This window comes from Saccopteryx bilineata, chromosome 6 (genome assembly GCF_036850765.1).
Source record: "Saccopteryx bilineata isolate mSacBil1 chromosome 6, mSacBil1_pri_phased_curated, whole genome shotgun sequence".
Lineage (NCBI taxonomy): Eukaryota > Metazoa > Chordata > Mammalia > Chiroptera > Emballonuridae > Saccopteryx > Saccopteryx bilineata.
The window spans coordinates 140,954,856-141,026,458 of record NC_089495.1 but is presented as its reverse complement, the minus strand read 5'-3'; the positions used below and the strand labels follow the sequence as shown (position 1 = coordinate 141,026,458).

Here is a 71,603-nt window from a genome sequence, read left to right as displayed (position 1 = left end):
TGTCTTCGAACCAATAAAATGTGGAAACAATCTCAACAGATTCCTTTGAAGATGAATTAAGATCTTGCATCTGAAAGTGTTTTTGAAAACCGTCAGGTACCGCAGATATGTGGTTATAGTTAACAGAGGCAGCAGGGGTCCGTGGGACAGGCCGGGCTGTGAGCCCAGCCCACCCTGGGTCACTGGCCGGCCACCCACCACCCCGCTGTGTGATCACAGACACTAGCCTCTACCCTCAGGGGACTCCGCTTCCCACTCTATACCTGGAGGAGCGACTCCTGCCCTGCTTTCCTTGCAAGTGTAATAGCACAAGCCTGTGCAGGACGTGGTGAGACTAAAATGTCTTATTTCACTGGAACTCCAACCTCCCTGGGCATTCGTATTTTTATTTGCTAAATCTGGCGACCCTCTGTAAACCACAGGGATGGACCAGTGTCAGCTGTCCAGCGTGCTGGGGCAGAGGACTGGGTCCTGGGGATCGCAGCAGGCAGGCTGGAAGGCGAAAGAAGGCGGATCTGAGGCTGGCGGGTCTCACGGCTTCCCGTGGGGGGTGAGATGGCCAGGCGGGGTGTCTGGAAGACAGCACAGGCCCTGATGCTGCTTCTGAGGCCCAGGGCTTGGGTGGCAGGCAGTGCTCAGATGCTGTGTTATGAAAATCCAGCGACAACAGACTCCAAAAAAAATGCCTTTAAAAAAACAATGAGGATGACTAAGAGTAATAGCTGCAGGAAGAGAACTCAAGAGTTACACTGAGAAAGAACATGTTCCAATGTTTTTCGGTAAATGAAAGGAAAGCTGTAACTTATTCATTTGTTAGTTTTGTAAGATTTTCAAATGTATGATTTTTTCCCCTATTTCATCTCCACTTTTTGCATCCACAAACATGTTTCTCCTACATCGTAAGTAACTTTTTTTTTTTGTTGCAAGTGGAGTCAAAAGCCACACTAAAATTGCAGATGTAAAGTTCATTCTTCTCCTCTCAGGACCCACTGGATCGAGTCCTAGGTCAGTGCTGAGTTTCGTACTTAATACAACCTTGTTCCGAGGAAGAGGCAGAGCTTGTGTGGCGCTCGGCTTGTTTGGGCTTTAGGAGTTGCTAAATTCAAGTCTTTGATATTTGACCATGTTTCTGAGCTATTGAAATAGACTTGGATTCTGGTGAGTAGAAAATGAATGGCATTTGTGTCCTCAGAAAGCACTCATTCCTGTGAATTAGGGAGACCAGGGTTATGGCTCCCGGTTGACCAGTGAGGAGACTGAGTCCCAGGGATGGAAAGTGCTATCCCAAGCTCCTGCAAGAGCTGGACTTTGGTCCTGGCTTCCTTCCATCCTTGAGAGCTGCCTTGGTACATCAGTTAAACCACCTGGGCCCCATGGCCTCCTCTAGGTAGCAGGAGGAGTGTTGCCAATGTGCAGGGCTATTTGTGAAGGTCGTGTGAAGTCATAGGTAGGAAGGGTACTGTAAACTGCCAAGGGGCACATCAGGATTAGCAATTCTTGTATACTGTATTTTCCCATGTATAAGACGCACCTGTTTTCAAAAAATCTGGGGCCTAAAAATGGGTGCGTCTTATATAGTGGTTGTAGATTATTTTTACACTTGCATTTCCCACTTTTTCAGGCTTGTTTTTGTGCTCATTGCTGTAGACAATTTGACACCAGCAGGAAGAGTGAAGAAACCAGCTATAGGAGAAGTTTGTACCTGGGCGAAAAGATCCTGGGATAATATCAAGATTGAGATCGTTGTCAAGTCATTTAAGAAGTGTATCATTTCAAATGGCATAGATGGAACTGAGGATGAGGCAATATATGAAGATAGTGATTCGTCATCAGACATAGATGAGGACAAGCAAATGGATGGGAGTTTTGACAGTGATGAGGAGTTGCATGAATTTTAAGATGAATAAAACTTTAGTTCAATAACTTTATGTAATACATTTTTCCCCCAAATTTCAGGCCCCAAAATTAAGGTGTGTCTTATACATGGGAGTATCTTATACATGGGGAAATATGGTAGTTAGTTAGTTTATTGGCAGAACTGGGAGAGGAATCTCAACCTTTTTAGATGAAGCCTTTCTTTTTCATTTTCAACACATGCACCTGGTGTAGGTAAGAGAGCCACTTTCCCAGGGTAAGTCTTGTTCTTCTGCTAGGGTCTCCAGCCCCTCTCGTCCATCAGGGAGAGTGAACCTGGACTTTGGGATGCCCTCTTCCAAGGCAGAGCAATGTGGAATGATTCTCTGGTGATGCACAGATCCAAACGCTTGTCTTAAGAAGACATTACAGTGGAAAAAAAAGATCTTTTAGAGAACTGAATCTTTCTTTTCCTTTCTTTTTTCTTGGCATCTTGAAGAAGAGGGCTGTTCATAAAGAGCAAACTATTAAGAGCGAGAAACATTCAAAATCTTTCTCAGCAAAATGTCAGTTTTGGTAAGAAAAACAGGAGTATTTTGGAAATGAGAGATCTACGCCAATTCACAAGGCCAATATCTAAAAGCTCCATGTGGAAAACAACATTGCCGCTAAACAATCAAATAGGTAGACATAGTTCTCTATTAACTGTATTATTAAAAAATATATAATTTAGACATTTAAAGCCAGAAGAAACCTTAGTAATCACATAAATCCAGGACTTGTAGTTTTCTGATTTTGAAAACAAAGTCCAAATAAGAAGGGCTTTTGACAGGGCCACATAGCCAATGAGGTCAGGGCCAGAACGGAACCCAGAATGCCTGGCTGTCGGCACTCTGACTTTCCAGGGGTGCCAGGCTCTGTCTGCCTTTCGTAGAATGCACATGCATTCTCCTTCCTACAGCATGAGCAGACTGCTTTTTTCTTGCCTTTCTGGTCCACAGAATGGTAAGACAGACACATGCATGCAGCATCACGAACGATAGCAGTGATTCCTATGCAGTAACATTCTCTGGGAAAACTGACCTTATTTACAATGAGTCTTTATGGTTTCTATATTCTTTATTGGAACATAAAACAGTTTCCTCTGAAGAGAAGATGGCTGAGGCCCTGACTGGTTGGTTCAGTGGTAGAACATCGACACGGCATGTGGAAGTCCCAGGTTGGATTCCCGGCCAGAGCACACAGGAGAAGCACCCATCTGCTTCTCCACCCCTCCCCTTTCCTTTCTGTCTCTCTCTTCCCCTCCTGCAGTCAAGGCTCCATTGGAGAAAAGTTGGCCCGGGTGCTGAGGATGGCTCCATGGCCTCCGCCTCAGGCGCTAGAATGGTTCCAGCTGCAACAGAGCAATGCCTCAGATGGGCAGAGCATCGCCCCCTGGTGGGCATGCCAGGTGGATCCCAATTGGGCTAATGCAGGAGTCGGTCTCTCTGCCTCCCGGTTTCTCACTTCAGAAAAAAAAAGAGAGAAGATGGCTGAGGCCAGCTCTTCTTGAGGCTCTGAAACACCTGCATTGATCACTTAATCCTCAGCATCGCCATCCTTCCTCAACAGTCTCCAACTCTCTTAGGAACACGGTGCAGTTTTTGAATGACATCAATTTCAAAGATGCTGGCTATATTTTTCACCAAAGACTTAGAAAAGAATCATGTGGGGTTGCAAAGATTGGGTAGAATTATCTGCTGGCTTAAAAAAAATAAAAAAAACAAAACACTGCACAAATACCTCACAGACAAAAGTTTTTGTGACAAATTAGATTCAGATCTGCGTTAGGAAAAAAGCTTGTTCCCCTTTGGCAACAACATCCTAATATTAGACAGTGAGAGTCATGCACCCACTCTTCCCTTTTTTGATTGAAGTGCTACAAACTCAAGGCTAAAATTTTGTCCTCAATGTACATGTCTTCTCCCAGCTTGTGCATCTAAGAATAATGTGATGATCATTCCATTTTGCCTTTTAACTTGAGATCAAGGGTTTGAATTTTATCTTTCCTATGTTTATTGGTTGTAATTAAAAATTATTGCAATTAGTCAATTTTAAAAAAAAAATAAGTAAAATAAGGTGCTAGGTTATCAAGGAATGTATTATATCAATGTAAAGAGAAAACAAGACTATAATAGACAGATACCATAGCTATGGTCTTCCCACCTGCACATTTTCATTTTTTATTTCAATAAAACTAGTCTGCCATTCTCTTTAATGTTGGTGGGACTGTTAATCATAGTGCCCAGTTCCCTCCAAGGGTTGGTACCTGATCATTGGTTGACCAGTGAAAGTACCACTACACCCCTGGCTCAGCTGATTTTTTCAGAGATAATTGAGAGGCTCAAGCAGGATCGATCATATTATTCCCTGGACGACTATATGCATATAGGGACAGGAAATGCTTCTCTCATCTGGAAGTTATAAACCTGGGGCTGCCAACAGCAATAGCCTTTCCATTTGGAGGTAGATTATGACTAATGAAGCCAAGCAGAGTAGGGAGAGAAAGAGAGACAAGGAGAGAGAAAATCCTGATGTTCTTACTTAAGTTCTTGGATCTAAACTTATTTGGGGCCAAACAGAGGGAGATAGTTCTGTCAATGCTTGAGTTTCCAGACTTGGCTGATCCTACAGCTTGATATATCCAAAGGTATTCAGTAAATTCTATTGTTTCTGTTGTCCAGATAATTTGAGTTGACTTTTTACACTTACAGATGAAGATTTTTTTTTTTTAATAAGAGAAGTAGGCAGCATGAATCAACTCAGTGGATTAATCAAAGGATTCTTGTCTTCACATGAAATCTTCTATGAAGTCCTAGTAGAGGAAGAGACAAAATGGCACCCCTACAGTTGATGTGGGGATGGGTGGGGAGAGAGGTGGAAACCAGCTTGATCTCCTTGAAGCTTCACAGTAGACTTTGAGGCATCTCTGTGGGACCCTGAGGCTTCAGGTAACCAGTTCTAGAACTCCTTGAGATGCTGGCTCCCTAGATGATGAACTCAGTGAGGGCAGGGACCCTATCTGTCTTGTTCTCTTTCGTATCCTAGTGCCCAGCAGAGTGGCTGGGGTGTAAGCGCACAATAATTTTTATGCAGGACGGACGATGGAGTTATTTTCTGTTTGTGTCTCATTAACTAAGTGTCATATTACCCTTGTTCAGTATAAATATCTTCCATAGCTGCTGAGAGGTTGAATTGGAATATGATGTGTATCCTTCCTAATGTGGTTTCCTTTCTATCTAGTTCCTTCAAAGCTTCGTAGATGTATGTTGCATTTACACAACTACATATAAGACATGTGATCAGGAGACCTATTTTCTTTTTAGGTCCATGCCCACTGTGGTGTGACTTTATGCAGGCCCTTCTCTTCTTTGGGCCCCTGTTTCCCTGCTGGTAAAATGAACAGGCTGAGCTGTAGGAGCCCTGAGAGCTGTCCAAGTCTACCATTCCATGGCTTAGTATAGAGCAGGATATTGATGACTCACTGAGCAGGATAAACAAGTTATCCCAATGTGCAGTCTGCTAAAGTAATGAGCAATGAGCGGAACTCTTTCTAAACAGAAAAAAATTTTCACACCAAGCAGAGTCCAAAACCTCTGAGGGTTAAGTGAGGAGAACCATAATACTAAGCAGATGAATCCTCTAAAATAATATTGCAACACCTCCTGGCGTCCTATCCTTGTTTCCATAGGATCTCTCCTGAGTGTTTTCATTGCTATGCGTGGGGACACCTGAGGTCACCTCCAGTCCTGGCCCTGGTCCCATCTAGGCCAGAACACCCTTTGCACAGTGCTGCAGGAAGGCCTGTTGGGTACATAGAACATACGGACATCCTTTCAAACACCTCCCAGGGAGACCATGGACTTATCTGCCGTCAGTTGGTAGATATGATTCCTTTCTTCTCTAAGCAGATGTTTGTTCCAAAGGTTCCTAGGATTCATAGGAAGGAAATGAATATAGAGGGACTGAAACTGGCCACCTAGGAAGACACTAATGCATCACTGAAATCTACTGTTCTGTCTAAATATCACTATAGGCATATTACCTCATACAGATGAAGAAACTGAATCACAGAAACGCTGGGTAACTTAGCGTTACCCATCTTATCATCCCACTTCAAAGAGGCAGACCCAGAAGTTAAACCGAGAGCATCATACTCTGTTCTTATGTTTTCAACCTCTATTATGTCTCTAGCATGAGAGGCTATGTTTTCCTTCAGTGAATATGAGAAAATAAGCTTTTTGTAATACAGGATGTAACTGATACAGTACTGGCAATGTAAAGTCTGTGCCTCGGAGAAAGCAGATCATTGTGTTAGATTAGGGATCCAGAAGGACAAACAGCCCAAGTGGACAAAGCTCTGCCTAGCTAACTGAGCTGATGGTGTGGGCTGGAATGTGCCCCAAACGTTCCTGTCCAGATTCAGCCCAAGCCAGGCTGCCCTGCCTCCGGCTGTCCCACAACACGAGCATCCCCACAACCAGAGCCGGAGGCCAGCTCTCAGCAGAACCAGTAACAAGAGTCATTCATTATCCTGTCGCCAGAAACTTGAGTCCTAGGAAATCAGTCAAGACTCAACTCTCAAGGCAACTTTTCCAGAGTCTTCCTGGCGGCCGCGGAGCCCGTGACCTACAGTGCCTCCCTTCATTAAGCTTTATGTTCTCTGGAAGGCTGTCCTACCCATTTCAATATCAAACGCATGCCTTTGGGGACATTAGAGGGACTGGACAGTGTACTCAGAAACAGTTTGTATTTATATCTGTGAAAAAACTTGATCTTGAAAACATGGCTTGTCATTTCTCTGTATGCAAGTTCCAATAACAGAGGAAAAAAATATGTTCAGAGTTTGATGACAACAGAGGTGTGTTTTTGCTGATGAGTTAATACATTTTATTTAGTCAGATGCATTGCCCTTCATAACTAGTTGTGTTTGACTTTAGGCACTGGCGGCTGGGACACACCATCCACTCAGACTGGTGCCCTGCTGATGACTCCACCTGAGAATATGCAGCCGCCACCTCGCCCCACAAATTCTCGCTCCCTGTTCAGGACTCAACGCGGCTGTCCTGGTTTTCAATGAGCCCTTCTTGAGTGCCTCCAAGACTGGCTTGAGCAGCCCCCGAACTCCTGAGGCTTTCATACATCCCAGAAATCCTCACAGAACATGGTGGCGGTCTAGTTTCTGGTCAGTTTGCCCCAGTGTATCCTGAATTCCTGATGGGCAGGAAACAAATGTGTCCTTTCTGTTTGTACTTCCGAGCAGTGTGTGATGCAGAAGATGTTACCAGGAATATTTTCTGACTTAACATCTGTTGAGTAAATTCCTGAAGGAAAGAAGGAAGGAGAAAGGGAAAGAGGGATGGAGGAAATAAAGATGGAGGGAGGTCGAAACTGAATTTATGTTCAGTCCTAAAGATCATTGCCCAAGATTTTTAAGCTGTTTACCTTTTTCCTCCATTACCTTTTTGGTCTTTTGATTTCTATCCCTAAAGTTCTGATTATTTTTAGCAAGAAAGAACTAAAGTGGCCTACAACAGCTTATAAATATATAAAAAATCTCTGTGGGATGACTTGGCCTTAATAATACTGATATGAGTGACAGTGGTGCTGACCCAGGTCTCCCAACAGCATCAGGAGCACATGGAAGAGAGTTGTTGTCACATCTGTAACATGGAAAGTAAATAGGTCACAGAGAAACTGAGTCCATAGGCTTTACCAGTTAGAACTGCAAACTGTTATCTTACATCAAAGATGCAACGCCCTGCCTGACCAGGCGGTGGCGCAGTGGATAGAGCATAGGACTGAGATGTGGAGGACCCCGGTTCGAGACCCCGAGATCACCAGCTTGAATGCGAGCTCATCTGGTTTGAGCAAGGCTCAACAGCTTGAGCCCAAGGTCTCTGGCTTGAGCCAAGGGGTCAGTTGGACTGCTGTAGCTCCCCGGTCAAGGCACATATGAGAAATCAATCAATGAACAACTAAGGAACCGCAGTGAAGAATTGATGTTTCTCATCTCCCTCCCTTCCTGTCTGTCTCCCTATCAGTCCCTCTCTCTGACCCTCTCTGTCTCTCTTACAATAAAAAAAAAAGAATTGATGCTTCTCATCTCTCTTCCTTCCTGTCTGTCCCTATCTGTCTTTCTCTCTGACTCTCTCTCTCTGTCTCTGTCACAAAAAAAAAAAAAAAATGCAAAGCCCTGGCCAATAAATAGCTCAGTTGCTTAGAGCATCATCCCGATGCCAAGATTGTGGGTTTGATCCCCAATTAAGGCACATACAGGGACAGTTCAATATTTCTCTCTCTCTCTTTCTCTTTCTCCTCTCCTCTCTCTAAAATCAATAAATTAAAAAAAATAAAAAGGTGCAATTTCCAGGCCCTTCTCCCTGGGAAAGACATTTGTAAGCTATCGGGAAGGTTGGTGCCTTTGAGGCCCTCCTGTGGAACAACTGACTACTCAGCAGGACCAGCAGCAGTGCCAGCTGCCCCATCCCTGTGAGAGCGGTCTGCATCTCCTACCCCCCAAGCTGGATCTCAGGGCAGAGCATTACAGAAATTAGCAAGACAGTGGTCAGTATTCTGATTTTGTAGATCACACTTGAGCTCACACCTGGGCCAAATTCACCTACTGAAAGGGCAGCAGCTTCTGACTTTGACTTGTGCTTTTCTCATCTCTCATGCATCACACACTGCCTTTTAACGTCACCAAGGGACTCCGTGCCTATTCGGGAGTCCAGGGGTCTGTTCTGGTGACTGTGGGTTAAGACCCACTGTGGTGTTCCCCACTGAAGACTGCCAGCATCTCACTCGGGGTGGGTGTTATGTGTGGGCTTTAGTACGTGTGGTTAATAACACAGCAAGATTATACTTAGAAAATGAGACATCGGCATTCTTAAAAAAATGCTACAGAAAATAAAGTTTAACAAAAGTTCCCCCCATTATGAAAAGAAGCTAAAGATAACCTCTTGGGGGATAAAATCAGAAAACCCAGCTTGAGAGGTAGGGTGCGAAGATGGCCAAGCTCACCCCAGGTGGCCCTGACTGTCCTTCCGGGAGGTTATCCACCGGCAGTAGCCTCAGAATACCCTGGGCCCAACAGTCTGGGGACACCGCTCTACGTACCTCGGTCCATTTCATCATAGTGACCCCGGTGAGCATTGTAAAATCATACATATATTAAAAAAAATCTCTTCACATTGAGCCAAACTCTGCATTTCTCTCCAGAATGACATCTCTGGCAAAAAAAACTTCAAGCTGCATTCTTTACAGAGAAACAACAGCGTATTGAACCTAGTGTTCATTCTACCTGCAACTACCTGCTGATGGCCACTCACTTCCCAGAGCCTGGATGAAGGCTCCAGAATAAACCTATCCTGCTGTTGACAGGGGGCCCGGATAGCTCAGGTTTCAGTCCCTGCTGTGGAAGAAAGGGTTGAGAAGATCAGATCATAGCTGTTCTAAGTATTTACACCCAGCTGTCAGCTGCATTCCCGATGTTCAAAATGCCAATTCCTCTTGTCCTGAGGAAAATTGGAGTGAGTTTTAGAAAGGATGATCTCTCCAGCACACCCGCTGTGCCTTGCTTCTTCTCCCTACCTCTGTGCACCGTGGTGGAAGCGTCTCAATGGCGAGATTCACACCAGACGACCGTGTTCCCAAAACCGTGCAAGGTGCGGCTCTCTGGCCTGCCCCTGCAGAGGCCTCTGGTCCGTTCTCACTCATTCAACACACGCTGAATGCATCCTGACTCTGCTCCAGGATCTGTGCTGGACCCTGGTGCAGAGAGAGGACTTAGGCTGGGCTCTGTCCTCAGGGAACTGCAGTCCAGGATGAGTGGCTGTCCACGCACGGTTCTCTGGAAGAGGTGATTCCATCCAGGGCTGTGTCTTGTGAGAACAGCTACTAAGTTTCTCTCCCTTCTTCCTTCAGTGTCTCGTGCACCTGAATGAGGACCACACTAGCTGAGTTCTTAAGTTTCCTTCCCATCCAAGTGGCAAGTCTTTAAAACAGTACCTGTGACCTGTAAGGCACAGAGAAGACTTAAGATATGTTTGCTTTTTATATTTTTTTTATAAGGAGCTTATATTTTAAAATTCCTTTGCATGCCTTACGTCTGGCTCAATGAGGCAAGCATTTTACTGGACGTCAGAAGGCTGGGTCCTGGAGCTGGCTCGGGATTTCTGGGAAAAGATGCTAATTGGCATCAGAGAGCCGGCCTTGCTGGGCAGGTGACTATCTTCACCTCCCTGTCCCCACTTCCCGGGGTGCCCTGGGGACAGCAGTGCTGGCAGCAGGCCACCAGCATACTCAGGAGGTGGGTGGGCCCTCCTCCGGCCCTGCCCTGGGCAGCGCTCCCTGGACACCTTTCCAGCTTCCTTCGGGCGGGCGGGCCCAGGCCGTGGCCCCCACAGCCGGGCTGGAGGGCAGCTGCAGCTCCATTTTCCTGCCGGCCCCAAGATCTCCACTTCCTCCCCAGGAAAGAAAAGCAGGCCTAAAGATGTCACCCATTGTTTCTCTTTCCTATGGGCCGGGCTGTTCCAGGAAGGATGTGTACTTCCCTTTGAAGTCGGGATTTATTTCTCTTTCCTGAGGAACGATCAGAACCGGGGACCCTACTGGCTCTGAAAACAGAACGTCCTCACCTGTGTCTCCTCACATGCAGCCGAGCTCCTGTGCTGCTGGGCCGGACCTCACACACAAGGGAGCAGGGCAGGTTGAAATGGGGAGACCAATCCTTGGGGTGGAATTTCTATGTTTTCTTGGGAGATATCAGCCTGCTGTGCCTCACAGGCGGTGTGCGTCCAGGCAGGGCCCCTAGGGAGGGGTCCCACAGGTGTCTGGTCAGGGAGGACCCTCTGGGTGTGGTGGACGGCCGCTCACAGATGCTCTCTCTGTTAAGCCCAGGTCAGCTAAGGCCCCACTCCTCCCCAGGGTAGCTCAGTCAATGCCCAAGCAAGATGGTGGGACAGGGGCCCGGCCTCTAATGGTGACTGTTGCTGTCCATGGGCTGCCCAGCCCTGCTTTCTCCGGCTTCTTATCCCAGGGATTTCTCCCCAAGACATCTCCTACATTTGTGATCCCAAAGTAGCTTCTGCTTCGTGCAGACCCAGCTGACGTAGGAACACCAGAAACGGAGGAGTCTGAGAAAGCAGGTGGTCAGAGGTGGCGGGGGGCTGGATCGTACGCTGCGGGGCTGCACTGAGGTCCCCACATCAGAACAGCACATATGCAAGGGGGGGGCAACAGCTAAGCCTTTCAGTGGGGGCCACTGACGGAAAATGGTCAAGAGATAAACCCTGGCCGATATGCGGATTCAAGGCTTTGGAAAGCGTGGGCGATCCGTGCACACATGGACAACGAGACTGCAGTGCAGTACAGAGGGGCGAGGAGAGAAGTTGAGGGCAGTTAGCAAACCACTGGGAACCAAGTGTGAAGACCAGAGGGCCTCTGCCATAGCTCACGAAGACGCTCTTACCTGGTTTAATGGCAGAACACAAAATGCTGAAGTTCCAACTCGGGATTTAATTCTCAGTGTAGAGCTCCCAAGACGAGTGAAGGGGCCATGAAGGCAGGTCTAATAAAGAAGTCAGGGTCCTGGTTGGGAAAATCTGGGTCTCTGGTGCTTCTCGGTGGGCTCATACAAAGGTTTATTTCAGATCCCCAGAATCCTGGTTCTGGAAAGCCTGAAGAAGTGGCCCTCCTGTCCTCTGAAGAGCTGGCACGCTGTGCGGACTCTGCAAGGTCACAAGGCTCCCCTTTGCATGCCAAGTTGATACCTAGCGTTAAGTAGCTACACAGCCCCGCTCCGGGACCCACAGCTGTAGTACTATGATGATTCGCTAGACGGCTCCTCTGGGAACTGCAGAGAACACTTACAGAATGAGTGGGAGAAGAGAGAGGGCCTAGGCACAGCTCCCAAGTTTTAGTGTTTAGGTCTCTGTGCTGAGGCACAGCGTCACCCTGTGCCCGCACAGAATGGCTTTAAGGTTGTGCAACCAGGGTTCAAGCAGAGAATTTGACATTAACTAACTGGATGGCACCCTTCAATTAATCTAGTCTCTTGGAAGCTCACTTGACTGACTTGTAAAATCTGCTACCTGTTTGGAAATGCTGGATGAAGACGACGGCGATGATGATGATGATGATGATGATGATGATGATTGATGGATTATGTAAGAGGTGGTCCCCATTCTCCCCTTTCCTTCATCTCTTAGGTCAGGACTTTTTTTCAAAGTTAGATTTCCCACAGTGACAACTTATATATACACCCTGAGTATGAAAGTATGCAAAAATGACACAGACCCAACAGGGTCATCCATGGGCTCAGAGAGGGACTCAGTCTCCAACGGTGAGTTACAAGGCCCTTGTTTACTGTTGGAACACTGGACACATGTCCAACTTGTGGGAGCATTTAAAAGGCACAATGACTAAAAGCACTTTGGTTTAGACATTCAATATAATTACAGTGTCATTATTGTCTGACACCCATTAAAGATTGGTCACCAAGCTAGCTTTCTAAGAGAATGGACTGGCCACCGTGGAAAGGACCAACGACTACAGTGAGAAGAGCTGGGTGGATAACTAAATCCCTGTGTGTGTGGAGGGTCCTCACTCACAAAGCTCCTGCACAGCAGCTGTGGTCCTTGATGCCCTTGGTTCCTCTGGACTTTGGTTCCTTTGTCAAAGGTGCTCTGTCTGCTCTTTATCAAAGTCAGACTTGACCAATGGTTTTTAAACATATCTAGCAACGGAGCCTTTGTCTTCTCTCTATAACCCTACATTAGCATGGCACATGTAACACTGGGAAAGTGAAGCTGCTTTGCATGAGGCAGGTGACGGGGCTCAGTGGGGCTGGCACCTCCCCTTGAATGCACTTGATCAGTTTGCAACTCCAGTGCCATTCCCCAGTCAAAAGAACACCACCTTACTGTGCCCTTGGCAGGCCAGAGTAACAGTCGCTATTTCAGCCTGGCACAGTGAGGATACCCTCACTCAGTTAATCCTCTCAACAGCCTCAGTCCTTATAAAAGTTACATGATTTGCTCAGTTCCAGCTAACATGAGAATAAGGTTTCAGAGCCCAGGCCAGCAGCTACTTCCCCAATTCCTGCCTGACTCCTGTGGCCCAGGCCCCTTGCTCTGCCCCAAGTCCAGATTAAGTAACAAGGGGATGAGGTACCGATCCCCAAAAGGATCTGAGAATAAAAGGTTTCTGGCTGGCTAAGGCTTGTGACATAAGGGGGGAGGAAGCATGCTGGCTCTGGGTCCCCACCAAGGTGGAAGCTCATTATCTAGAGGCTGGGAGTGTGTGTGCCCACAACTACTCCCTTTTCCCAGCAGCCACACATGTGAAGCTTTGACAAAACACCATTCAGACAGGCCCTCATTAGGCAGCAGGCCTGTTTCTGCTGAATCAATCACAGGCAGTGAAAGAGCAGAGAAACTGGATCAGCCTATCCGTGCCCTAATGCCACTGCTAGGCTCCGAAACTTGCAAAGGCTGTTTTCCAATGCTGCTGCTCCTAGAAAACCTGGGGCTGAAAGGAAATTTAGCAGCATAGAGCCCTGCCCCCGGGGGTAGAAATTAAACCTTAATTAACAGTGTTTACTGCAAACGGCCCACATGCCAGGCACGGGGAGGTGTGGTGTTGGGGATGCTGAGGCGACATCACTGGGTGATAAGCATTTCATGGATTTAGAGGACTGGCCCCGGAGGCTAGGAAGGCTCCGTGTCAGCCAAGTGCTCGCACACCACAAACACATCTTTGCAAGGACTGTGGGAGAGTTGAGCCAATCCACGGCTTGGCACCCGTGATGCTCACCTGGGCAACTCTGGACACTTCTCACACACTGTTCTCTCTGCTTAGAGTGGCAGTACTCTTTCTCTTCCTGTTTCCAAAGCCAGTTCCTTTTGGACTCAGATTCAGCAGTTACCTCCTCCAAGGTACCTGACTTAAGACAGGTGGGAGCCCATCCTACGACTTCGGGAAACCTGTGTGCCTGCCCAACCACTCCATTCTGCTCACCCTCTGCCTGTGTCCATGTCCATTTTCCTAACATGCACTGAAAGACACAGGAGGCACGTACTGACATGTCAGGATTGAGTCGGTGGCCCTACCGGGCTGGTGTTACTTCTATGGAATGGGGAGCACAGTGCATGGGATTGCCCCTAGAAACCGCCCGCCCCACTGGCATTCTGTGGGTCTGACACACAGGAAGGCTCCTGGGCAGCCGTTTGCTTCTGGGTGTTGGGTGATCTCCTCTTTGGAGGTTTCCCATCGGGTGGGAAGTAGATGTTGCTTTTCCTGGGGGATCGTGCGGAAGCCTGGACAACTTGGCTTTGGATGCATCAGGCTTGGACTCTATTCTCGACTCTATCACATACAGGTGGTTTAAGTTCAGAAAAGTTATGTATCTGTAACAGGAACATAATTCGCACCTCCGAAGGTGGTGGTGATGATTAATTCAGTGAATTACTACATATCAGTAAGCAACTCCATCCAAATTGGCCAGCGTATGCCCAATCGTGATAAAAAGTAATTATCACCTCCTATGAACAGCAGCAGTGGTTTACCCGAAAACAGGGAAGACCTAAGAGAACATATGAGTTCCTGGTTGGGGTGCAGTGGCCACAAACCCCAGAATGCAGAAAGCACCCGAGAATTTTAGTTAAATACACACAATTTTATTGATTGAAGAGATTAAGACGAAAACATTAAACCAAATACAGGACAAAGCACCAGAGGCCATAGATTCCCACCATGCATGTCACCAATCTTTCCTCCTCCAGGGTTCTGAAAAAAATAGGGGAAGAGGGAAGGAAAACAGGTTCTTCTCGACTCAGAACCGCCTTCAGAACATTAAGAGACCTCTCTTCTTTGTATCTTCCGTTGTCAAAATCGAATCCAGAGCAAATCCATGGCCGCCTGTCTCCTGACATGGACTGGGTAGGCCGCCCACCCCCGGGGGTGGTGAAGGCCGGGCCCCTGCTGCGCAGAAAGGGAGCATCCACGTTGTGCACACACATGCCACACACTAGAATGGAGCACAGGTTCAAGTAACATTTACACACCAGCGTCCACGTGTTACCCACCCAAAAAACATGACCATTTCACAAAACGTATACAGGCAGTAAAATCCAAACAACTGAGGTACTAGAAACACAAATATTTACGCCAAGAGTTCTGTATCATACAGCAATAGAAAAGCCGTTAATAATAATAATAAACAAAAAAATTGGCCACTCAAAATCAAATAAAGCTATCTAGAAAAGCCAAAGAAAGGGTTACTTCAGAAACAGAAATACTCAAACAAGAGAAAAAATAATATATATATATATAAATGTTCACGACAGCATGTAACATGTCATCCCAAGTCAACCCGTAATTGAAGTACTGGCTTAATACATCACAATGTGACATTTTCCTTAATAAATAGAAGAGTTCTTGAATATACGAAGGTGCATATTGGGACAGAGGGCTGTTTTATCTTATTTATATCATCCTAGCTTTCAGCTGATTCACTTTCCCGCTTGTCTCTATTGAGGGTTTTTGTCCAAACCAGAGGGCCTTCCAAGCCAAAAGAATCATTATCCATAAAGAAAATGAAATAGCTGCCCTGTATTTTATATACGTGGGACAACCTGCTTTGCTTCGCTAGTCTCCAATAAAACAAAGACAAAACATGTTTCTTTGAGAGCCAAGGGTGGCAAGAGCTTCCGACTCCCGGGGCTTCCCGTGACCTCACATCGCTGCCACAGTCCCAGCCGGAAGGACGCCGCCATGCAACCCTCCTCACTCACAAGAGAAAACTGAAGGATTTGAATGTCTCTTTCCTTTCTTCCTTTTGTTTTTTTTTCTTCCCTTCCTTTAAACTATGACAGCAGTAATGCATCTGCAAGTTTGTCTTCTAATAGCTTCCTGCCACGAACCAATTGACACAAAACAGAGTAGCTTATTAAAGGACAGATTCCCCCCACCCCCCTTCAGGGAGCAAAGAATTAACATGTCATTTCCTGACCGGGCTATTAAATCGTATATTTAGAAGAAATGAGTTGAAGAAAGAGATTAAGAGACACAAACTGGATCTTTTTCTTTTTTTTTTTTTTGGTTTAGCACCCAGGTTGCATGTTGGTCTGTGTGCACCAAATTTCTTTGAAGTGAACATTAATTATCAGATAGGTGGTTGGCTTGCTTTAAAAAAAAAAGACCCCTTGGCCAATTGTACCTTCCCTGAATCGTGGTGAGAATTAAATGCTAACAGTGCGATGCCAGGATGAACAGTTGAGGCAGAGTGTTTCGGTTCTGTCAGGATCTGCAACTGTTTCTCAACAAAATAAAAAGTGGGGCAGGCGGAATTGGCCCACTGACTGGAGGTGGCCTCCGGACTCCTTCGGGGAGGATAAACTCCAGGTGGCTCCCACCCCCCTGACCGACTCCAGACCCGACCCCTAATCCCACACCTCTTGTCCCCATGCCACATGTCCAGTCCACTCCTTGAAGGTTTTCCTTCTTTGAACCGAGAAACCTGTGAGTGTCAGTGTCTGCCTTGCTACCAAGCCAAGTGACGTGCGCTCCCTGGAAGAATTCCTTTCCACTGCCCTCTGTTACTCGGGTACCAGCTCAGTCTCCGTGGGGCGTAAGCTCAGTTAAAGAAAGGGTCCAAGTTCTCCTCCATGTTGACATCTGGCACCAGCTGGTCAGACACCTCCTTAGCACCATATCCTGAATTCGAGACGCTAAAATCTGTGGAAAACCAAGGATGGTCCAGAATCTCCCGCGAGGTCAGCCGCTCGGAGGGCTCCCGCCGCAGGATGCTTCGGATGAGGCACTTGGCCTTGGGCGACAGGGTCTCTGGGATGTTGAACTGGCCGCGTCGGATCTTGCTGAAAAGAGAACTGGGCTCAATGTCATGGAATGGGTACCGCCCTACCAACATGGTGTACAGCATCACTCCCAGGCTCCACACGTCGGCGGCTTTGCCCGAGTAGCTGCCACTGGTGTTCAAGATCTCCGGGCTCACATAAGCCGGGCAGCCATGCTTGTCAGAGAGGGAGTCATCGTCTCCCCGCAGAATGTAGGCATCTTCCAGGCTTTCCAGCTTGACCCGAGTCCTGCCAGAAAGAGAGGAAACATGAGCTGCTAAGGGTGCCCTGAAACACCGGAATCCATCATGGTAACAGCTCCCACTAGGTTTCCGGTGACTCTTCCCTCACTCACTCATTTATTCCTTTGTTCATTCAACCAGCCAAACATTACTTACTGAGCATCTTCCTGGTGCCAGACACTCTTCCAGGGCTGGGGACACAGGAGTGAACAAGACTGAGAAGGACTATACATGAAGCTTATTATCTTTTAGGGGACTCAAGCCTTCAACGAGTAAACAAACCACATATTATTGCCCTGTCTTAGTGCTACAGGAACAAGAGATTAAGTAATTTTCTCAAAATCACATCTGAATAATGACTGGGATTCACAAGATTTTAACTCAGATCCAACCAACTGGGACGTTGACAGAAGCTCTGACCACCACTTCTGACTTCCAGGATAGACTAGTTTAAAGGGCCTTTCACATTACTCAGCTGCATTTTGGCCTTAACAACAATGCTTTTGTTGGATATGGAAGGTTTTTCTACCCTATTTCACAGAAAAGGACATCGAGGCTCAGAGTCTGTGTAAATTGCCCAAAGCCTTTTAGCTGGGTAACAGAGAAGACTTGACCTCATGTCTTCCTAAGTCAACCAGGTATGCATGCGTATAAGTGTGCATGGGTGAGTGTATGAGGAAGCGTATGAGCCCAAGATCCTCTTCAAAGTTGTCAGCCGATCCCCAATCTTCCCCCTGCCATTTGAGGGCCATAGTGCTAGCTGATGAAAATGTAAGGCTCTCCTGGGCGCTCTGGGTTAAGAACAGAGGTGGATAAATCTCATTAAACTCGGTCCCTAGAACCAAGTCCGTATCTATATACAGCAGGTCTTGACATCACCATTGGGTATAAAAGAAAGTAAGTGCTCAGTAAATACTTTTGGAAATGAGTTCTTACCATTAACTATTAAGGTCATCAACATTTTTACAATGAAAATGAGGACAAAAAATAAATTGAAAACAATATTGTAAATAAAAGAAACATTTTATTCATTGCAACAATAATATACTATGATAAGTACATAATAAAACATTTATAATATTTTATATTGTAATTATGCTTACATACCTATTAATTTTTAATAATAATTGTGTAAGAAAAAAGTTCTCATTTAAATACTGATCCTTGACGAATCATCATGTCAAATACAAATACATCACATCACATGCAATGATTGACTCTGCATTTACAGATTAGTCTTCCAATATCAAAAAGGAGGACATGTAGGAGGACACTTTTCGAAGCAGGACGGAACTTACAAAAGGACTGTCCTTCCTAAAGGAGGACAATCGGTCACCATATTAACTATACCTATTTCCTGTGAATAGAGTTGAGGACCAGGACGTAAGTAAAGGGACTTGTTAAGACTGAGGGCTGTCCCTGACCCAGGGCCCAGCTTTCTCTGCTTAGCCCAGGAAACGGCTCAGAATTCTTGTTCCTCTGCCTTGCTATTCTCTAAGGGGAAAATTAGGAACTACTGCCTTTCAGTGCCTAAAACTGAAACCCTCCTCCTAATCTCCTGGCCAGAGTACTGCCCCCACAGCCCAGTGCCAGCAGTTCCCAAGCCCCAGAAGCTCAGACAGTCCCATCCCATCCCACTGGTGAAGGCTTGTGGCAAAAGGGGACACAGAGCAGGGAAGAGGGACTGCAGTTAGGGCTTAGAACAGGGGTCGGGAACCTTTTTGGCTGAAAGAGCCATGAATGCCACATATTTTAAAATGTAATTTCGTGAGAGCCATACAACAACCTGTGTGCGTTAGGCATTATCCAATAAAAATTTGGTGTTATCCTGGAAGACAGCTGTGAATGGCTCCAGCCACCCGCAACCATGAACATGAGCGGTAGGAAATGAATGGATTGTAATACATGAGAATGTTTTATATTTTTAATGTTATTATTTTTTTTATTAAAGATTTGTCTTTGAGCCAGATGCAGCCATCAAAAGAGCCACATCTGGCTTGTGAGCCATAGGTTCCCGACTCCTGGCTTAGAGCTTCCTAAATAGCACCAAGAAGCTCCTACAAGGTTCGTGTCTGTCGCATCAGTCGGTTCTTTCGTCTCAAAAGTGCACTTCCAAGCAACTATGCTGTGGTCCCAGAAGTCACGAGGCTCAGATGAGCAGAGGATAAGAAAGTGCTGGGGAAAGCCACAGTGAGGCTTTAGTCTTAAATTGGAGCTTGTGACTCGGCTCCATCCACTACTTCTCTCCCTTCCTCCTCCCCCGGGGTCTCAGCCTCTAAGGGCAATCATCACAACTCCTCAGAGAGCCCCAGAAGGGAGGCGAGGCTCAAATTAATCCAGGGAGAGGTGCTGGGGGCTTGCTAGAGAGAAGGTCTGATAAAATCCTGGTTGGTTCTAAGATTGCAGAGTTGCACAAGAGTTTCAAAGACCACGAAGTTTCAAAGACAACTTCCCCGGACTTATTTTCTTCACTGGTTAATGGAAAAGGCGCCGGATTGGGGCTGAGAGAGCGAACTGAAGCCAGACATCGCTCACCCGCTGTGTGGCTGTGGAGGAGTCACTCAACCTGCCAGACATCGCTCACCCGCTGTGTGGCTGTGGATGTCACTCAGCCTGTTTCTCAGCCTTAAAAAGGAAGGTTGGACTAGATCATCTTCCTTTGTTTTCAATTTTAGTTTGTTTGGTTTTTTTTATTGTGGTAAAATACACCTAAGATAAAATTTCTCATTTTGATCATTTTTAAGTGTACAAGTTTATTAGTGTTAAATACATTCTTACTGTTATACACCTATCTAGGCAAAGTAGTTTTAACGTCTCTGCCAGAGTGAACATTCTGGGATTCTGTCATCCAGAGCAATGTATCTTTTGTATTTGCTCACCCGTGCTCTATTGTAACCCGCAGTACACTTACTGTCTCCTCTTCCGAGAGCTAACGGTCCATAAAAACCAGGACGGGTCTAGAAGACGTACTGCTCTGAAATTGCAGTGACTCAACCCAGAACCCTCTCTTCCTTCTGCTTTTTCTCATTGCCCATGGCAGGTGGCACTGGCCCACCCGGGGCCGCACCACATGTCCTAAGATTGGAGAGCAGAAGTGAGTCAGTGCAACCCTAGGGGCAGAGGCGAGGGCAGCGCAAACCACAGGTGCATGCGGCCCCCCCAGCTTCCTCCGTCTCCACAGCGGAGGGGCTACGGGAATCATTCTTGCAGTGAAATCCATAGTAATAGCCAACCTAAACTAAGCCCACCTATCTGTGAGACAAGGAGCCATCCAATGGCAGGAGCACAACATTGGAATCAGAGGATCAAGTCCAGAGCCCAAGCAGGTGGGGCTAGTAGCATCTTGGCCAAGGCTGCTCCCCCACACCCTCGGCCACATTCCCTCTCTCCGCCCCGCCTCTTTGGTGTTCCTCAAACACGCCCACTGACCTGGGTCCTTCCTGGGGCCTTTGCATAAGTCCTCCCCTGGACCCCAACCCCAAATACTCTTCCTCTGCCCCGTGCAGCTCACCCCCACGAACGTTTTTTCAGGTCTCTGCTCAGAGGAATTTCATGCAAGAGGCCTTGCCTGACCATCCTATATAAAGCAGCACCCCACTCCCCACTGCTCCCTCCCCCCCACCGGAACACTTCACGCCTATTTTTCTACACTTACAGGTGTTTGCTCTTTGTATTATGTACTCTGGTGGTCCTCTCCGGTGACCGCCTCACTCCTCCCCTCCCCTCAGTCATCCAGTGTGTAGAGGACACCACTTGTGTTTACTGCCACACCTTTAGCACCTCAACAAACCGCTGGCACATGGCAGACACACAACTGGAAAGTGAAAGGGACAGACACACAGTGGAGCCCTTGGAATTCAGTGCGCTCAGATTTAAAGAAACAAGAGCCCATTTCTGCCTACCTGGTCAGGATTAAGCAGAGGTCAAGGGAAGGGTCCAGGCGGGGTGGGTGCTATAAGTTCCGCCTCAGGCACTTTCCAGTGGGGTGGCGAGAGATGTGACTCAGGCCTTTCCAGGGACAGACATCAGCACCTCAGCTCTTTACACTAAGCCACATCTAAAACCCTTTCCTCCTTATCCCACCCAGATCACGGCCCCAGGCTCTCATTCTCTCCACACTGTCTGCCTCAGGCCACAGTGACCACACTTGCATCCTATACCCTCTCCCAGAATTCTCCAGAAAAGAGCCCTAGCCAATGGTAAGGGGTCTGTCCTATCAATGAACCCCCTCACTGGAGCTCACCTCCCTCCTCCCCCACCCCAAGGCAGGACTCAGCAGCTATGCAAATACCTAAGGGTTTGAGAGTGAAATAAGACACCTCCCTGTGCTGCCCCTGAGCTCACCCATGGGCCACACCATCCCCTTCCCTTCAGACACTGGGTTTCCAGTCCCCAGCAGACTGTGACATTCTGTGCCCTGTGAGCTGGGATCCTGCAGTTTGATTTGAAAACCAGGCCAGTTTGATTTGAAAACCACCAAGCACCCGAGATCAAACATCATCTATGGACCTGGATGTGCACTGGATATCTATATCAGTTTTCCTTTTCAAGTTCATAAAATCCACTTCCAAAGCAGAAGTGAGCTTTCCTCCATGTGCACCCAGGCTGGTTGGGGACTGAAAGGTCACCTCTCTCTGGCCCTGAGCGCCTGCTCCCACCACAGAGCACCTGAGAGAGGAAATCACCGGTGATGGCTCAGGTGGTTCAGTCAGGAAGGCTCCTCAACGTGGGCAGCCCAGGGTCAGGGTGTGGGCAACCCAGGGTCAGGGCGTGGGCAGCCCAGGGTCAGGGCGTGGGCAGCCCAGGGTCAGGGCGTGGGCAGCCCAGAGGGCAGGAGCCTGCCTGGTGGATGACAGAGCACACGCATCCCAGGCAGGGGAGGGAGAAGGGAAAGGGGGGCATGGAAAGGCCTTGGAGGAAGCTGCGTCCTGACCTGGCCTGCTTCTTGGAACATCCTGAACTTGTTTACATCACTGCTAGGCAAGGGTCAAGGCCGGCACTCTGGATTATGTCTTCAAACAAGGACCTTGGGGGGGGGGGGCGTCCCGGCGGAGGACTTCCGGTCCAGTCCCCACCGACTTGATAAGCAAGGAAGGTTTCTGGGGCTGGATGCCCGCCCTGGGAATGGGGGCCACTGCCCTCTCCGCTATAAGAGGGGTGTGAGGAGGGCCTGGTGGAGCACCTCCACGTGTCCACATAGGAGGAAATGAGTAAGTCTGCTTTCCATCTCTGATGTGCCCTGCAGAGTCAGCATCACAAACATAAGCACCAGTGGCCCTAGGAATTCACACGTCCCAACCATTATTAGGGCATTTAAACCAGGCGCCGGGGGTATAGATATGACAGGCAGTACCCATCTTCTCGGCTGTAAGGACTACATGAACAAGGCTTGCCCGGTACTTGTGCGGGGCCTGCCCAAGAGCCCAGCAGCGGAGGCCACCCTGGCCGAGTTCAGTGCTAAGGTCAGGTCCCACCTCCAACCCTGGAGCCTGGAGGGGAAGGCAGTTCAAGCCCCAGGCCAATGGCAGTGGATGTGAATTCTGTACCCAGATTCCTAATGGGGCTCTTTGCACTTGTCCCCACCCCCCATCCTCGAATGGTCTTCCCCCAAACATGGGCCCAGCTCACTCACAGAGGCTCATTTTACTCAGTCCTGATGAAGATCTTCAGGGTGGGCTTCGTGGAGGGGGCGGTACAGAAAGAACAGGTATTCCCAAAAGTGACGAGGGAGGTAAGGCTGTACACAGCAGTGGTTACACTGTGCAGCTTCTAGGAGGGAAGAGCCATGAGCCCACGCAGGAGGGGTGTGGCTGCCTCTCTGCATCCCCACGTGCATCTTCGCAACCTGGTCTCGGCCTGGGCAGGGAGCAGCCGGCCTTGCTTCGGACTTTGAATGAGCAAGGCTCCCAGAGGCAGCCCAGTACCTGGCCTTGTGTTACTGGATCAGAAGCCAGAACCAGCAGGATATGGTTCCACTCCCCGCCTCTGGGGAGGGGAGAGGCAGCCTTGGCCTGGAGAGCCCAGTGCCCCGCCCACTCTCAGCAGAGGCTGGTATGGCTGCCTAGGGGCATTAGGGCTCAACCCAGCATTGGGACCACAGGCTCTGCAGCCTCAGTTTCCCTTCTGTAAAATGGGAACATACAGCTCCCTGGACTGAAAAGGGCTCCTCTAGCTTTAAAATTCCTGATTATAAGTTTACTTTAATTTTTAAGCTGTAAGGGTAAAAACAACTTCCTATATGACATCCTTAAAATAATGATAATAATTATAGTAACAGTGACAATCATCAATTAAACATCCCAATGCTGGAATTTATTCAGTCTACATCTCTGCTTCTCATGACAAAACTGAAAGGCACATGCTATATGTGCAAACTTCCTAGAAAAATAAACTGAGGCACAGAGAGTGAAATGTCCTTTATAGGATAACAGAAAAATTTTAGGTCTGACTTGTTGTCAGGATTCTAATATTGGTGCCTTCTCCAAAATATACCCCGGCACCGACTCACAGATGTACTGAGTCCAAAACAGAGAAAGTTTTAAGGAAAAACCTTGGGGATAAGGAGACAAATATGGCCCCAGGTGTATTCAGCACGAGGTCACACACTAAACCATCACAAACACGATCTAGCTGCTGTAGCTCATGGGGTGGATAGAGGAAGCTGGACCTGCCCATTCACCAGATGAAGAAACTGAGGGACCGAGCATAGATGTGACTTGCTGAGGCCACCTCTCAAGTGAGCGGCAGAGCTCAGATCCAAACCCAAGTTTACACCCTCCACACTAAGTGCCCCTTCCAAAACTGTCACAAATAGCCTGCATGAGCAAATCAGGCTTGGCTTTTAAACCTCAACACCTCGCCTTGGGCTCTGGGCAGGAAGAGGCCATGACAGAGCGGGCCAGGTTGGGGCCGGGCTGGGCACCCAGCCAAAGTGGGCCTGGCCAGGATGGGAAGTCCGGTGGCCTGAGGTCAGTGCAATCCGGAGAAGTCACAGAAGGCCACTCCACGGGCTGGGTCCAAGCTGGTGAAGGGTCAAGTAAGAGAGGTGAGCTGCAGCGAGGAGATCTGGCCCTGCTCTGCCTGCACTGCCGGTCCTAGTGTGAGCACCTGGGGGGACTGCTGGGGGGCCCGGGAAGGACTGTCCCCGCACCACACCAACCTTGCAGCCACTGCTGGGACACTACGAGCTGCTAAGCTCTGCCCAATCTATCTTCATTCCTTTCATTCTGTTTCCTATGTGCATCCATTTTTCTAAAAGGCACCTCTGAGAGCCACTAATGCACCAGGTCCTACAGATTCAGTGGACAGACCTTGGCCTTGGCCAACTCCAAGGCCAAGCTGCTCACAGAGGAGCCACCAATAAGGGAAACAGGGACAGAAGAGTCTACAGGGAGGGGCCCCTGAGAGGGGCTGGTTAAGTGTGCAGAGGGAATACTGCTCGGCACCTTGCACACAACCTGGGAGCTGGGGGGAGGACGGATGAAAATGTGGGCACTCAGATGAAGTCACTTACTAAGAAGTCACACAATTGGGATGAGAAACTCAACCCAACTCCAGCAGCAGGTGCTCCCAGCACACCGGCGGCACAGCCAGGGCTGTCTGCCGGCAGGCTCAGTCGCCAAGTCATCATGGCCACACTGGAGAGAGCGGGGAATCCATCCACCTCCAACGCCTTCCCTTCAGGAAGCCACCACCCGCGCAGCCTGCTGTCTCCATAGGAACAGACAGGGAATCCCGAGAAAGACAAAGCGGCTCTGGCCGCCTCATCAATACGCCCGTGGCCCCTCGCTCCCCTGCATTTAGACGCGGCTCCTGAAGGATCCCCAACCCCAAATCAATCACGAGTGGATGGGCTCTCAGAAAAGCTTCTGCACATAGTCAGCCCCGTGCCGGCAGCTGAGGGCACACCTGGCTGCTGAGTGCACCTCGAGGGGCTGCCCCTGCCTACCTGCGTAGAATCCAGAACTTTCCTTCCACGCCGCACTGGTGGGCAGGGCTCCAGCCTCACCTGCCCCATGCAGTGTCCTCTCTCTGCAGTGTCCTCCCCAGCACAGGTCTCCCTACACACAGCAGGTCTGGGCCTCATGACCTTGGCCCAGACTTTCTGGGCCCCCTTCCTTTCTCTCCTGTGTCAATGAGACCAGCCTGTGCACGAGCTGAGCCCCCCCTGATGCAGCCATTTTCTCTCCCTGCTCCACCGTGGCAACGTTCTCCCCTACCATCTAGTTAGCTTTCTGATGCCCCCCCAATCCTCTGCAAATGGTATTAAAAATAACCACTATACTGTGCCTCCCATGAGGCAAGGGTCCCCGGTACTGAATCTGGCACACCCCAAAGCTAGCAATGTAAGAAGTGCATAGTAGGTGCTTTAATAAAAGTGTCTAAGATAGTGTCATGTCTAAGAGGCCCCCAGGTGCCTAGATTTCAGGACATGCAGGCAGGATTCTGCTTAAGAACTGCAATGTCTAGAGTCCAAAGACATTTCAAACAGGCTGGGCTCTATCCCATGGTTTAGAGAAGCTCTCAAGAGTGCCAGGTAAAGAACATTTAAAATGTGTTTCCATCAGTACATCTAAGGGGTTGATTCATAGTCCTTATGCCTCCAGAGCCTACAGGGCTATTGCACACCCCTGCAGTCAACGGTCACACATTCACCAAGTACAGACAACGCTAAGTCCTGTCCTAGGCGCGGCGGATAGAGATAAATGGGCCCCATCTCACAGATCTGTAGAGGAAACAAAACCCACCGCATGAAATGGAGCCACGGGCCATGACAGGACTGCACTTGAGGTTGGCGGATGGTGGAACAGCCTATGACTGCCCCGAGAGAATCCGGTACCAAGCTTTCTTTAGAATCCAGCAGGAGAGGTCCTCCTGGTGTACCCTTGCTGCTTAACTGCTTGAAAAAATTCTCCCTATGGGTTGGGCACAGGAGTTGGCTTTTTAGCTGGCATCTACTTCCTGGAGCCAACGTGGTATCTGAGAGCCAGACTCAAGAGTCAGGTGTCCTGGGCATAGACCTCGGGTAGGGCACTGAGGAGCTGTGAGGCCCTGAGCCCGTTTCCTCATCCATACAATGGTTAAAGTGACACTGCCTTATGTATTGGTTTTACATGAATGTGACTATCGTCATTAGTTAGGATTAAACGAGTTCATTTAAGTGCTGTGGTTAACTCGGAGTCAGATTCATGGTGGGCCCCAGACATTATTTCACTGAAATGTTCAGCCCCCTGAAGGTAGGGTATCTATCTATCATTGGTCACTGCAGTATCTCCAGCACCTGCCACAGAGCCTGGCACATAACAGGTGCTCAATGAATATCTGTGGAAGAATAAACAAATCTCCAGGTTGTTGGGTTAGGAGGCCCAGAGCCATCAGACAGTGACGGAGAACAGTCACAACAGCAACTATGCTCAGTCCCTGCAGGGCTGGAGACTGCAAGTTCCTCATCTCCAACCCACGTCAGGGAAGGTAGGCTGGAGTCGGCAGGCTAAGTGGACAGAAATCAAAAGTCTCACGGCTGTGCCCTCAGCTATGTTTGCCCAGGACCTCTGTCCCGTCTAGCCCATCAGCTAATTTATTAAGTACAAATAGTAATTAGCCCCACCAGAAATCCTGCTGAAGAATACTATTTAGTCTCTTGCTAAGCACAGAACCCTGAGGAAGCTCTCCTCTCTAACTGTGATCAGAGAAGCCAGACATAGATACCAGTGTCTTCAGCAAATGCCACGTCTGCATAAATCATTAAATCCAAATGAAATGCTGGATTAGTTTCTCACTTGACATGGAATTGTGAAAGCCGTTCTTTTTGAAAAGGTGTCTATGTACCAGATCTGTGACTTTTCAACTTCCGGTCTTACTTTCTGGGCAACGACCTGGACACCGATGATCTGAACTCCTCCCTGCCCCTCTCGTTCTCTTACTGGACTCCAATCTGAGCTGCTCCAACTCCAGTAAGGATGTTTTTATGGATTCACTGCTCACCACGTTCCAGGACCAGTGAGCACTGGACAGCCCCTGTGTCCAGGAAGCTCTGGGTCCAGCAGGCAAGGAGGAGAGCCCCGGGAGGAGGCGTGGCCATACAGGACGGGGCACGTGCTGTGAGAGGGGTCCCTGACCATCCTGGGAAGAAGGGCAGGGAAGCAAGCCTTCCCTCAAGGACAGAAAAGTGGTCAATTTAAAGAAGGGAATCACAGGAGCTCTGTCTCCTTCATAGAAGAACGGAAAGGTGTTTTCCTAAAATAAAGTGAGCCTACAACATAAAATAATGTAACTCACTCGTAATGAAAGACAGCGGAGTCTGGGCTCCAGGGCTCCCATGCCTGCCTTCTGGACTTTGCGGGATCTTACAGCTTCAACAGAAGCGGCAGCAACCTGCAGATCTAAAGGAAGAGGTTAGGAGGGACGCTAACCACAGAGAAAGAGAGCACTGACCCAGGTTGGCGAGGGAGGAAACATCCTCGCCCCCACCCCCAGCATGAGGAACAGGGCTGGGGTCTGCGCAGAGAGTCTCTGGGCTTCTACAAAGGGTCCCAGCTGCCTCCTGCAGAGGTGGCCCCAATCAGCTTCCACAAAGCAGAGGAAATGAAACCTGTGACGTCAACTGATAAAGATCTTCTAATCAAAGAAGAAACATGTACAGAAGCATGTTTCTAAGTTCACACGGGGTATTTCTGTGCCAAGAAATGTCAACACTGAACCTCGATCAGGGGGAGGGGGGAAGAGAGGGGCGGCATGGGGCCCTGTCCCCAGGGAGAAGAGAAACCAAACAGGGACCTGCTTTCCACGGCCCTGTCTGCAGCCCGAGGTCACACCAGCTTAAAGGACTCTTCAGGTCCTGAGTCAGCAAGCTGGCCCTGCAGGGGGGGCGCAGGATGGCAGGCGCTGATTACGAACTAAGTGCGGGGTTCACGCACTAATTCATTGAATCCCGTGGGGTGAGTCGTGTTATCTCTGCTTTACAGATGAGGCAATCTGAGCAGCAGAGTTTGGGTAAATTGGCAAGGTTAAGTGCAGGAGCAGAGATCGGTGTCCAGACAGCGACTCTGCCTCCACATGGGAGTAAACAGATCTCTCCTAAGTGCAGGTCTCCACTTCGAGGCTCAGACTGAAACACGGGGCCCAAGCAGATCACTCTAATGCCGGGGCAAGGGGAGGCGCACTGCAGGACGCGGCACACCCTTCGGGGATCTGGGCACCGCCTCTATCAGATTCGGGGCCCCACCCACAGGAAGCCCCTTCCACTCAGATTTCACTACAGGAACTGTGGATGCAAAGGTAGTGCCCAGGACAAACTCAATCAGGGGCCCTGCTCTACAGAAACGTCCAGGGACAGGAAATACAGTGGCTGGCTCAGGCCAGGTGGGTGGGACCCCGTGCTGCCTAGTGAGCCCCGTGGCCACCATCCTTGCCTACATCTTGCCACCTTCTGGCCTTTCCGAGCTGAAGTTACCACACCATAGGCACTTGACCTCCTAGTTGCCCTCCCAGGGCTGACTCCCTCGTTATAATTAAACAAAAGAGAGAAGAGGATGTGGCTTCCGTCTGAACCCTTACATCACAAGGGCAGCCCTCTTCACGGAAATGGCTGCCAGGGAGATAGACCACACTCTCCATGAACCCACAGGACCCCAGGAGCGGCTCAGCCTTAATGGCAACGGTTTTATCAATGACTCGAGGACCAGCTGTCCATTAGTGAGTGCCTGCCCTGCCCCCTGAGTCAGAGGACCATTTAACTTCCACAAACACCCCAGAGGGATGCAATTATTATTTTAGCTCAGAGGAAGCTTGCAGCTTAGAAGCATCACATGGTTTATCCAAGATCAGGTAGCTAATAAGTGGCAGAGCCAGAATCGGAACCTATGGCCCACATCGAAATAAAACAGAAAGAAAGAGAAGCTGATGAATCTGAGAAGCAGCCGGCACACAGGCATGGGGTCGACCACAGCACCGGGTGTCGTCTGTGTACAATATCAGCAAAGCCACCTGCGGGGAACTGGATTCATGGAGCCGACAGTGCTGCTCAGAATGTTTTCACAGGTGACCATGGACTGAGAGTTACAGAGGATCCAGCACAGAAAAACTATGCATAGGGGTCCACCCAGAGGCCGGCCTCCCTCTGGACCAGGTGGGACGCAGCCTGTTTCACAAGGTAATGCTTCAGCCCTCAATCACTCTCAAGAAACAGGAAGCGCATCTTTGAGAAGACCTATGTGCAGAAGGTGCTTGGTGATGTGAAGATTAATAATAAAGCAGCCTTTCCACATCTCTTCAACGCCTTCCCCACTGAGGACCAATGCTTCAAGGTTCGGAAAACAGGTGGATGACATCAGTTCACCTTTGGAAGTCTTTCAGATGCAACCCACTGTTTCCCCACATTTCCTATCAGGAGAGGAGGAAGCTTTAGTCCTATTGAGATGCCTGCTGATTAGGTCCTATTTCCTAGGACAGGAGGTGAGGGCTGCCAGCAGCAAGGCCCCGAGGAGGTCCCAGGGCCCCTGCCTGACTCTTGTTCCCTTCCAGCCACGTTCCAGGCCAGTGAGAATTCTGCTGTGACACTCAATATCTCCTGGGAAACACTGAGAGAAATAGGCTGAGTGACAAATCAGAGTCTCACCCTCTGAAATCAGAAGGTTAAAACCCAGAACAATAAGAAGAAAAAAGGCTACTGGACATTATTGCCCCAAACAAAGACTTGACAAGCAGGTTTTAAAAAGAAGTCTTAGCTGCTATTTATGAGAACGTTTCTTGTGCCCTTGAAAATGGAAGCGACCTTCTCAGCCCTGCCCAGACACAGGCACTTGTCACGTTCAGAAGAACAAATCCACTGGGACCACAGCAACGGGGCGAGCCCTCTGGTATGAAACGACAAAATTCCCAGGCTGGCTCCATGGGCAAACTGGATTTTGTGACCCTGAGCAAAGTCACTTGACACCTGTGTGGCTGTCACCTCACCCATCAGATGGGAGAGTCATCCTCACTGGTGGCCCCTTGGGAATGCAGGGCTACAGAGACTCAGGTGCTCTTAGACGTGCTGGGGACAGATGACAATCAGGTTCCTACAAGTCACGAGCGTTTTCCTTTTCAAAAGGAAAATGCTTCTTAAAATTAAAAAAGGATTTAGCTTTGCCGCGTTCGCTCCAGTGAACTATTCCAATGTCACCTTCACATGGGGTACTTTCTTTTGTCATTCTTTCAAGAAAGGGTCATGCTCTTTTGCAAAGTCAAACATAACTCCAAAGTGAAAACTAGCAACCCACAGTCCTCCTGTTGGAAGCTTCTTACATCTTGGTGTGCCCTCCCAAGGCCCTAGGACATCCAGGATTTGGCTTTGCTGTGACGTTATCCTTGGCACTGTCACACATGCTGTCATCAAGGACAGGGCAGGCCTGGGAAAGCCCTAGGACAGCACGTGCGAGCTCTGCCCTTGCCCTGATTTGCTTCCTTCCAGCTGGCTGTGGGCACCGAAGCAAGCACACTCACTGCTGGGGCGCTGATCCCTGGACACTCAGGAACTGCGAGTCCATGCCTGCTCCCGTGTTTTGTGACTTGGGGATGTCCCTCCACTCTACTGTGACTCACTGCACATATATATGCATTCACCTCGGTATTACCTCTTCTGTTGTAGTTACAGTTAGTGGACACATTTCCAGGAAAGGAGGGACACAGAAGGACAAATAGGATACCTTTGTCAGTATCCTATTGGGGGGTCAGATATACATATCTACCTTCCCAATGAGAATATTCAAAAATAAAAGCACAGACCTGAATGTGATAATTCAGAAAGACCTTAGAGCCACTATAACTGAGCCAGGACAATAAAAGAATAAGGACTTATGGCTGGGGCAAGGGTCCCATCTACCGTCACAGAGGATATTAAAGGCAAAACCAGGATAAGGGCCTGCATCTTCCGGCCCCAGGGCAGAGGCATCAATGCTGAAGAAGAGAAAAGATAAGCATCGCCCCACACTCCAGATCTTAGAGTAACTCCTTCTTCTTCTTCAGTGTGCTAATAAGAGGAAAAGTCATTTGCTACCAAACACCAGGATGTCAGCTGCCCCGATGCCTCGGATACCCCTTTATGGGTGAAACATGGAACAATGGCTAACCTCTGTGGGTCCAGGAAACCCAGATGCTGTCTGCACTTTGCATGCTCTGCTGAATTATACATGCTCACGGAATTATTCTATTTGGGTTGGGTATCCGGGCCCTTTGCCTTTGTTAATCCCCAAAGGCTTCCCCAGTCATTTACTTCCCAATTAGCTCCAACCACAACTATCGAAGAACCAAAGCCCACACCACCAGACCTCTCTCGTTTAGGTGCCCATCAGCCTCCTTCAAGCAATCCCTGAAAAATACCACAGGCCGCTGGGGTCAATGGCAAACAAACTGGGAGGCAGAGAGGTGTGACAGCAAGAGCGCTGACCCACAGAAGGCATTTCGAAAACGTGAGCAGAGTGAGCGCACGGATGGAGTGCACAAGACCTGTATTCAGCTGGCCCGCCTCGGCTGTGGGATCGTGGACTGCCACTCCGTCGACCACTTTCCTAACAAGAGACAAGCATGCCCACAGCAATCATGGGAACCCTATGACATCACGTCCATAGACCCACTAGGACAATTCTTTGGACTTGTCAGCAATGAATCTAAATCAGTCGCCTCCACCACTCTAAAAAAGCACGTCACTAATGAGAAAAAAAGTCACTTGAAAGAGTTTTTACAATCAAAGTCAGCTGGAGGAGAAAGCAGGGCCCCGGGGGGCCTGCTAAAGAGAATGTAATGAGTTATGGAAGAACCATAAATGGGACCCAGATGCCCAGCATCCTGTCCAGCTGACTCCTGAAATAACTGAGACCCTCCCTGGCCGAGGACTTGCAAGGGCAGCCTCCTCACCTGGAGTGCGAGCCTCCCTCCCCACATTGCCTATAATATATTCATCTTTTCAGACTTGGCTCCCAAATTGCCTCTCTTATAAAAACAACTATCTGCCTAGTTAGAACCGACATCTCAGCTCCAAACTCCCATTGCATCTAATACATTCCTTTATTTAGGGCTTGTAACACTGTCTTTATAGCTGAGTTGACTGGTTAATGTGTCTTGCTATTCATAGCACCGAGAACTATGACTAATAATATATCTTTAGGAACCAGCTATTGAGTAAGAGAATGAATGAATGAATGGATGGATGGATGAATGAATCATTTTAAATGATGATGCCAGGCTCTGAGTGTTCTGAAGGTAGGATTTTGGAAAATCCTGCCTTGTTCACATTGAAAATGCCACCTAAGCCTGCAGCCGTCTTCAGAGCTCACAGCAGCAAAACAAAGATAATTATTGGGTCGTAGAGGATCCTGCACCTGTCCTTTGAAAGTTCGAACACACCTTCAGAGCAGGGGCAACTTGTTTTCCGAGGGTACATCAAACCCTGTACTGTGTACCCCCCCTTTGGTCCCTCCACACCTGGACACCAGGCAGCCCAACAGCCTCCACGCCCACTGATCGGGCAAGCTGCCCAGGGCAGCTTGGCGTGGGACACCGCCTGCATGGGAAAGGGACTCACCGCTCTTCATCCTTAAAGATGAACTTCCGCAGCTTGAGATCACGCAGCACCAGCCCCCCACCATGGCAGTGGGCCACGGCTGAGGCGATCTGGTAGAACAGTCTGGCCGCCTCCTCCTCCCTCAGCTTCTTGCAGGTGCGGACAAAGGAATGCATGTCGCCATAGCTTCGCTCGAAGAACACGTAGGCCTTGGTCTCTCCCAGGATAATTTCGGTGATTTGGTTGATGTTGCTGTGGGCAGACAGGCAAAAGCACGGGGCCAGGGACTCCTGGTAGCAGCTGATATCAAACACCTAAGGGCAGGATGTACAGCAAGACCCACGGTCAGAGGTGCCTCTTAGACGACCAAGTCACAGAATGCCAACACTTCCCACAGGGACTGGATCTGAGATGACAAAAGGTGAGCTGATCTTGAACCCAGACAGAGTGGGCCTGTGACCTTCCAGCTGTGGGGCCTTGAAGAAATCATTTGACCTCTCTGAGCCTCCACATCCTCACATGTAAAATGGGCAAACACTACTTGACTCACGGTGTTGGGAGGATAATATAAGAAAATGAGGGTAAACAAGCTTTGAAAGATGCAATATTAAAACTTACCACAAGTGGTAAATTTTATTATTTTTTTCTCTAGCCCAACTGCCTCTGTTTATAGAAGAATTAAGGCAAAACCTGGGAGTGACTCATACCAGTCTACACAGATATCTTATATTCCTTCAAAAAATGATGAAACTGTACATGAACAACCTCCAACTATGACAGTTATAGACAATATGCTTTGTGCTATACAATATGTCATATAGCACTACACAATATCTTAGCAATTAATGGACTAAATATCTAGGCTTTGCCTAGTGGTGATCGAATTCAAAACCTTCATTTCACAGAGGTGGCATGTGAGGCTCAGAGAACAAGTCCAATCTGGCCCCCGGTGGCAGAGCTGGGGATAGGAAGCAGTCCTTGTCACTAGGAAGGCAGAAGTGCTTCCGCTCACACTCCCCACCCCCCGCCCCGCAGCAGATTCTAGCTCAATGAATCACTTATGCAATGATTTCCCATGAATCAAAACAAGCCTGTGAAATGCCACCTCATGGCAGGGTCATGGAAAAAGAAAAATCCGTCCTCCGTTCCGTTTTGAAAGATATCTCAGAGATATGAACCTACCGAGAATTTCTGAAGTTAAAAAAAATTAAAAAAAATAAATAAATAAATAGCCCTGGCCGGTTGGCTCAGAGGTAGAGCGTCGGCCTGGCATGCGGGGGACCCGGGTTCGATTCCCGGCCAGGGTACATAGGAGAAGCGCCCATTTGCTTCTCCACCCCCACCCCCTCCTTCCTCTCTGTCTCTCTCTTCCCCTCCTGCAGCCGAGGCTCCATTGGAGCAAAGATGGCCTGGCGCTGGGGATGGCTCCTTGGCCTCTGCCCCAGGTGCTAGAGTGGCTCTGGTCGCGGCAGAGCGATGCCCTGGAGGGGCAGAGCATCGCCCCCTGGTGGGCAGAGTGTAGCCCCTGGTGGGCATGCCGGGTGGATCCCGGTCGGGCGCATGCGGGAGTCTGTCTGACTGTCTCTCCCCATTTCCAGCTTCAGAAAAAAAAAAAAAATAGGGCCCTGACCGGTTGGCTCAGTGGTAGATCGTCGGCCTGGCGTGCAGGAGTCCTGGGTTCGATTCCTGGCCAGGGCACATAGGAGAAGCGCCCATCTGCTTCTCCACCCCTCCCCCTCTCCTTCCTCTCTGTTTCTCTCTTCCCCTCCCACAGCTAAGGCTCCATTGGAGCAAAGTTGGCCCAGGCGCTTAGGATGGCTCTATGGCCTCTGCCTCAGGCACTAGAATGGCTCTGGTTGCAACAGAGCAACGCCCCAGATGGGCGGAGCATCGCCCCCTGGTGGGCATGCCGGGTGGATCTCCGGGTCGGGCGCATGCGGGAGTCTGTCTGACTGCCTCCCGTTTCCAACTTCAGAAAAATACAAAAAAAAAAAAAAATAGCTTTTATTCATTTGCAAACCTCCACGAAATCAGGACTACAAGTGCCTGGGTTTAGGCTGCGGTGTTATTATCTGTCTACACATGTACGCTCCTGCGGGAGTGAGGGCCAGCGTGGGGAGCTTTGCTAGAAAGTGTGTAAGGCTGGGATTGCTCCCTGGTCCCCATCACTTAACTTATCAGTTAAAACATTCTCTCTTTGACCAGTATGTTGCAGTGTGGTGGCGGCGAAAATGCTGGCCTAGAAATCACCAGATCAGAAGCTCTAATCCTGGCTGGACCACTGCTAATCTGGACGAGGTCGCAAAAAGCACTTTAGGTCACGAGGCCTCTTTCTCTTCATACACTGAACGACGTCGATTTAGAACCTTGCTGACCTTTTCTTCGGTTGAATCCCACACCAGAATCTGATAAAAGCTCTTTGCTGACAGTGCCCACTCCCAAATGCACCCACGATAATGGATTTGTGCTAAGGGGAAGCACAGGCCTTCCGAAACCCGTCCAGGGATACAAGCTGCTATTTGAGAATCCATGCATTAAGTTGCTCTTGGTTTAAAAATTTGAATCTGTGAATCAGACAGGGTGAGCAAGAACCTTACACGCTCCTGCGCTCAGCCCTAGGCAAGGGAGCAAAGCAACGCTGTGAATGAACCACAATGAGACATCTCAGGAAAGCCCTAGAAATTTAAGAATGGGTCCTTTCAGCATCTCCAGAGACCACAAATCACACCCTGATACTGTCAAATGATGACCTCTGAGCAGTGACCTCTGAGGTCCATTACATTAACGATCTGAAATGCTTGAGTCAACTTGAACACCCAGGCTGCAAGCAGCAGAGACCCAGAACAGCCTCAAACATTTCAAAGAATAATCAATGCTCTGCAGAGGTTAACTTAAACACGCCAGGCTGTTATAGATCTTAGCTGCACCAAGTGCCAGGCTGCAGGCTCTGTGGCCCATGCTCAGGGAGGGATGACTATTTACAACATACTTCCTGTTTCAAGTGCATTTGCAAAAAAATATAAAAGATGCTTTTCACTCAGCCCTTTTAGACTATGATCCTGCCCCACTGCTGAATGGATAAAAATTTTTTTAAAAAAATCAAACATATTCATGGCAGCTTCAATCTGTGTAGCCATACCCTTTGTAGAGGAGACCAAATTCCAAGATGGTGGACAGAGTATGAGAAATACAGGCAGTACTAATGTTTTCCCAAATGGGTAGGAACCAAAGTTTTATTAGTAGCTATAACAGGTATTTATGGGCTGGATTGGTATTTAAACCATCACCTTCCAGTGCAAAATTAAGCCATAAGCCTGGTTGCCAGCTGCTTTTGAATGTTTAATCTGGAGCTTTAGTTATATAATGTGACAGTTCAGATAAAGTAGTAAGATTGGGCCATATTTAATAGCATTTGCAAAGAAATTAAAAAAAATAAAAATTTTTTAAGAAAGGGCATCCATTCTGCAAAGATAGTAATATGTCAATCTGCACAGTAGCTACCAACATTGATAAAGACCCGCTAAAGCACCCTTCTTCCCTTTGCTTACAAGTATGCATGCAGACAATAAACAGGCTTAATTATTTTGATTAAATGACCCCCAAAATTCTCCCTCCCTAAATAGTGTCCTACACAATTCCCTGTACAATCCTCAATTATAAGTGGTCTCTTCAAATTTGATCTCTTTTTGCAGAGACTTTTTTCTTGGGTCAACACAGAGCCAGGAGACAAGAACTCCATATTCTAAGACATCCCTAGGAAATTGATCCATGTACAGGTTTCCCTGTGTCTTGTGGTAAACTGAGAGCCCACAGAGCATCATAGGGTGGTTCATAGAAGCAGTCTTATAAATCCCACTTGTAGTTTCCTAGCATGCTTGCATAAAGAGACATCCACATCACCTCTGTTAAAAAGACAGGAAAACAGAAACTGCTGTGTCTTAAAGGGATGACCTCTGTCAAGCAGAACAATGATACTGCACTTAAATCCACTTGCAGCCACACAGTAATTGGTGAGGGGCTGATTCAATCTTTGCAAGAAGGAAACCAGCAGATTAAGTACAGTTTCAGGCCAGAGAGCAAGTCTGCAAATGACACTGTAAGGTCAGCCCAAAATGAAGTATGTCTTGAAGAATCTGAAGGGAGAAAGAAAGAACAGGGGCCAGTGTCACCTCTGCTTTTAAACAAAGAAATAATGGCATGATGCTCCTGCAGAATTTGGTGGCAGAGTCCCCTTCCTTAAAAGCATCTCCAGCCTTGGAAAAATCTGAAAATGCTGTATGTACCCAAGTTGAGCAAAAGGAGTGAAAACACTGCTGGGTGATTGTGCATATTTCATAGGAGAGTGGCAGCTCTGTGGAACTCATTCATTTCAAAGGATGACTACCCTATTGTGCAACATTGTAGGTCTTCTGAGAATTCACTCCCACTCTGAATAGCCTACTGCATTTTGGTTAACCAGGCAGGGTTGCTCTGGGTGTCAATAACTTGGAGAAGATGCAAAATACCAAATGCTCAGTACAAGCAGAGAGCAATATTTAAAAAGAGCCTCTTATTTTCTTTCCTCTGAGGTCTGATCTGAACAATTGCAAAACTGACTGGAGACCTCCACAAAACCCATGTTTTACAATGAAATACTCCAGTCCCCTATGAAATCAAGTCCACAAAGCAGTCTGTGGTTAATGGTAAAAGTGTCATACATGCAGAGTGACCATTTCAAAGCCGGCAGGGTTCCTCATTCTTGATGGCTCCCCCTTACACTCACCCCCTCCCCCGGGGGGTGGGGAACAACATGAAGTGACAATGAATTCTTGATCTATGTCCAATTCCTGAATAGCGGTATGCTCTAATGTCTTCTCCTTTTCTTATCCCCCCCCCCCCAACTCTTCTGCTGCTCATCCCCGTGTCTGGATCCCAGTGGGCGCTTACAAAGACACACACAGATACAAATCACTCACTGCTCAGGGTCAAAGACAAAAAGGAAACCGCAGTGTCCACCTCTATTAGCACTGGTATCCCTGAAGTTCCAAACCTTGCAGGCAAAGGTGTGCTTTGGGGCAGGAGGTTAGGGGGAACCAAAGGGCTTTCAACACGGAAGTCTGAGGATGAGAAGACACCGACAAAAGAGAGAAAGACTCAAAGGAGTCACTATTTCCTACACCCAAAGGTGTGCAGGCAGCTTTGATTTCCACCCACAACCCTCCTTTTAAGGCTCAAGGCAGAAGAAAGCTCTTTGTAAGCTCCTTCCACGCGCTGGGCCCCTGGGCTCGGTCAGAGGAGACACCTTTGTGTGTCTCTTTTAAAGGGCACCTTCGGAACAAAGGTTTAACACCTGCACGCTGCTAAGAACAATGGCTGCAAAAGAAACCAAGTCATCAATGCCTTGAAATTAGCAGGGGATTCCCTGCTCCTGCAGGGAAAGGGAGGGGGGCTAGAAACCAGCAGAAATCCCCTGGACAGTGGGACCCGGCGTCGCGCGGAGAAGCTCCACCAGGTTCTGGGAACACGCGTGTCCGTGGCCCCCCGCGCGATTCCGCCGCCCTCCCCGTCCTGGACTGTCCCTAAAAACGCCCCCGCCGCAGCCCGCCCCATTGTCTGCAATGCTCTAAAAACTTCGCAACAACTAGTCGCACAAGAACAAATAAATATATAAACCCCTTTAACAAGGCCACGGATTACGATCCGGCGAATCTCTCTCCCAGACTCCAGGGTTTGGCGACCTCCGCCCCCTCCAGCGCCTTCCAAACGGCCGGGGAATCTTTTTAAAAGCAAAAGCAAACCCCGGGCTCTTTACCTTGCATACCAGCTCCTCTCCACTGTGCAGATGCACAGCACGAAAAACGTGGTCTCCCTCCAGAGGTTCCAACAATAAGTATTTCCCGATGCAAGAAACGCAATGCGACAAGTTCGGAGTCTCGGGCGGGCTCGGGGAGCCGAGGTTCGGGCTGAAACTCTGGCTTGGCTCGGTGGACCTTATAGACGACAACTCTTCGAAATCTTGGGTTTTGTTCCGTGATCTCCCATATCTCGCTATTGTGATGGGGGTAGACCTGTGTATGTTCATGAGTGTGAGGATCGCACACGGCAAACAAACAAAAAAAAACCCGCTGGAAGGATGAGTCGCTGGCGAGTGCGGCTGTAGGCGCCTCCGAGCCACGGATTTAAAAAGGGGACGCGAGGGGAGGGGACGGGAAGGGGCTACGCGGAGAAAGAGTTAGAAGCCCCAGATGGGCCGTCGGGCACCTGGTCGGCTCCGAGCCCGGCTCCGGGGGGTACTCAATCGGCAGTGACTCGGGTCCTTTTGTTACCCCAAAGCAGCCAGCGACGTGCAGAATCTCCGCACTTTTAGTTTCTCTCTCTCCCTCTCTTTCCAACGTGGATCTAGACGAGAAGCCGGGTTGCTAAAGTGGGAGCTGCAGCGCCGGGTCCCCCGGAGCGATCCCCACGCAGGCTTCAGACTCGCAGACGCGGCGGAGGAGCCTACTGCTCTAGTTTGTACAGTCTTCTGGAAGCGCGCGGCGGCGGCTGGCTCTCCACGCGTCAGAAACTCAACAAAAAGAAAAAGGAAATCAGCCCAGGTCTACCGGCTCACGCTGCTCGGCAGACGGAATCCGCACTGCACCCCCTTTTTTGGTGGAAAGGGTTGGGGGCGTGGAAGGGGGGGTGCTGGAGAGGGTAGTTATCTAAGATTTAACTGTAGGTGGCGTCTGAGGCTTTTCCAAGATCCCAAGAGCTCTCCCAAAATTAAACAAACAGACCAAAAAAAAAAAAAAAAAAAAAAAAGCAAGGGAGCATTTAACTTAGAGCGGTCAGCGCTGCCAACAAAAGATTGCAAAAGCTGGGCGCAGACTTGAGGCGCGGGCCGGGCGCAGGTACCGCGACAATGCCCAGGGCTTGGCCAGCGAGCCGGAGGTCAACACAAGCTCATACTGTCGCCGTTCTCCGGTCGTCCTCTGAAAAGGGGGAGAAGCGCAGGCAGGGACGAGGTCAGATCAATGGTCTTCGATTTCCCCAGCCCGAGCTTCCGGGGGTCCTCCGTACGCTGGAAGGGGATGCGCCCCCAGCCCTCCAACCCGTGGCGTTCCTTTCCCGCTGGGTAACTGGATCTTTGGAAAAATTTGCAACCACTCCTACCCTAAACCCGACTGCCTGCACGGGTTGGCTTTGGAGGAAACTGACGGCTTTTCTTCCTCTTCTTTTATTTGTTTTTCTCTCCCTCGAAGGTACGAGGAACGTGTATTTAAAAGTGAAGGGGATGGCCGACGGTGCCCGAGACCAATCCCCGAGCTCAGCACGCCCGCTTCTCCCCGCGAGGCGGTATTAATAGTTACTTACGTGGCCGGGGAATCTCTTAGCTAGTGGAGACGGCTGTGCGCGTGTGCGCGGCGCGCCCCCGCGCGCGCCTCGCTCGCGCTCAGTCTACCCATTCAATGTCACCGACACTTTTCCACGGAGCCTCCGCCCCCCCCCCCCGAGGCACCCGCCACTGGCTCAGCCTGAAGCCGGCCCCGCCCCTCTCCCGCTCGGGCCCCCTTCATTGAGCTGGGCGCCCATCAATCAGTCTGGCGGAGGCCAGTCCTCGGTCTGCTCCCGGCGCCCGCCGGCGGCGCGGGCGTCTTGCCGCTGCCTGTGCAGCTACGGCCCGGGGCGCGGGCGCGGGCGCTGGCCTCGCGGCTCCGGGGCTCGGCCCCAGCTCGTCAAAGTGCAATATCCTTCCGCGGCCCAGAGCTAGGGAGTGAGCACTCCCGCGGTGCAGAAGGTCCGGCCGGCGCCGCGACTTCCCGCGCGTGCCCGCCCCCCTGCATCCTTCCCCCCGCCTCCCGCCCCCCAGCAGCTCCGGCTGAGTTCAATGTACTACATACCTGGTTCGTCTTTCCGGCGCTTTTCCCCAGAAAGCCAGGCATCCTCTGAGCACCTGGCCACCGGTGCTCAGATGTTGCACCGAGCCAGGAACTTTTCTTTATTGGTGAAGAATGTATTTACATGGGGTGCTGCATGGGCTTGCAAAAATTAGTTTCATTATCTTTTTCCAACTCCTTTCTCCCCGTTTAAAAAGAAATTGCTTGCTTTTTAGCCAGTGTCACCCATCTCCTGCCATCCCAAACTAGTCCCACCGGCTGACAGCACCTTTTGACTCAGACCAAATGTAATCATCAGATTTAATCCTTCCCCTTACACAGCAGTACCCACGGTGAAACAGACCCCCGCACCCACACCTCATTGCTGGAACCCCTGGCTCCCAGCCAGAGTGCTGGGCTGCACGGTCCTCCTGTCCTCTCTTAAGGCACCCAACCCCTACACAAACATCCACCTCAAATGCATTCAACATTAAGAGTCTGGTAAGGCTGCTGGTTTTGGTCCCCTCTTCCCCCTAATTGTTCTCAACTGTCTCAGGTGGTTCCAGTTCTCTCGTTCGGGCACACCACCAGGTAAAGGGCTTGACTCAGATGCAAGCTTGACTCTCCAGGCCCTAATCTAATGTATCCTGGCCAATCAGAAGCAATCTGGTTAGAGGACAAACTAAAGTAAAATAAAAACAGCCAAGGGGCTGGGAAAGAGGACTTTGGAAGACTTTTCAGTCTTCTGAGCTTTTCCATGAATGTATGCATATTTTCTAGTGGGGGAGGGAAAGAGTACCATGTAGCTTATTGCCCATCGTAGGACACTTTTGACTAAAAAGGAGAGCTATTCGGTAGAGCGTCGGCCTAGCGTGCGGAGGACCCGGGTTCGATTCCCGGCCAGGGCACACAGGAGAAGCGCCCATTTGCTTCTCCACCCCTCCGCCGCGCTTTCCTCTCTGTCTCTCTCTTCCCCTCCTGCAGCCAAGGCTCCATTGGAGCAAAGATGGCCCGGGCGCTGGGGATGGCTCTGTGGCCTCTGCCTCAGGCGCTAGAGTGGCTCTGGTCGCAATATGGCGACGCCCAGGATGGGCAGAGCATCGCCCCCTGGTGGGCAGAGCGTCGCCCCATGGTGGGCGTGCCGGGTGGATCCCGGTCGGCGCATGCGGGAGTCTGTCTGACTGTCTCTCCCCGTTTCCAGCTTCAGAAAAATGAAAAAAAAGAAAAAGAAAAAAAAAATTTTTTAAAAAATAAATAAATAAATAAAGGAGAGCTATTTATAATTATGCCCACTCCTGCGTATTATAACTTAATTATGCACAATCAAGTTATACTGGTGATAAGGGGTTCCTGGGAAGTTGGCCAGAGAGAAGACAGCAGGACCAGAGTTTGAAGAGAAGGTCAAGGGTGGCCCTGCCTCCTGGCACATCTTATCATCCTTCTCCTGACATACCTGCCTAGGACTCAGTCATCTGTCTCCCAGGCTATTCCTGTGTCTGCTGAGCAGGACCCCTTAATCCTGTCATGTTCCATGAAGATGCTTGTGTGCTCATGCCTGTCTCATGAGCAGACCTAAGTCAGCGTCCGCTGATGGGTTAGAAAGGTCCAGCCCTGCTGTCTTCAGTGGCCACCAATGCTACTATATAACTGGGGTTGGGAGACCTGGTTCCAGCCCTGACTGTGTTGTTCCTGATTTCAAATGAAAATTGAATCAACACATTTACCCCCCTCTTGGGTCTCAATGTCTTCAACTGTAAATTAAGAAGTATAGCATTTACCCAGCTCAGCTCCTGCAATTGCCTTAGAATTCTATTTTCAATTCCAGGAAATCTACAAAGGCTTACCCTAAGCATGTGTTAAGGACCCAAGTATGAGTAAGATTTAGTTTCTGCCACCCAAGAGCTCAGAGTCTAGCCCCAGATGAAAACAAGAAATACTTAATCGCATTGTGTAACAATGTGGCAATTAGAATTTAAAGGCATCAAGAGAGCAGAGAGGAAAAAACGTTTTTTTGGACTTTAGGGAATTTACCCAGAAAATGTTTTGGTTATTTTTTTATCTTGAATTAATCCAGATATCTGTTGAAACTTATTATGTACCAGACATTGGGTATAAAGATACAATGATTTAAAAAAATATATATTTGTCTTTGTGGATCTTGAGAAAGTTCTATGAGTCATAAAATAAGATGAATAAGATATTGTTGCCGGCATTTCAGGCAGAGAGAAAGAATGTGGAGAAGGAAAGCAGTGGGACGTTCTGAAATTTCTAGTAACTTACCCTGGCTCCAGTATTGGCAGCTTGGGAACAGGGGCCAAGCATGTGGCTAGCAAAGTGTATTGTGATTAGAATGGTGAGAGGTTGATAGATCCGTTGGAGACCAGCGTCTCTATACTAGAGGAGAAATAGTCAAGGTTGATGTTAAATCAGAAAATGACATGGTTGGATTCAGTTTTTAGAAAGGTCACCCAGGAGGCCAAATGGAATAAATATCAGTGAACTTCCAAGGAAAAAAAGTGAGCACTGTCGCCTAGAGAGATCAAGAAAATTATAAACTTTATAGTGATGTGTGACTGATGCTATACATGATTGATAGTGTACTTATTATTCCTGATGAAATTATACAGTGGCCATTGACCTGCCCATTCTCAAAGGCCAAATTCCTGACCTTTGGAACCTATTGTAGTGCAAGATAAATTAGATAATTTATACCAAGTGTCTCCATATTTACGTGTATTTACAGTAATTCTTAGGTTGGAAAAAAAAAAGCATGTAGTAGGAAGATTTGAACGGTGATCTTCATTCATTTACTTTTTAGCTATATAACCTTAAATGAATTTAGAATTTCTTAATTATAATGTGGAATTATAATCTGAATTTTACCTAATATAAAAACTATACAAGATGTATATATATAAATGTGTGTGTGTGTGTGTATGGCAACTAGCTCAATATCCTGCACATTATAAATAAATACATATAATTGTTATTAGAATACGGCCACAAAAAGCAATTCAACATGCAATAGGAATGAGAATAATAGGTAAAATACTACAGTATCAACAAAATGTATGGGAATTATTATACCTACAGTTGAAAAAAAATGGTTAAATACAGTAAGTAGCTATGATAAAATATGTGTAAATTCAAACCAGAAATATAGAGCTGCAGGGAAACATGTGAACCAGTCCAGTTGGTAGTGCAGTCAAATCCAGTTCCTGCCTACTGTGAATGCTTTCCAGATCATTCTCTATCTTGAAATGTATTAGCCACCCCTTCATTCACCTCACTGCTCATTAGCACCTGCTAAGTGTGAAGCCCTAAGCCACCCACGGGTTGTTGCTCAAATAAATGGTTTTTGAGAAAGACTTCTAAGACTACTATATCATTTGCGTTAAGGCTATGCGTATTGCAAGCGAAGACATTCATTTTTCTTATGTAACGCTTACAGAAAGCCATACCTGGGCTCAAATGTCCAGGACAAATTGTAGAGATGGCTATCTCATGCTGATGTTCAGGCTGTGGGCTTCACAGCTCCAGAACATTTCATCCCCACTGAGGTCTCTGTGAACGGAAGCCCTGGAGTTGTGCGGAATGGTCTTCTTAGCCACACGTGGAACCCTGAGCATGGACAGCCTGAGCTGGAGTTCGAGAACGACCCAACAAGTTTTCCTCTCGTTCTCCTCGGTCACAGGTCCAGCAGCAGATCAACCCCCTGTGGACTCCAGTGTCCCACCACTACACCCAGTTGCCCTTCTCCCATAACAGTGATTTCTTTTCTCGTTGTTTAAACAGCTTATGTTCGAAAGGCATTGTTTATTTACAAGGTGACTCCTAGTGTCATCTATTAAAAGGTTCTTGTTTGTTTGTTTTAAGGTGGCTTTGCAGGAGATGTGCTTTTCTCTCTGGATCAATCCTGCACTGGGAAGAATCCAGTGTATAAATACAGAAGAAATTGCCATGTTGGAACCATTTTCTTTTTATGCATGCCTTGGTTTGGTATCACTACTTCTCACACAGAAACATAGCTATGGAGTGCTTGATTACAAGTGGAGTGAATACAGGGAGGGTTTTGTTGGTGCTCTTAAACTAAGGGAGGGTGGAAACCCCAGCATTCAGAAACTTTCTGGGTATTGTAAGTTGTCTGCCATCCCGTTACATGCTGCCCAGCGGCTAGTAGGAAGTGAAAGCAGGTAAAATGAACCAGCCAATCCAGGAAGTGTTACACATTTACATATTACTATAAAAATAGATTCCGTTTGAAGGGCGTGGTAGTGAATCTAGTGTGTGTTTTTCATACCTGGCACACAGAAAGACCTCGAGCAGAAAAGCAGCACTGGGTCCAGATCTCACACCCCTCAGTTTCACAAATGTTAGGGCTACGAATGGCACTTGAGTCCCCTGCCCTTTGTGGAATGGAAATAATAATACCTTCCTTACAAAGGGAATAGGCTAAATGGAATGATCACTTACATCTCCTTCCAGCTTATAAAATCCAACTTTCAGGATGGGAAAAGTGAGCTTGTCACCGGTAGACCCATGTCTGAACAATGGTGCATTGAGTTTTCAGTCCATTGGGGCCGCAGTTCATCCAGTTAGGAACACAACCTTGGACAGCCCCGATTGCTAAGATTAGGGCTTGTAAGAACTAATAGGTGCACCAGGCTTGCCGATTTACAAAGCCCTCTTACGTATTTTGTCCCCTTTAACCCTCACAAGGGCTCCATAAGGAGGTTCCGTTATTAGAACCTCAGTAGAAGATCATGTGCCTCAAGGAATTCCGGTGACTGGCTCAGAAGCACACACACGGTGCTGCTGACAGCCAACCCCGCATTCATCCCATGACACAGCTCTCCACCCTCCACTGCCTTCCCCTTGGCCCTATTTTCACTTCTTTGTCTCCTTTCCTCCCTAATTTCTTCTGTGTCCACACATCATTCTAAATTTGAAACAATTTGGAGGGTGGCAAGTACTGAGGCTCCTTGCGTAGAATTTCATCTGCTCACAACAATCAGCTGCAAACGAGAAAAGCACGTGTGAGCACAAAGGTGAAAACTCCAAGTAGTTTGCAACTTGTGAGCCCTGGGATGCCCCAGTGGGCTCAAAGCTTAGCCTGTGTAGACTCAGCTGTGCATGGGGCAGCCACTCAGTACTCCACAGACAGAATCAAGGATGTATCTCACCCATATTCATATGTCTTTCCTGTATCCCTGCAATTCACTTTCAAATAGGCATACGCACTTTTGTGATTAATAAAATATAACTCGTAAGATTTCTTTTTCCAGCGAGGCAATTAATAATATAAATATAAGTGTGATCACTCAAGACAATATGAAATTTTATACACTCAGGTTGGGTCCCAATACTCAAGGGTTGAGGCTTGTTAGCTCAGTGTTTTGGATTTTTTCTTCTGCCTCAGGTTCCAGCCTGGCCTTGTTGATCACCCTTTCTATCCACAGTGGAAGAGATAAAAGAAAAAAAAAAGTAATTCTTTTTCTTCATTTAGTTTGTGACAAGCAATTCACAAACACTACCTCCCTCATATTCTTCATGGTCACAGTAAATGTAGTAAAAGATTAACCTCATTTACAGGGAAGAAAAACTGAGTCGCTGCACCAGTGAGCCGCTCTGTCGGCCAATACAGAGAAGGGAAGTATTCACACTCAGTTGAGTCTGTGCCCTCCGCCTCTGACTTTTTCACACCACTATAAATCAACGCAGACCACCGGACTGAGTTCTTATAGCCAGAACAAAAGACCACTTACTGGTAGCACAAATGACAAAAATTTATTTCCTTACAGTGTTGGAAACTGAGAGGTGTTTGCTGTCTCCTGAGGCCCTCTCTTTGCCTTGCAAGTAATGACCTTCTCACTGCATCCTCATGTGGTCCTTTCTCAATGTGTGCTCCCTCCTGGTGTCTCTTCTTCTTATAAAGCAGGGGTCGGGAACCTATGGCTCGTGAGCCAGATGTGGCTCTTTTGATGGCTGCATCTGGCTCACAGACAAATCTTTAATAAAAATAATAATAACATTAAAAATATAAAACATTCTCATGTATTACAATCCATTCATTTCCTACCACTCATGTTCATGGTTGCGGGTGGCTGGAGCTGATCACAGCTGTCCTCTGGGACAACACCAAATTTTTATTGGATAATGCCTAACGTACTCAGGTCGTTGTATGGCTCTCATGGAATTACATTTTAAAATATGTGACGTTTATGGCTCTCTCAGCCAAAAAGGTTCCCAACCCCTGTTATAAGGGCACCAGTCCCACTGGATTAGGGCCCCACCCTTATGACCTCATTTAATCTTAAACTGCATCCTCAAAGGCTCCATCTCCAAATATGGTCACATTAGAGGTGAGGCTTCCGCATATGAATTTGGGGTGACCCAATTCAGTCCGTGATAGTCTGTGTTCTTAGATTTTATTTCTACAGAGATTATAGAGCATGCTAAGACCGTACCTTTGTCCTGAGATTTTATTATTGAGCTGAAGCACACAAGATGTACAAAAAGTAATCCTACCATAAAGTCAACTGTGGAAACTACAGCTATAAAATATAAACTAAATAAAGACCAACATTTTTTTCTCTCTCCTTTTTTTTTTTTGTATTTTTCTGAAGCTAGAAACGGGGACGCAGTCAGACAGACTCCCGCATGCGCCCGACCAGGATCCACCCGGCACGCCCACCAGGGGGCGATTCTCTGCCCATCCTGGGCATCGCTCTGTCGCAACCAGAGCCACTCTAGCGCCTTGGGCAGAGGCCAAAGAGCCATCCCCAGCGCCCCGGCCATCTTTTGCTCCAATGGAGCCTCAGGTGCAGGAGGGGAAGAGAGAGACAGAGAGGAAGGAGAGGGGGAGGGGTGGAGAAGCAGATGAGCGCCTCCCCTGTGTGCCCTGGCCGGGAATCAAATCCGGGGGTTCTGCACGCCAGGCCGACGCTCTACCACTGAGCCAACCGGCCAGGGCCAAGACCAACATTTTGTTTGCCATTTCATCCTTTAGAGAAGTCCTTCACAGAAAGTAGGGGAGACATATATGCCTAAAATATGTCTGGAAGTTTTAGAGAAGCAGATGACTCTTTCCAGCCAGGGCTTGAAGGAAGAGAAACATTTGACTTGACTTTAAAGTCTGAGCAGAACATCCGCAAGTCAAGATAAAAAGGTGTTTCTAAGAGAAGCTCTGGACTGTACCAAGTCCCAGAAGTAAGATGCCCAGGCCTGAGGGGGTGAGGAACAGCAGTCAGTTAATCTGAGTTGAAAGCAGAGGCTAAAAGGATGAGAGACAAAATTGTTGTCAGACTGTGGGAGGAAGTGAATATTGAGCTCAAATGCTAGGACTTCATTTCAGTGGTCAGATGTTCCCTGGCCAGTGGAAGATATTTATTGGCCAAAAATCTCATGTTATCATGTTATAGTAAAAAAATTCACTATACTAGGAGCTAGTTATGTGCATATATATATATATATATATATATTTTTTTTTTTTTTTTTTTCTGAACTGTAAGAATGAATAGAGATTTCCCCAATCTGAAGACATGGGGCCTGAGAGACCTAAGGCCATGTTTTATTTCCCTTTGAACACAGAACACTAGGACAGTAAGAAGCATGTGTTGGTTGCAATCATTGTTTTCTGGATAAATCAACCTATGAGTGGCATTCTCTTGGAAGCCTGGTGTTGCGGAAAAAACCTGGATTCGAGGATGGGGCAGACAGACCAGGGACTGGCCCAAATCTGACTGTGCCTCTGTATGTTGTGCCCACCCAGGACACTCAGTCCGCACTTGAGTGAAGGGACTGCCTCTTGTCAGCCAGTCTTCAAGTGCTTCCAGGATGTTCCTAAGTGATGATTTCTAAGTCCACATTTTACAGCTAAAATGATTCCAGTGTGTTCTGAAAAACCTCCTTAATTGAATGTTCTCTCTGTCAACCCAATAAACTGCTGGTTTTGCAATAAGATTCCCCTGGCACCTTTCCTGGGAGAAATTTAATGCGAGAAATTCATGCACATAGCAACAAATACCGTAACAATCGCCTGTCAATTAGTTCAGTTCTGTTGATAGGTCACCTGCTCTGCTTCCCGCCCCATGGTAGGCACTGCACAGGAAGAGTAGACCACATAGACACTTGTGATGTAATGACAGATGCTTCTCAGACACTGCCCACCTTTCTCATCTGACGTTTTTCTGTTTTTCCTATCACATTTTTACGTGGGCCATGAAGGACCAAGATTCTCTTACACATATGAGGGGAACACAGTAAAGAGATAGATATATGTACCAAGTTAAATATGGCCACAGATTTTGACAATCCACTCTTTAAGGGATGGAGGTCCATTCTTCTCCCCTTGAATATGGACTGGTTTAAGACTGCTTGGACCCATAGAGAATGGTGGATATGACATATGGCCAGTCTCAGGGCTGGCCTTTGAGAGGACTGAGTGCTTCTGGCTTAGCCTCTTGAAACCAGCCAACAACCTTGATGGAGAACCCAGCCGGAAAGGGAGAGGGGCTTTGTGCAGCCGAGACTTGCAACCAAACCTGGAAAAGGCTCCAAGCATGAGAGTGAAGTTCTCTCAAACCCTCTATACCAGACCAACAGCCAACAGAATACCACCACGTGACCCTACTTGTGCTATCTGTCAGAATCCCTACTCCACAAAATCATGAATGCGATGAAGTGGTGGTGGTTTTATACCATTAAGTATCAGGTTAGTGTTATACTCAGTAAGAGAAGGCTAGAACACTGCCATCTGGTTATCTTACTCGGTCTTCTAAGGCGAGTATTACCCGGAGGAGTAAAAACATCCCTATTGTAAGAGGATATTAATAAACACAGGTTAAATGAGTTCCAAGTTCTCCTTGTCCTGACATATCTGCCTATAGCTCCTTCCCGGATAGGCACAATGTCACTGCTTTTTGTGATGAATCCTTCCTAGTTCATCTGTCATGGTTGTAGGAGGTACACACTGCTTTTTCAATGATCCAGAGCTTGCTGAGGACAAGGTCTACACTTTCTTCTCCTCTGCTCCACACTTGTCACAGTGATGGGTACATATAACTGCCAACAGGATGCAAATCCATTAAGAAGACAATGATGCTTTTGCACTTCTGTTCTAAGCTTTTAGAATTTCTTTGGTCCTTAGAAGCACCCTAACTGTCCTTTAGGTAGGGCACCTCTTAGCTGGTCTGCCTCTGTCACTGATTTATCAGGTGCCTGTGAGCAAGCTAATCTCTCTCACTAGACCTCTATCATCTCACCTGTAAAATAAAGACATTAGATTTAGTGATACTCAAAACCCTTTCATCTTTGATGACACTCGGTATTCAAATGAGGAGTGTGTTTATTCATTCACTTTGCAAACACCAGCAGCCCAGCTGCCAGTAGGAAACTTGGCTAGGACATGGAAGGCAACACAGGTTCTCTGAGAATGGAGATAGTGGGTTCCTTTCTTCCGGGATTGGCATGCTAAGGGACATCTACACAAAGGAGGATGGCTATCTTTTCCTAATTCTAATGAGTTCAGCATTTTACAGCGAACAATTTCCCGTGGAGATGGGCACAATGTTTGCCACGAGTATTGGGAGAGGTGAGTTGCTGTTGCCACAGCGTGAGGACTCTCTTACAAATCCCCTTCTTGATTTTCTAAAAACACTGATGGTGTGGCAATAGCTCATACTTCTTAATGGTTAGTTCCCATATCTCCTGCCATATTTGTGCTCATGACTGTTGGAATACCCTTCTCACCTTGTTAAGAGTTGCCAAGATTTATCTTAAGTACCAGCTTTTTCAAGAACTCTTCGGTTGAGCTACGAGTCTCCACAGTGGACAGCTCTGTCTCAGCCAAGGCATATTTTACGGGAAGGATCTCTGCCCACTTCTATTTTCAACTTGCCCATTGAAGGGGTGGGTTGCATCTTATTCATGGCAGCAGAAATAAGGGGTCAACAATGCCCGCCCATTATCAGTATCTAAACTGATTCGGGTTGTGTTACAGTTTATAAAAGTTGCTCATTATTATCCCTGTTGAATAACTGAACTGTGTGTGGTTCAGAGAAGAAAGTGACTTTGTTAAGTACACCCAGCCAGAGGGGCTGCACACTGAGGTTTGCTAATAACCTTCCCCACATCCTGAGAAGATGGGATATCTCTCCCTGCTGGGAGGGAGAGCCGCATAAACCCAGGCCTCCCCATGGATACATATCCTTTGTTTTCCAAGTCTGGGAAATGCCCCAGGATTCCCTGCTGCGTTACCCCAGGAGACTATTGCTCAACCTCAACAGCTGTTCTGGAGGCAAAGAAAAGGCAGACTTTCTGAATGTATCATCCATACAATGCAATATTGAATTGAGGATCTCTAATGGCAAGGACGTTCTTACTGTGCTGTCTACTTCCAGTGAGGTCTAGCTCTTAATTTTCAGTGGGCGTCGCAGGAAGTGCTAGTGTAAAAAAAACACACCATATATATTACTAATATTGTTGCTATATAAAACAATACTTGGCCAAGACGGTTAAGATATGATTCAGCCCTTGTTCATCAAGTTGCTAAATATTATTCAGCCAGTGGAGTCACCATATGGTATAAGTGAGTTTTCCTTGGAGGCTGGGTAATATGTCGTGTAGGATATGGAATGTGGAGATGTGCATGTGTCTGGTGGATAGAGAGTCTGGCTTACGCTGCAAACTGCTAATTCCTTTAAGCCCTCCTGCAAAGACTAAGATGCGCATGGCGGGAGGCAAAAAGACACAGCCCCACACGCATCGCTCCTCGCTCCTCAGGGCTGATTTCTCTCAGAAACTCAGGGAAAGTGGGCAGAACCACACAGCTAGACACAGATGCAATCATTAAAGAAAAATGTGTGTGGGCAAGTACAGTACCAGCTGGGAAAATCTAAATGACTGAAACCTATGACTCAGAAATCTTAAACTGCCTTAAAATTAATGAAGCTCTATGAGGATGACTCAGTTCATTCATGTCCCTAGCCTGCAGGTTTAATAGCTTGCAGAAGGGGCTACTGTCCAGTTTGGAAGATCAGACCCCTCAGAGGAATCAGCTCTCAGTCTGGGAGGCGGTCTGGGGCACACATCTCAGGAGCATGAGCTCCAGGGCAAGTTAGCTGTGCTGATTCTTCCCGTGGGCCAAGTGACCACAAGTGACTGAGGTCCCCTCTGGACCTGGTTTCTGCCCTGGTAAAATAAAAAGGACATATCTGATTATTTCTAAATCGGCATCAGCTTAGGTATTCTGACTAGCCAGGGTCCCGGGTCCAAGTGTAAGGCAGAACTGGCCCCAGATGGCTTAAATAAAGAGATCTTGATAAAGGAACCCCTTATATATGTGTGTGCCAGGTTAGAGGAACAAGTAAAAGAGAATAAGACACCAGAGGAAATAGAAGCAGAAGCCATGACCAGTACCACAGCCATAAGGTAAACAGACCACTGGAGCCCGTGAGAATGGGGGTTCTGGAGGAGACCCACCTGGAACACTGGCAGGGGCCACCCAGGGGGTGCCGCAGTTTGGGGTTGGGGAGTGGGGGACACAGTCTATCCCAGACACACAGTGCTGACACAGGAGGAGCAGGAAGAAATAACCTAACCTGTGGTGTATCCTCTGTCCCCTCCACTTTCCCACTAGTGCCTCTCATTGGTCAAACCCAACTAAACACCATCAGCAAGGGGACCCAGACTAAACAGGCCAAGGAGATTGGCCTCGTGTGGCACGGAGCAGTGCCAAGAAGGTAGAGAGTGCATCTGGAGTGGAGAAGACTAAAGCTCTACACACCAGCACGGAGTCTGTGACTCTATATGTATTATTATGCTGCTACGTTAGGGTCTGGGGCAGAACACATTTTTTTTTCTGGAGCGATGGAAGAATGATTCTCAAGTAACAGAGTTCCTGAGGGCAGGACTGGGTTTTGCTTAGGTTTTTCAACCCATCAGAATGCGTCACCATGTCTGATGCATAATGGAGAATCAGGAAATATTTGTTGAATTAAAGATTGATCACAAATCAGCATTTATAAACATCCACAAGAGTACAGGGCATGATGTAGGCAGGATGCTCTGTTAATATCTGTTGAATGAATAATGAATGTGTAGGTTCAAAACAAATTACGTAATCTTTCAGATAAAAGGTCCTGCAAACCTCAGGCAAACCCTCGGTATTTTTGTTCTCATAGCCGTTTCGAATATGATTTATGGTAGTCATTGCACAATCTGTGTAAATTTCCTGGACTCTGGAAATGGGCCCGACAGTGTGAAGCTCAATGATGTAATGAATTAATAAGCTAGAGAGGACTTAAAAGAGACATCTTCTGCCTGTCGTCAGGGCTGAGTCTTACCAGCAGGAGCACTTACAAAAGTAGAATGGGGGTTATATTGAAATACTCGTGAAATCGCCTCCTGACATGTAGATGTCCTAAGGAAGGGATGCTCTTCTGAGTCAGACAGGCCTAAGATGGACACCCAGCCAGACCACTCCTCAGCTCTCTGACTTGAGACAAATATTTAACCCACTGAGCCTCATGTTTTTTCTACCATACTATAGCCTTCGAGAGTCAGTATATGAACTGAGTATGATAATGTGTACTGAATTCCTGGTCAAGAGCCCTGCACATAATAGAAAATCACCTCCTCTCTGTTTCATCTTTCTAGTGGGGCCATTGATTTCCTTCGAGCTGACTTGAGGGGTAAGACCAAGAAGGAGAAAAGATGTTTCCTGCACTGCTGTGCATACAGTCGTTAAAAGACAGTCAATTCTTTTATTAAGGGATGACCCTGTGCAGCAGAGAAGCCTAAGAAACAGTAAAAGTGACGGAACAAATCTAAATGACCATTCCTTACTGTTCATATCCAGGAACTGACGTTGACACGTGTCATTGTAGCATACGAAGGGGCATCACCGGTGTGTGTTGCCAAGCCCTTTAGTATTCACAGCTCAGGTGCGGACACTTGTTGTGACAGCCAGCAGCCATTGTCTCACCCTTCTTCTATGATAGTTAAATCCAGCTCTCTCTACAGAGGCATGAATGCCAGGTACCTTTATCCCAGCCTCCCTTGCAACTAAGCAAGGCCATGTGACACAATCCTGACCAATGGGATGGAGGAATGCATACTTGGGGAAACTTTGGGAAAGATATTCCTTTCCCTCTGGTGAAAAAAAGGAGCTTCATGGGAGGAAGCCTCATCTTACCTTGAAATGATTTGACACTTGAGGCTTTCACAGCATCTTAAGACCATAAAGGGAAAGTCGAGATGTGTATTGTGATTTTATAATAAGAGATATATATGTGGTCTTTCTCCACTGTTCCTGGAACACAGATCCTAAAACTCTTGTAATTTTCTATATAAGGGCCACAGGAGCACCTTTTAATAGACTGTGCCAGTTTATCCTTAGTTCCTGGAAGAGTTCCAGAGCAATAAGAGTGAAATGGATGCCTTTTGTCATTTATAACAAACCCTTTCTAATCATACCTGAGTTTGTGTGAATGAGGTGACTATTGGTAAACCCCCTAAGGGTGGGGGCTGGTTGCTAAGGGGACCAACCTGGATGACAAGGCTGGAAGGTTCAGTGGTATCCCCTACCTCCAGCAAGGGAGAGGGGCTTGAGTTCAATCACCAATGATCAATAAGTTAATCAGCCGTGCCTATAGAATGAACTGGTAAAAACCCAGAGAGATTCCAAATTGGTGAACCAGCATGCACCCTTGTGCATTGAGGGTAGTGTACTCTAAACTCTGCAAAGACAGCAGCTTTTGTTCTCAGGACTCTTCTGGGCCTCACCATGTGTAACTCTTCATCTGGAGGTTCAGCAGTATTTTTTTAAGTGAGAGGGGGGAGACAGAGAGACAGACTCCCACATGTGTCCCAACCAGGATTCGCCTGGCAGCCCCTATCTGGGACCGATACTTGAATCAACCAAGCTATCCTCAGCACCCAGGACCAATGCCAGGATCAACCGAGACACTGGCTGTAGGAGAGGAAGAGAGAGAAAAAGGGAAAGAGTGAGAGGAAGAAGCAGATAGTCACTTCTCATATGTGCCCTGACCGGGAATCAAACCTGGAATATCTGCAGGTTAGGTCAACACTCTATCCACTCTGCCAGCCGGCCAGAGCCCCTTTTAGTATCCTTTGTAATAAACCAGTAATCTAGTAAGTAAACTGGTTTCCTAAGTTCTGTAAGTCACTCTAGTAAATTAATCAAACCTTAGCATGTGTCAGGGAACCTCCAATTTATAGGAGCCATTGGTCAGAAGTACAAGATACAACTTGGCCTTGGGTTATTGTTTAACGTGAGAGCAGTCCTTTGGGACTGAGCTCTTAACCTGTGGAATCTGACTATCCCTGGGTACGTAGTGTCAGAACCGAGCTGAACAGTAGGACACACAGCTGGTGGGGCAGAATCACTCCACGTGTGGAGAAACCACACCTCTGGTGTCAGGAGTGAAGTGGTGTCATAGTTGAGTTTCTAGAGTAAAGGAAACCACACCAGGAGTCTGGTTTCTTCCCTTACACAGGTTGCCCTGAGGCCTTGTGGAACTGAACTATGAAATAACCACACTCCTATCTCAAGAATGCATATGCTTAGAGATTCATTGACTAACACTTATTACTTACACCATGTATTAGTCGCGCATTTTTCTTCATGCTGCCAAAAGCATCCTAACAGAAAAGGTCTCTGCAGATTTTTGGGAGGAATAACTGAGCTTCCTGGGTTTTGGTCCTTTTTCTCTCACAAGTAATTAAAAGTCTAGAGGTGAGCCTGACCTGTGGTGGTGCAGTGGATAAAGTGTCAACCTGGAAATGCTGAGGTCGCCGGTTCGAAACCCTGGGCTTGCCTGGTCAAGGCACATATGGGAGTTGATGCTTCCAGCTCCTCCCCCCTTCTCTCTCTCTGTTTCTCTCTCTCCCTCTCTCTCCCTCTCTCTCTCCTCTCTAAAAATGAATAAATAAAATTTTAAAAAAGTCTAGAGGTGAAAAATCATATTAGATGTTTGATTCCTCCATCCACATACTTATTCATACATTGAATCAATCATTTATTATTTATTCAATCAGTCTAGTATGGACTTACTTAATAGGGACACATTCTGTATTGCACTGGTCACTTCTACTGGCCTTCAGAAGCACACTCTAGACTCATGGCATTGGAGAAGTTTACCTGAGACCTCCACCCTCAGCTTCTCCTCTGTGCATCCTCAGCAGTCATATCATTTTTTGGCATTTATCATACTATGTTGAAATAATTGGGTTGTCTGTGTATCTTTCCAACTAGAATATACTTTTTCCTAAATGCTGGGACTAATCAGTAGTCCCTCCCTCCCTTTTTTCTTCCTTCCTTCCTTCCTTCCTTCCTTCCTTCCTTCCTTCCTTCCTTCCTTCCTTCCTCCCTCCCTCCATCCCTCCCTCCCTCCCTCCCTCCCTCCCTCCCTTCCTTCCTTCCTTTTTTATTTCTTTTTTCCTTTCTCTCTTTTATCCTCTTTTCTCTTCCTTCTCTTTCTCTCTTCTCTCTTTTCAGGGCACAGCAAAGTTCTTGGCCACCAATGAGAACTCAAAACTCCTTTCAAAACAAGAGTTGGACTGAGTGCCATGGGAAGAGAGAAGAATACCAGAGCTGGGAATCAAGAGGGAGACTGTGCCCTGTGACTCGCAGTCATGGTCCATGACCCAGAGAAAGTGCTTAGTAAATGTTTGTTGAATGAGAAAATTGGAGTCAAGGAGGACCAATTGTGTTGAGATGACAAATCTGACATAAGAGCCATTTTGGATATGAGTCAGTGCTGCCTGTGTAACATGAGGTAATAGGGACGTTTCATCAATGTGTATTAAATAAATAATGTAAACCTTTAATGCATCTAGAATTTTAGATTTAAAATGCTGTGTGTTGTGGAGTACGACTCCATTCTGATAGCTAAAGCCTTTGATGTCTTTGTCTTATCGTATGTTTTATTCTTTCCCTGATGACAAATTATCAGCTTTGTCATATACCAAGTACTTATATAGAGAATGGATCATCATCATAATAATAATGATAATACAGTCTAGACATAGGATTGTTAACTAGATAAAATAACAGAGGTTAATGAGATATTCAATTTTCCAACGTTTTCCTAGAACTTCCCACACCCCATCCATCCCCAGCTGAGCTGAAGATGCCGCTAACCCAAGGAAACCAATTCATCGGAAGGGCTGAATCATTCAGATGTTCTGTATTTTACGAGAGCCCAGAGCCATTTAGACGGTGATGGGAATAGGGAACTACGCAGATGTGTATGGGGAGTGAGGGGCTGCCTGCGGGGAGGGTCCTGAGGACATGAGCCGCGCCAGACAAGGGATGGAGAGGAGCAGAAAGAAGTCATTCGAGGTGATGATTGGCAGGGAGCGCGGACAGACTTACTTTCCTCCTCGCCCCTCGGACTGCAGGCCTAGGAGTTTCGTGAAGCTGGCAGACCTTCAGGTGGCCCTGGCAGAGCTGGGTGGCATGCCTGGTGACTGGCAGGAACAACTTCAGAGGGTCCTCCTGGGCCACACAAACTTGGGCGGAGTCGGCTGTCCCTCCGCTGCTAGTGCCCAGCACATGTTTTATTTGCCAGTCCCTTGCCGTTGTCTCTGAAAGAGAGGTGTTCATTACATTCTGTGTGAAAGAAGTGAGAAGAGACATGCGGGTTTTCATCTCTCAGGTTTAATCTTCTCTCTGGAGAGCACTTTAGTGGGTAGACTGTGGCTGCAGCTTCAAGTGCCACGTGAAGGCCTCCCAAACCTGTCTTAGCTCATTTCAATGCAAATAATGGCAAGTTTCTGTTTATAGAAATAAGGGGGAAAAAATCTAGGAAAATATAAAACAGATGAGACACAGAAATGACAGGTGTACAGCAAGCGCTAGGTAAACTGAGGTTTATGCCCTGGGCTCTTCGATCAGTGAGCCTCTGAGCTTTCTGCTGGGACTGAAGAGCCTGCTGAGATCAGCTCGCTGTCCGGACTTTGATCTATGTTTCTCTCGTCCTCACCCTGGGGCCAGCAGGCCAGACTGGGCATGTATTGCTCAAGGCGATGACAAAAACAGAGGAAGGCAAGACTCACCCTGCAACTGCTTCTCAAACCTTACATTACATCAACTAACACCTCATGGCCAAGACCAGTCACACGGCCAATTCCAGAGTCAAGGTGTAGGGAGGTACAGTGGTCCATCTGCTCTTGCAAGTGGGGAAGCAGAAGTTAGTATTTTTCAACACTAACTAATTTGCCACCTATGGAACCTTCAGGGAGTTGCCCAATTAAGGGCTTCTTATCTTTCATCATGTGGCTCTTCCTTATACACTGTCTTTTTGTGTTATATTTTGCAATATACATAAAAATACATTTCTCATTCAATCGTCATCATTATATGTAAAATGAATAATGTTATTGTTTATAATTTAAAAATTAAAAAAAAATGAGGCTTCACAGGCTTTACCCTTGGCTGATGGATGGCAGAGACCACATTCTTCTAGTCTGAATGACCTCACAGCCTCTCCTCCTGAATCTTTGGCTAAAATGCTCTCCCCAATTATTTGGCAAAGACATTGCTTTGCTGACTATTGTTAGAGGTCCTGCTAGCACTTGGAACACATCACCATTCTCCTCTGAGCAGAATATAATTATTGATGTAATTTTGAGCGGCTGTAATTTCATTCTATGAAAAAAAAACACATCACAGCATGAATCTGAAATATTAGGAAGACTTCAGAGCTAAAGAAAACAAAATGTCTGGAGGAGAGCTGCCATATGCCCAGGATTCGAATGGTATCTGTGCCAGTTCATTATCCCCGTCACTCTGTGTCTGTCCAATTTGTTCACCAGGTAACTCAGACAAGTCATGGGGTTGGCACTCTGCTGAGCCGAAGGCCCTCTGTTGGCTTCCAGCTTAGGCCCAACAAAGCAGTTTATTATTTTACTTCATATCATACAAAGAGACTGTATGTCTCCTCTTGACCAACTGAATAAATACCTTCCCAAGATACATTGTCTTTCTTTTGGCAGACTCACGTTTATTATGATGCACATCAAAGCTGCCTCCCTGTGCCTCTGAGATCCAGGTGTCAGTTTAGCAGTGAGCTGAGAGGGGTGAGCGGGCTTACAGATGGGAACTGGAGCAGGGTTGACGGTGACACGGTTTGCTCAAGGACACAGGGGGTCCTTACAGAAGGGGGCAGGTCAGGACAACCCAGAACCCACACGCTATAAACTACAGTATTTGGAGCTTGCCACAATCTCAGAGTCTGCTCCCGACCTTTTTTTTGATGGCTGAAGAAATAAAAGACAACAGGAATTGGTGGTGATTGCGAGTAAGTCAGCTGACAGCAAAGGTGACACTTCACCAGCAGTCCTCACCCTGCGCCATGGTGTTGGCTGTTTGATGAGCGCCTCGCCGAGGTGTTGCTGTGAAGGTGTTTGGTAGATAATTGTTAACATCTACAGTCACTTGAATTGTAAGTAAGTGAGATCACCCTCCCTAAGGCGGGTGGACCTTGTCCAATCAGCTGAAGCCCTGAAGAACAAAAACTGAAGTTTCCTGGAAAAGAAGAGAAAACGCTGCCTTGAGATGGCAACATAAAAGTCCTTCCTGATTTTCCAACAGCTTCCACCCCAGAAAAAGATGGAACCTTATGACCCGAGTGCAAGGCACACCCATTCTGGGCCAGGGGGCCAAATCTGGCAGAGCCAAAGGTTCCTGTGGACAATCATTGAAAACCTGCTTCTTTTCCTTACACTGTGTGTGCCTTTGGTGGGTTAAGTTAACAGTAGATGATCTGAAGACAGACTAAAGGACATACCAAATCCTAGGCTACCTGCACAACATTTTCATAGTTTTGGTGACTATGTCTGAACTATCTGTCACTATTACAGGGACAGACCGGAGCATTTTAGCCATCGGTGCTGACCTGCCACCCGGCCTTGGTGAGATCCCCCGGGGCCCAATCGGCTGTGTGGATTTTCTCTGTAATGGAATCATTGAGTCAGCAGCAGCGAGCCGAGTTTTACGTCTCAGCTTTAGGTCGTTGTTTGTTTTGAAATAAATTTGTCCTGTGCTAATTGCTATTATGTAGCATGGAAAGAGTGTTTCAATCAGCATTTCATTCCGGACCTCCTAGTTTGGTCTGAGGCTGGGTGTTGTCACCTAAATGTCTTCATGGCCAGCAAGCCGTGTTCTGCTGCTTCCTCACGTGGGGGAAGGAGGCCTTGTGGGGGCCTGGAAACTGCAGAAATGTCACTGATGTTCACTCAGTTCACATGCCATGCACTGTCCTGAAGCCTTTGCATGTAAGGTCTCACTTTGTCATTGGCCAGCCCTTTGAAGTAAACATCACTATCCACATTTCAGGGAGAGGACTCTCCATCTGAGGTCACATAAGTGGCTGCAGTGACTTAGTGGGACAGGTATTTACATTCAGGGTGTTCTGAATCTAAAATCCATCCTCTCATGCACTGTTCCCCCGGGAATGGAATAAGTGCTCAATACACAAATGGATCGTTGAATAAAGGATGTTATCTTTGACACACAGCTACTCCTGACTTTTGGATGAATCTCCTCAACCTCAGGTCTTATATTCCTATCATTAACTATTTTAAAGATCTATTGATTCATTGAGTTTAGACAGAGAAGAAGAAAGAAAAAGAGCAGAGAGAAAGAGAGAGAGAGACAGACAGACAGACATCAACTTGTTGTTCTAATTATTCAATATTTATTTATGCACTCATTGATCTGACCTATCTGGCAAGGGTTTGTGTTCTCATCTTTAAAATGCACATGTTAGATTAAGAGACCTCTCTGTCCCCTTCCACAGGTGCCTATCCATGATTATAGGATGCATGTAAGTGTCCGGGTCTCAGATTTCAATTTCAAGAGCAGAAAAATACCCCATCAATTCTCATTCCACAAACCACTTAGAGAACACTGAACAAGCTTCACTATGCATAGTTGCTGTTTTAGTGAAAGCAACAATTTAATTTCCTTTATTCATTCATTCTGTCCATCCCTCCCTCCTAAGGACTGGAGAATTTAAAAATTAGAGAGAAACAAAAGATACCAATAAGGCAAAATAAATGAGGTCAGGATGAAGTCAGTAATCCAGACACATGAAAGCTTAACACTATTGCCCAGGGCGGGTTACATCCGGCTTTGAGCTTCTTACAGATCAGCTTTTGTAACAAACAGAAGAGGGACTGGATGGGACTGGCTCAGTTTCCCAGACATGGTTACAATTTATGAGGAAGGTATGAGTGGATCCAGGCAGTGAGCCTGGGTTTGATGCCAGCTGGTGAGCCGACAGCAACCTCGGGGCAGACCCATCTCCCTGCCAGGCAAAGGACAGGCTGGGCTGTGATAAACTAGACCTGGGGCTCAGTAGAGCTTGGGCAGCCTCTCACAGCAAGCCTGTGAGGCCACGGGGACCCAGGCTGGCAGACTGGCCCTTGGGTGTCCTGGAGGCAGAGGCGGAGGCGGGCTTGTTGCGATGGGCGCGGATGCAGCTGCAGAGGCTGAGGCTGTGAATCTGAACACCCCCCCCCCCTTGACCTGTGCGAACTGCCTAAGAACTGGAGCCAGGGGAGATTAGAACACACAGGGATTCGAAACATGGAAGGAACGGAATAAAAACAGGAGTGAAGCGGGCAGGCCGGGGATGGCCTGGGGCAGTTCCCGAGGTGGACTGGGGGTGACAGCAGTGTCTCTCAGCGCTGAGACCACGTGGGCTGCATGCATTTCAGGAGCTGGAGCAGTGGACAGGACGCAGGCCTGGCCACATGCCCTCTCTATGTCTGTAGCCCCACCCCCGCCCCCGTCTCTCTGGGGCCCCAGGCAAGGATGTCCCTCCCCCTGGGAGTAGCCTCAAGAGCAGCGTCCTTCTGCGTGAACCCCATTCCTCATCACTCCCAGATGGCTTTGCTGGAAGCTTTGCTATTCACTTTACACTCTAAATGAAGTCGAATACTCCCTGAGTGCACAGGGCCCTAAATAAACAGGGGAAACTGGAGTCTTTAGCTTTGAGGAGGTGGCGTGTCTGAGAGAGGGGCCTGTGGTCACAGATGGAAACACCCCTACATGTCTTTTTACATGGCCACAGGCACATCTGTAGTTGTGCTGACCTTTCCTTACGGACATCCCCACTCAGTGGAGTGTGGAGTAGCCAGGGGTCCTGGTGTCAATCAAATTGCCCCAGATGTGTGGACTCGTCCTCTGTTGCCCATCTTCCACGAATGCACACCCCTCACAGCTGCGTTTCTGCTGCAAGCCCTGAAGAGCAGTAACTCATTTACACTGAGTCAGGGCAGGCAGGAGCCCTCGGTGTGCCTGCCCCCAGATTCATCCACAGACTCTTTTTTCTCAAACCCTTTGTAAACTGTAAGACACTAGTAAATATCAATTAATGTGAGTTGCCCATTCATTCACCAAATATTTGCTGAGCATCTAAAACATCCCCAATAGTGGGCCCAGGGCTGGCCACACAGAGATGAAAGAGACATGTGACGCGGTTCCTGCTCTCAGGAGCACAGATAATGGCAACACAGAGTCACAAAGTCACTTATGTCAAAGCCGACCAGGAGTTCCTAGGGGCACCCTGGGACCCAGCCCAGCCTGGGGTCAGTAGGAGGTGGGCGCTTTAAGGAGAGAGGGCTCAGGAAAGTAGACTGCTGGACTAAGTATTGACAAAGGAGTCCAAGTTGGTTTGTGGGCCGGAGAGCTTCTAGGGAGAAAGAAGAGCAGGAGCCAAAGTCTGGACACGGAAGAAAGCCCGTTGTGGGCAGGGAACCTGGAGTGTCAGGTGTCTCAGCATAGAGCAGGACAGGGACAGAGAAAAGGGTCCATGGGTTTGGTAATGAGGACAGCACCAGGCCACGATTAGTCACAAAGGGAGTTTGCATTTGTTGAAATAGATGATGGAGAAATACTCGATGGTTTTTAACAAGAAGAGCCTTTTTTGTTTGTTTGTTTGTTTTTTAACTCTTGCTCACTTTATTATTGCTTTAGTGCCATTATTGCTACTTTTTTTTTTTTTTTTTCATAAAGATCCCTCCTGTCACAACAGAGGGTTCTCACTTCTGGGTGGGTATGGATATGAACTATGAAAACTTAAAAGCACTGCACCTGGGCCTGACCTGTGGTGGCGCAGTGGATAAAGCGTCAACTTGGAATGCTGAGGTCACCGGTTCAAAACCTTGGGCTTGCCTGGTCAAGGCACATATGGAAGTTGATGCTTCCTGATCCTCCCTTCTTTCTCTCTCTCTCTCTCTCCTCTCTAAAGTCTTTAAATAAAGTGCTGCACCTGGCCAGAGATAGCCCGAGGTGTGGTGAGTCAAGACCCCGTGGCACAGAGTGCAGGGCTGTCTGAGCCTGGAGGGCAGGTGAGACCTGTAGCAGCGCAAAGCAGGGGTGAGGGCAACAGGTGCCAGGAGGTGAGCAGGTAGGCAGCCCCCGTGATGGTTTATATCACGTGACAGATAGATGGTCAGGGGCATGGCAGTCGCATCTTGACCTGTTGTTACCTGGGACTCACTTTACTCGGCTCCCCCCCACCCTGCTCACTGCAGCGCCTGCTGGATGGCAGGCAGTGGGAGGCGGGTAATTCCGCCGTGACCCTGCTCAAAGGGGCGTGGAGTCCTCACCCCGGCTGCACGCGGGCACCATTTGGAGAGCATTTAAAACTGGACCCTGCCCTAGACCAGTGAAACTCAAATCTCTCATGGGAAGGTGGCAATTCCTAACTGTAGTGCCCAGTGGGACAGGGTAACGTACCATGGGGTCCCAGGGAAATTTGGGGACCTCTCCTGAGTGTGCAGAGGAGGTCAACTGAGGCAGGTGGCATGTGAGGGGTGTGGACAGGACTGTGAAAACCAGTGTGTGACCCACAGACAGAAACAGGGGCTCACCAAAGGAACGTGATGCCCGCAGCATGCCCCTTGGTCCGGCTGACCCCTGCCTTGCTGTGCGTTTGTCTAGCATCTCTGTTCTCAGTGTCCTCAAAGTACACTACTTAGAGGCTTAACAGCAGACATTTCATCTCTCACAGGCCTGGGGCTGGCAGTCCCAGATGAAGGCACGGCCAGGGCAGGTCCCTGTGCAGGCTGTGCGGGGACACCTGCCCCAAGCCTCTTCCCCAGCCGCTGGTGGGCTGTGGCATCTTGGGCTCCTTGGCTTGTGGAGGCCTCGCCCTGATCTCTGCCCGCCTCTTCACATGGCACTCTCCCTGTGTGCATGTGTCCGTCCAAATTTCTCCTTTTTATGACAGAGTAGTATTGAATTAGGGCCCACATTAATGACCTCATTTTGACTTGATTGTCTCTTATAAAGGCTCTATTTCCAAATAAGGTCACATTCTTGGGTTAGGACTTCAGCACATGAATGGAAGGGATGCAATTTGATCTATGATGGCTTGAGATAAAATTCATTATTATTCTTATGACTTTTACCCATTTTTGAATACTAGGTGCTAGACACAGCCTACCGTTATTTCATTACTCCTCCTCCAAACAGAGTGCACTAAAGGGCGTTCACCTTATCTCAGAGGAGGAAAGGCCGAGCTGCAGAGAGGTACTCCGGCTGCCTCGGGGTCGCACAGGGGAAGAAAATAGCAGAGACTTTTCTGACTGGGTCCTGAGGCTCATGACCCATAGCATTCCCCTGGAAGAGGGAGCAGGCTCACGGAGGGCTTAGCGCCTGTGGGTTTCTGAGCTTTGCATTTTCCTGCCCAGGAAGAGGGAAAGGCTTATTTGCCTTTACCGTTCTCAAGAAATTGCATCCCTCTGAGACTCAGGGGAAAGGTATGCACGTATTGTATTAGTAACAGGATCCTGGAGGACCAGCTGTCTTTCTTTATTGCTTTCCAGAGCTGGAGGGCAGTGCGGTGCAGGAGGAGGGGGCGCGAGGACAGGAGGCTGTGCAGTTCCGACAGGAAGAAAGCCAGAAAAGAACGGAGAAAAATGCCAGCAGGGTCAGCACACAGGCAACCCTACGAGTGAGATGAGGTTTCCCCCGGGTCCTGACGTGGCCCCAGAACTCCAGGCTAGGGGTGCTGCGGCATTCTGTGGTTTTGTCGGAGGCACGATCTCAACGTTGTAAATTATCAGCCACCCTGCGCAGCTCAGCGTGGCTATGTCCGGGGAACTGTGTTGAGAAGCATGTAGACCGCACCTCACTTTACGGGGGATGCTCCCTGCTGGGCGGGACCTCGGAGTCTACAGGGCTGCAGTCCCACAGAGATCTCCTTAGATGCAGGTGCAGAGGAGCTAGATGTGGGAATGCTGAGGGAGGCTGCAGGGGAGGCTGCAGAGGAAGCTCGGTGCAGAGGAGAAATCAAGGAAGGCTTCTTGGAGAAGGTGATGGCTGAATCTTCAGAGATAAATATATATGAAGTATGGAGTAGCATGGTAAAGTAAAGAAGGAAACAACTCAAACAAACACACATGTGTGTAGAGCAACATACATGGTGATGATCAACACGCATCAGCACCAGCATGCATGGGGACTAGCACACAAGAGAATTGTAATTCAGGCTAGAAGTACAGGGTGAATGAAGTCACACCTCTCTTCTAAGTAGAAGACAGCTCACCCTCCAGCATCTCACAAGACTGGAATATAACACGACCCCTCCAACATCACACAATCTTTTCGGCACAATAGGCTTAGGGTTGCCAAGTATATACTCGGCTGAATATGAATCAGAAAAATCAAAGCATTTTAAGGAAAGGATTAATTATTAAGAGCAGATCTATTAAGGCTTTAGCACTTAGGATTATCGACAAATTGGTTCTGAATACAGCAATGAAGAAATTCTGGACATATTCATTAGGGTCTTGTGCTGTAACATCTTGCAAAGTGTTAGCTGACCAGGATAATAAAATGGGACAGTCACATAACCCCTGCTAACTATTAAAACCCTTCCATTGCCTTCTCTGATGATCACCCAAAGAGTAGCCAAACATTAGGGGACGTACCCTGCTGCTGCGAAGTCTTAAGTTCTCTGCCTTCCTGCTGGTTAAGTGATGCTTCGCTTGTACGAGGAGCAAGAGGCAGAAATTCCGAAAAAAAGATTCTGTTGTTAATATAAATACACGCCCCTCCACTGTATTATGCTAACAGAGATATCAGATAAGGCAACTACATTACAGAAATACATTTTTTTCCCTTGGAACAAAAGTCTGTTTTCTTTGTAATGTTAATCCTAATGTGCTTTTTAGAAGAAAATTAAATATTGATGAACCTTTCAGAAAACTTGTGGATGCTAATATGTCTTCATTCATTATAGAAACTTTTAAAGAATTTGATGATTATTCTTTCAAAATTCCCTTTCTGCCTGCAAACACTTGGAGTCCCATTCAAATGAAATTCTTACCATTACATTATAAATCTGTCATGCAACGCCTCTTGAGGCAGCAAGTGTAGCATTTGAGTCTTGTGTTGTATTGTTGTTAAGGTGGCATGTTTGCTCGTGCTTGGCTTTCTATTGTTTGACGGTACACTTGTTTGTCACTCAAAAGAAAAAAAAAGCAGAAGTTACTTAAGTATTTAAAACAGGAGGAATTTAACCCAGGGAATTAGCTACTCTGGTGATGGAAGATTTGAGAAGCCCAAGAAAAGGAATAGCATATACATAAAAGCAACCCAGAGATCAGCGAAAGACAGCCAGGGCCACCCCAAGCAAGATGGCAGAGAGAGGCAGAGTTCTATTTCTAGTCTCCCGCATTGCCACAACAGAGTAGCCTGTGTGCCATTCTGTGGTTAGTGAACGGATAATTTATATTTTATAACGTGAACTGCCAGAGTTTCCTTTATGAAATAACAATAGACGATACACAGCTACCTTTGAGGAACCTAAAAAACATCATGGCTTGGGGCTAAATGGAATGAACAATAAATAATTTAGTAACAAAGCTCTCTTCATTCTATTTACAGTACGTTAGACTTCTCCACGGCTGGTGTGAGGCAGCATCAGTGCATGGCAAGATCCAACATCTCCAGTGTGACCCGATGCACAACAGAAAGTCTCCAACAATTCCAAAGATGCTTCAGGGCAGGGAATGCCTTCTGTACCCTCAGTCAACATATGTCTTCTTTTTCTACCTGGCTGTTTCTACTCCAAATTGACTCAATGCCTGATGGACACATCTATTTGTACGCATCTTCAAATGCATTCCTCAGCTCCTAAAATGTGTCACATAGAAACCATGCCATCTTACTATGTTAATATTTCCTAAGAGTCAGCATATCCTCGCTGCATTAATACCATTGGCCATAGAGGTCCTTCCACATACATGAAAACCCAGGATCAGAGAGTTTAAGACTTCCCCAAGCTGACCTATTGTAATGACACCTTCCACGGGCAAGGTGTTGCAGATACAATGAACACTGAGTCTCAATGTTGAAAAAGACAGAGGCTGTCATCAGACTTGTGTTCTAGCAAAGTAGATAGACATGTACCCACTAGCTCTTTATTTCATTACAGCTGTTGCAATGCCATGGGAATTGGAAGGGTGATAGCAAGCATAGCAGTGTAGGCTAGGGGACCTGGAGCAGTCCTGGATGTCTGGGGAAACCTCTCAGGAAGCAGCACATGAGGTTAAAACTAACTGGTCAAAGAGGGAAGGGGGCGAGCATTTCCAGTAGAGGGACTGGCATGTGAAAAGGCCCTGGGGCAGGCCTTGTTTGAGCAGAAGGAAGAACTTCACCAAATGACAGAAGCCTTGTCAATCCAGGCCTCCACATGCTGAAGGCCAGGCTCCTTTGTTGTGATGAGGAGATGGGTGGTGCTGGCCTGGCTGTGGCCTGAGGGGGTGCCTTAACCTCCTGATCTCCCAGGAAAGACTCCGCTTTCCAATGCAGGTTGCTTCGGGACATGAGGGTTACTAAGTAATAGCTCACGGCAAACACTCCCAGGTCATTTGAATTCATAGTCATTGATAGAGGTTTTTACTTCCTGGAAAGGGATGAACATGATGATGTAATAATTAAAATAATGTCACAACATGGAACAGGACAAGGACGTTAGTGTGACAGGCTACCCAGTGAGCAACAGCGGCGCTTCCCCACATAATCACTTTCCAGCCTCTCATCCTCTGTGTGGATGGGCGCAAGCATCTTCACTCCATGGCTGAGGTGTCGTGAGGTCTTAGAAGTGACATACTTGAGACTTGCTCATGTGCCTCCTTTGTTCAGGTCAGGAGTGCTGAGCGTGGGGTTGGAGGAAGGGGATTTTTAGAGGCCTCTGAGCATTATGAGGATTATCCTGTTCTCATTTAAAAAAACAACAACAAAAAACAAAAAGTGAGCTGTGAAATAAAAATGAGTTTAGCTGAGTTGACTGTATGAAGGCTTTATAAAACCATCAAAAACTAAATTGTTTTTAGAACATTTTTCCTCTAGTGCTGCTGGCTTGCTACTTGGCCGCCTCGTTGGAGCATGTAATACGAATGCACAGCTCAAAGTGAGGTCTGACCATCAATGGAGCTTTTTTTTCAAAGCTTCTGGGGCTAAAGCCCAAAGAGAAAAGTAATTTGTCATTCAACCCAGGAGACTTTTGAGAGGGAAAAGAGAGACTATTGGAACTTGTGCAGAGAAAACAGGCCGTAGTGAGGATGTATATATACACGCCTACAAGAACAGTAGGCACTGGCTCATTGGAGTCAAAGTAAAAACACTGCGAAAGTTCAACAAATACAATCCAAGGTCCTTAGCCTGGCATTCAAGGTCTGTCACTCGTGGCCATGGCTTACCTCTTCCCACGTTCTCTGCTCAAGCCAAACTGGACCCTTGGCGCCTCCCTCAGACTCCCTTTTTCCCTGGAAGGTTCTATACTCCCTGCAAGGTCCAGTTCAAGGTCAATGCCCTGGCTTTGTCTTCTCCCACTTCGTGACCATGGCGCTTAGAGCTTTCAGTGTCATTCTATGGTAACTCAGGTTGACGTTGTATGTGCCCTCCGACGATTTTGTCGTCCATAGCTGCCTTTCCTGAAGTAGTTTGTGAATTAAAATCATATATGAAGGCAGCATTTGGGATTAACGTTGGAGTGATGGAGCTTTGTACTTCTATCATGCCACAAGGGACACATTCAACTGGGTCCTCAGGACCCAACTGTGTCTCCTCCCTGACTTCCTCCCAGGGACAGCTCTGCTCTGCCCTGGGGGAAATCATTCTGTCCTCCTCTGAAGACCTTTTACTTCCCAGCAAACGGCTTTTATTTAATGCTCTGTCTCTCCCACGGCCCGGGAGCCCCTCCAAGGCAGCAGAAACTAGGTCTGATGAAACTCAGCGCCTCCCCCACCGGCCACCTCCAGGCATAGGAATGGGCCTGCCTTCCGGAAAATATGCTAATAATTAACTTGATGATATTCCTTACATTCCAGCTTACCTATAGGAAACGATGGCCGGGAGGCACACCCTCAATTTCCTCTCCTTTCAGAAAACTAATTGTAAGGTTTCTTTTGCGTGTGTAGGCGGTAGCTGGGGTTGGAAGGACCGAAACCTTTTTTGCTACATTTGGAGACAAGCTCACAGACATGCTTGTAGACGAAGGATTTTTTTTTTTTTTTTTTGTAAAGAGTGAACATTCTCCACTTTTCAACTAAATAATGTATAGTTACTGACGGAGGGAGGTTAGGAACATCAATGAAATCCGAATCTAGATTGCCCATAAGATACTCGTTATGTAAGCTTAATTATTTAACTGAAGTGATGTCACGAGGACTCACGTGCTCCATTAGCAGGCTTGCAAATCACGCACTCTTCCGCCTATTAGACTTTTCAAGGCCTGAGTCATTTCCGTTTCATCTGCCTCCTCTTGTCAGGCTCTTCCTGGGCTTTCCCTGCCTCCCCATTAAACATTAGCCCTGCTTCTTAGGTAATTCATTCAATCGCACAGGAACTCAATAATAGTCAAGGGAGGAATTTTAATGACATGGGAATGGGAACCAACACTCATTTTCTGCCTTGAGTCTCAGAAGGTTCAGATTCCCTGGTTTTCTGTGAAGCTCTATGTGAACTGACCTCACTCAACGCTGGGAAGTGAATTGGTGCAGAAGCCTGTGTGCTGGGAGGAAGAGAGAGATGGAAATCTCATGGTCGCTGGAAGTTCGGAGAAATACAGATCTTGAAGCAATTTTAGAGATTCATCTGTAAAAAGAAGAGATTCAACCTCTTCTTTTACAGGGAGGGGGCAGAGACTTCTAGAACAGGTTGAATCGCAGCTTCACACAGGAGTCATAATTATCAGTCCCGTGACCTTTTATCAACCACCTGCTGCTTTGTGGTCTACAAATATGGACGAGGTCGCTCTGTTCCACACAGACAAGTTCAGGGGCAGAGATGCTGTGATGTTGGGCATCTTGCTTTGACATCTTCTCTGACTTCTTCCTTCTCCATCTTTCAGTGTGTCTTGGGTCCCCTTTCTGGACCAGTGTTCCTTGATCTTGACAGGGCACAGGTTTTCAACCAGAGCTCAGAAAAAAATAGACTAATTGAAACCAAAAGAGAGAACAGCAGCATGGAGAACTTTTGCTTTATCTCCAGCCGACAACTTAAACCTTTTTATAAAGATATTTCAGGCTGAAGCAGTCAACTGGGAAGATTTGTTTCTGAAAGAAGATGCTTTCATTCAAATAGTTTAAAACAGAGTTGGCCTGAGAGAAGTGAACGGTGTTACTCATTTGCTTGTTACCGGCTGTTGGCTGAGGTCCCCTGAGTACGAACTATTTAGAGAAATCTAAGTGGTAATGGACATGACTTTGGCTGTGAATAGAGACATCTACCAAAGGGCAATTTTGAGTTAGACTAGAAAAAGCTGCTTAAACAAACCGAACATGACGACTTTTTAAACTTCTACTGCTTTTTTCAATAATTCACACTCTTCTATAAAGACAGATCCTGCCTTAATGCTTTTAAGGCAGTGGCATGAATGCATTTTATTATGCGTCTGTTACATGCTAGAGACTCCATCAGTGCTTCATATAAACAGGCATACTCGCAATCAACAGCATGAGCCTTTACCACACAGCTGTCAAAATAGTTAAAATAAAATAAAAATGATAACACCAAATGTCAGTAAGGATGTGGAGAAACTGGATAATTGATACACTGATGGTGGGAATGTAAATTGGTGTACTTGCTCTCTCTATAAGGAGAGTGCAAATTTGATAATTCCTTAAAAAAATTATTGTACAACTACTATAGGAATTCAGCCATTTTGTCACTGAGCATTTCCCTCAGAGAAATAAAACCTATGTTTACATAAAGCCAGTATGTAAATGTTCACAACAGCTCCATTTAGAATAGCTGAAAACTAAGAAGAACTGAGATGTTCTTCAACAGGTGAATGATTTTACAAACCGAGGCTCATACATAGCATAGTATCCTAGCCAGCAATTAAAAGGAACTCCTGACTCATGCAGTGACTCTGATGAATCTATAGAGAATTGTGCATAGTGAAAAGAGCTAATTAATTCCAAAAGGTTATGTACTATAGGAGTCTACTCATATAAGATTCTTTTAATGACATTCTGGGACTAGAGTACAGATTAGTGGGCCGGGGGCACCGAGCAGGTAGGCTGGGTGAGATGTGGGTGCAGCTATGAGGAAGTAACATGCGGGATCTTCATGGTGACGGACATGCTCTCTATAGTGACAGCAGTGGTTTTCCTGGGTCCTGGCTGTGACATTGTGCTATTCTTTTGTAATCCCATTGTGAAATTGTAATATCCTGGGGGAAAGTCAGTAAAGGTATGTGGGATTTCTCCATATCATTCTTTACAACTGCATGTGAACCTGGAATTCTCTCAAATACGACATTGAATTCTAAAAACCTAGTGTATAAATGTGAGATAAAATTGTACAATACATATATTGACTACAGTTTTTACTATGATTATTGTTCCTGGTCCAGTGAACATAAAAGAGGAGGTTTACAGAGAGAGTGAACATTAAATAAAGCACAAGAAAGAGTTAAAAATACAGATACTGCCTGACCAGGCAGTGGCGCAGTGGATAGAGCGTCAGACTGGGATGCGGAAGACCCAGGTTCAAGACCCTGAGGTCGCCAGCTTGAGCGCAGGCTCATCTGGTTTGAGCAAAAGCTCACCAGCTTGGACCCAAGGTTGCCGGCTCTAGCAAGGGTTACTTGGTCTGCTGAAGGCCCTCAGTCAAGGCACATATGAGAAAGCAATCAATGAACAACTAAGGTGTCGCAATGCACAACAAAAAACTAATGATTGA

At 47.5% G+C, this 71,603-nt stretch overlaps 1 protein-coding gene across 2 annotated transcripts; it reads right to left on the bottom strand.

Annotated features, from left to right (window-relative positions):
* Positions 1 to 15,866: 15,866 nt before the first annotated feature.
* Positions 15,867 to 39,988, bottom strand: TRIB2 (tribbles pseudokinase 2). 2 transcript variants are annotated; one of them, XM_066235624.1, is made up of 4 exons: positions 39,864 to 39,988; positions 38,323 to 39,481; positions 32,553 to 32,845; positions 15,867 to 17,000 (listed from the first exon to the last, which is right to left on the bottom strand). In XM_066235624.1, exons 2-4 carry the CDS (start codon positions 38,590 to 38,592, stop codon positions 16,532 to 16,534), a joined length of 1,032 nt encoding a protein of 343 aa, XP_066091721.1. In that variant the 5' UTR covers positions 38,593 to 39,481; positions 39,864 to 39,988; the 3' UTR covers positions 15,867 to 16,531. The 2 variants fall into 2 exon arrangements, with proteins under 2 accessions (XP_066091721.1, XP_066091722.1); XM_066235625.1 differs by lacking the exon at positions 39,864 to 39,988 and adding an exon at positions 39,663 to 39,854.
* Positions 39,989 to 71,603: the final 31,615 nt, after the last annotated feature.

Excerpts from the sequence above, each read along its gene's own strand:
- TRIB2 (XM_066235624.1), bottom strand. The coding sequence starts at position 38,592 with ATGAACATACACAGGTCTACCCCCATCACAATAGCGAGATATGGGAGA. Across the intron at positions 32,846-38,322 it reads GAGAGGAGCTGGTATGCAAG|GTGTTTGATATCAGCTGCTA; the intron begins GTAAAGAGCCCG and ends TCCTGCCCTTAG. Across the intron at positions 17,001-32,552 it reads ATCTTTAAGGATGAAGAGCG|GACTCGGGTCAAGCTGGAAA; the intron begins GTGAGTCCCTTT and ends TCTTTCTGGCAG.